Here is a 70,739-nt window from a genome sequence, read left to right as displayed (position 1 = left end):
TCAGGCTTAAGAACTAGCTCCCAGGTATTATTCTCCTTTAGTGAATTCAGTTCCTCCATCATGGCTTGCTTCCATTTATGAGAATCTTTGTTGTCAACTGCTTCAGAGTAGTTTCTTGGCTCTTTTTCTGTTGATCCCTCAGCAATAGACAATGCATAGGCAATGATATCAGCTTCACTAAATCTCACAGGTGCTTTAATATCTCTTCTGGACCTGTCTCTAGCAAGTTGGTAGTCACTTAGGTCTTCTTCTTGTGCTTCAGTTTCAATTTCAAGTTCAAATTGGTCTTGTTCATCCAACTCAGTATGTGCTAGTTCCACCTCAATTTGAACTCCAGTTTTTCTTAGTAATCTGTTACCTGAAACATCAGAGACAATACCTTTCTCATTTCTTTTAAATGGAAAATCAAGTTCATTAAAAATTACATCTCTACTAATTATAATTTTGTTAGTTTCAGTAGACAATAATCTATAACCCTTGACACCAACTTGATATCTCATTAAAATACATTTAACAGATCTCTTACTTAGTTTGTCTTCAACATTATGTGCATATGCTGCACAACCGAAGGTTCTGAGATGTACCAGTGATGGAGGCTTTCCATTCCATAATTCCTCAGGTGTCTTGAGATTGATTGCTCTGCTCAGGCTCCTGTTTATTAGATAACATGCAATATACAAGGCTTCTCCCCACTATTTCTTTGGTAAGCCAGATTCAATCAAAAGACATCTAACTTTATTTAGAAGGGTTCTATTCATTCTCTCGGCAATACCATTTTATTGAGGGGTTTTAATCACAGTCCTATGTCTTTGTATACCATTTTTCACACACAATTCATTAAATTCATCATTTATGAATTCAAGTCCATTATCAGTTCTAAGTGTTTTGATTTTAGAATCTGTTTGAGTTTCAACATATACTTTCCAATTTTTAAATTTCTCCAAGCATTCACTTTTATGTTTCAACAGAAATACCCAAACTTTTCTACTAAAATCATCGACAATAGACAGAAAATACAGGTTACCTCCTGGAGTTTTAATCCTGCTTGCACCCCATAAATCAGCATGGATGTATTCCAAAGTCTGCTTTGCTCTATAGCCACTGTGAGAGAACTTGATCCTATGTTGTTTGCCCTGTATACAAATCTCACAAAAAGGTAGATTAGCATGGTTATAATTCAGCAACAAACCTTGTTTAGATAATTCCACTAAACCTTGTTCACTTGTATGGCCCATTCTAGCATGCCATAGTTTAGAATCTGAATTACATTTGCTAACAGTCGCTGCCTGTGCAGGAGGTATGGTCTTTCCATCCAAGAAATACAAGCCATACTTCTTAACTCCTTTCATTATTAGTAGAGACCCTCTAGTAATCCTCATAGTACCTTTACTAGTCTTGTACTCACATCCCTCATCATCTAAAGTTCCCAAGGAAATTAGATTTCTTTTTAAATCTGGAATGTGCCTAACTTTAGTTAAAGTTTTTACTGTACCATCAGATTCCTTATGGCAATAGTTCCCATGCCAACAACTTGACACTTGTGATCATTCCCCATCATGACATTTCCTCCATCCATTTCTGAGTATTCCATGAACCAATTTCTGTTTGGACTCATGTGGTAAGTACAGCCACTATCAAGGATCCACTCTTCTTGGTCTCTCATATTTGAACTTGTGCATGCATCTCCATTGCTTGAGTCTACTTCTCTTTCATGTGCTTTGATCACTGTAAAAACATCTCCGTCTGAACTATAGGTGTCATCTACAACTGAATTAGAGTCATTGTTCTTGTCTTCTTCTTCCTTGTTCTTCTTCTTTTTGTTTCTTAATTCCCAGCAATTCTTGATCAGGTGGCCTACTTTGCCACAGTGATGGCATTTCCTGGTTTCTCTTGGTCTTGATTTTGACCTTGAGTTCCCTCTGTACTTTGAGTTGCTCCTTCTTAGATGTCTTCCTCGAGCCATTAAAGCCTCATCAGATCTTGACTCCTGCTTTGCTGCCTTTTACCAGTTTAGCTCAGCATCTCTTGATCTGAGTGTGCTCATAACATCTTCCAAGGTCAAAGTATCCCTGCTATACATTATAACAGTTCTCATTTCTTTAAATTGGTCAGGTAATCCATTCAAGACATTGTCTGCCAAATTGATGATGATTGCTGATCGAGCTTGTTTCATCACAGTGTCAGTCTCTTTCTTCTTTACTGCATCAGTTTCTTTCTCAGATTTCTCAGTGACCTCTTCCAATGTTGAATCGAGTTTTTGGTAGATCAATATGGCCATCATCTTTTCTTTCCACAGACTAAAGTCCCCTGATCCATCAAATTTCTCCAGATCGAATCTTGTTGAAGATGAAGCCATCTTTATGCAATTCTTGAATCTTCACAGCTGAGTTCTTTTCTTTGAAATAACCTGGCTCTTGATACCACTGTTGTATATCTTTACAACACAGAACTCAACACAAAGACAAAGTAAACAAGTTAATCTGATCTAACCAATTCAAATAATAAACCAGAAATCAAAAGGACAAAACTGAAAAATAAAGAACACAGAAATTTTATACAGGTTCGGCCAAACAAGGACCTACTTCCTGTTACTCCCCTGAGTTGCATTCTCTATTAATCAATGGATTACAATGCAGAAGATTAGCTTAGTACACCACCAAGGACTAAGATGAAATCCCTCCTTAAAACTCAGTTTGAGTTTTCTTCCAAGAACACTGATCTTGGATTCAAATTTCCCCAACTCTCTTACACTCTTTTCTTCTCTCTAAACACTTCTCTCACTCTCAAAACTCAATATGAATTTTTCTGTCACATACAACAACTGATTACAAGACTTTAAATAGAAGTAAAACAGCTAAGATGAAAAGACTAAATTAACCTTGGTGCACTAAACTAATCTAACCGAAAAACAGAGACTAATAAAACAACTTTAACTGTCAAGTTGTTAAATGTGTTTTATGTGGATTATAATTCCCACAATAAACATGGCATAAATGCACTTATGTGGATTTGAAATATGTGTTAATTTAGCTATAAGAAAATACAAAATAATAAACATAAATGATGTAAAATAAAAATATTTTTGAATTTATTTGTACATTAGAAACTAGATTGTTTATTTTATTGGCATTTTAAAAATATGTGCTCAAAATAATAAATATATGCGATATAGAAATAAATGTATTCTTTAAATTATCTATTTTTTTGAAATTAACATTAGGCACGAAGTTTATTTTATTGGTGTATGGAATAAAATTATGCTAAAAATAATAAATATATACAATATGAAAATAAACACACGAAGTTGTTTATTTTATTGGTCTGTTGAATAAAACTCTGAACAAAATAATAAAAGTAGCCAATAAATAAACTTATGTGTATATTAATATTCTATTTATTAATTTATATAGTTTATTATAATGAATCATAAAATAATAAACATATACAACAAATTATTTTTTTTAATTTATTATTATTATCAGTATTTATATTTTTTGGACCCTGTATTTTGTCTCATTACTTATTTGGACTATGTATTTTGACAAATTACTTTTTGGACTCTATATTTTGTAAAATTGTTAAAATAGAACCTTAAACTTAATTTTGATGAAGAAAAATTTGAATATAACAACACAGTTTTTAAGCACAATGTTTTTTTTTATTCTGAATTGTTAGTTTGGTAAATTATTTGTGATTTTAATTGAGAAAACATTGACAAAATTCGGATTTAGGGTTCTATTTTAACTATTTTACAAAATATAGGGTCCAAAAAATAAATTGTCAAAACACAAAATCTAAACAGATAATAAGACAAAACACAAGAGTAAAAAAAAATATAAAACCTTATTATTATTATTATTTTGAAATAAACAAATACACATAATATTTTATCATATTCTTCTTGTTTATTCTATGAGTGAGTTTAATAAAACGTAACGAATCAATAAAGTTGTGTGTATGGTTGATTTTGGAAGAATACAAGGGGGTGTTTGGCATTGTTTTCAGAAAATAATTTTTAAAATCAAAGTTACAAAAAATAGAAAATTTTGAGAACAACAAAAAGTTGTTTTATGTTGTTCTCAAATTTTTTTTTCCTAACTTTACTTCTTATTTTTCATCATTTTTTCTTTCAAATTATTTTATCTCATTATTTATTATAAAATTTTAAAATATTTTTCTCTTTGTAAATATATTTGTTAATTTTTTATTTAAGATTTAAAAAAAAAAAAAACTAAAAAAATTGTTTTTAGAAAATATTTACCAAACACCTCTTAATTTTTGAAAATTACAAAAACAGTTTTCTGTTCTCATTTCTGAGAATAAAATTTTGAAAACAAAAAACAGAAAACAATATCAAACAAGCCCCAAGTCTTTTCCTTTTGTTTCATAAGAAACGTGACTTGAAAAGAGATAATATGGTAGGTCTAATAGAAAAATATAATATTAAACAAAAAAAAAGGTAATTTATTGGATTTTGTGATATTTGACCATCACATTAACACAATATATTTTTAAAACAAATCAAATATTAAAGAATTAAATCACTAATGTAAATATTAAAACAAAATTTAAATCAATATTAATATAAAAGAAAACAACACAACTTATCAAATATAACCGTTATTTATAAGAAATTTTTACATAAAATACTAATTTTTAATAAAAAAAAATTACGTAAAATTATGGTCAAATGTTTTATTTTTTCAATTTACTATTTTAAGGATATTGGTCCTTTTGAGTGGGCAAGTCTCAACACTTAATGATTGAGGGACCAACGTCCGCACCAAATGTGTAACAACATGAATTTTTGCCGCCAACAAATTTACAGAATATTAATCACTCAAAATTAAGGTTGAATTGACATATGGTCAACGTTGTGATATGATTAGATTAGATAATAACGATATTTACTTGTCTTGTCAATAATCAATATCAGTCAAATCCAATATAACAAAATACATCCGATCTTATCTACTTGGTTAATGTCCTGGATATGACATCACACCAGATGTGTAAGTAGATATTATCGTATATTACCCAATCAGTAAAAATTCAGTGTACTGATTTAATCTTAGGACAAAATGCTTTTGAACATATAATTACAAGTATAATCCATTGTGACCGAGTCACTATAATTGTAACTATACATATGTTCAGGATTATATAAACCTTTGTACTAATAATAATTAATCATGTAATAAAACATATAAACAACGCAATTTGATTGAACAAAATGATTTATACTACTTTATTGATAATGAATTAATTACATAAGAAATGCGGTTTTATAGGATTTAATGTTAATAGATAAAGATAGCATTATATTAAAATGATAAAAATGACACAAAAGTAAATAAAAAGGTGTAGCATTTATGGTGATGCAAAATATAAGTCATGCTATATTGTGTGCTAAATTTGGCACACCTCCGAAACATATATTTCCTAAAGTGGACTATATTTTAGTATTGTGTTACTAATTTAGCACACCATTAGTCCACATTAGGTTATACTTTCTAGGGTTTATGCCTATTTAGACCTTATGTTTTTTGGCTCATTACTTGTTTGGACCCTGTATTTTGACAAATTACTTTGTGGACCCTGTGTTTTCTAAAATAGTTCAAATAGACTCCTAAACTCGATCTTAATCAAAGTTTTTTGAACTAAAATCACAAATAATTCATCAAACTAATAACTCAGAACAAAAATACTGTCAGTCTGCCTAAGAACTGTGTTGTTATATTCAATTTTTTGTTCATCAAAATCAGGTTTAGAGACCTATTTGAACCATTTTACAAAACACAGTATCCAAAAAACAATTTATCAAAACACAAAATCTAAACAAGTAATGAGTCAAAACACAGAGTATCAACCCTACTTTCTATATGCTCTAACCCAACATAACATGTTATGTGTTGTATAAGAATATTTATCAATGTAACATATAATGATTATAATAATATTTTTGTTAAGTAAATCAAATGGGCGGTGGAGGGTAAAATATGATTAAACAAGTGAAAAACATTGAATTGTGGGTTATGGTATGGGTGGTACAACAAGTACACATATATGTATGTTTTCCAAATACAATGAAAGGAAATATTGTCTTGTAACAATCACCAATCAATGAAGTTGGGTTTACGATAAAACTCTTCTCTATTATTGTTACTTTTCTTCCTCTTTATAACGACTAGACAAATTTTCTTTTCTTTTTAAAAAAGAAAATTGTGGTGCACACGCATGGATGGAAATGAGGGCAATTTCGTCACACCAAAACTTATCTTTACATTATACACATCAAAGTATATATCAAATCAAAGAACTAATTTGCTATTAATCAGCAATTAGCAGGATGATTGGTTTTAGGTGAGCTTGCTTTCTTTTTCCTTTTTTAACCTAATTTTTCTAAAGAAGAAAAAAAAAGAAGGAAAATTACTTTAATGAATAAAGACCAAACGTTTTTTTCTATTAGTCACATGAAAACAAAATATTGATACTCCAATTCCAAACTTTACCAATAGCCATTATTTATGGGTTCTCAGTTCAAGAATCTGAGATGAATTTCGGTAAACGAGATATGAACCTAAGAATACAAATCAATAAGACTAATTATTAAATAATTAGAAAACGAAAAATATGAAAGCATAAATCAACACAAATATATATAATGGTTCAGAACAAGATCAATGTGATCTTGAACCTAATCCAGTTTTAAGAACAACTATCTCTTCTTTATTCAATCAACGAAATGAGTACAAGACTTTAATGGAGCTTCTTGGAACAATCTTGGATCAAACTCTCTAAACACTCAATCACACAAGTGTTTTTCTCTCAATCCCTGAGCAAGCACTTTCTCAACAGTTGGGCTTCTCAATACAGTTCCCCAAACCCAGCTCTCACAATCTTTCTCAATACTCAATCTTGATATCCACACTTGAGCTCTCTTTCTCTTCTAATCTGATGTTTCAACTGAATTTTCTCTGTACTTAACAAGTGGATCCAAGATGTCCATTTTATAGACTAAGGAAAGAAATAACCCTTAAGTTAATGAGGTTGTTATGACAGTTGTGAATCAAACAATCCAATTACAGAATTAGTTGGGATTTGGAGAAATTATTCCCACACACATATATATATATATATGCATGTTCATGTCCATCACCATTGCATTGCATGCACAATAATACCATATTAGGGGTAAATACTTAATTAGTATTTTACGTTTTATCGAAATACAGACTTGATACTTATGTTTTCAATAATGTTCATCTGGTATCCTTTAATTTGAAATTGTACATATTTGATACCCTGAAATCAATTTTGATAACTAAAATTTTATCAATATGACAAAACTGCCTTCAATTATATGAATTTCAAATTCAAATTTAATTACTTAATTACATATAACTGATGACAGTTTGATCATATTGAGAAAATTTTATTGATCAAATTTGAGTCTAGAGTACTAAATATGTACGATTTCAAATTACAAGATATCATATGAGTATTATTGAAAACATATGGTACCAAATATGTATGTCGACAAAACACAAATACCAAATGGTTATTTATATACCCACATCAAAGTATATATCAAATCAAAGAATTAATTTGCTATTAATCAGCTGAATTTACTACAAAAGTGTCAATTAGGTGGATGATTGGTTTTTAGGTGAGCTTGCTTGCTTTTTTTTTCTTTTTTTAACCTAATTTTTCCAAAGAAGAAAAAAAAGAAGGAAAATTACTATAATGAATAAAGAAAAACGTTTTTCTATTAGTCACATGAAAACAAAATATTGATACTCCAATTCCAAACTAATCCAAACTTTACGCCATTATTTATGGGTCCATATATCATATCTATATCTATATATGCATGTTCATGTTCATGTTCATGTCCATCACCATTGCAGTGCATGCACAATAATACCATATTGCTTTTGTTGACTTTTGACTTTAAACCAAAAATTAAAAATTAAAAAATTAAAAATGATTTTTAAGTAACAAAACCAGGCATGTAGTGAAGACTATCGATGGAATAGACGGTGGAAAAGGTAGTAGTGGAAGATATGATATCAAAAGATATCATAGTGTATATGTAATTATAGGTGGTGTGACCCATTTTTGGCCCCTTTTATTTAATAACACTATATAATATGACCCCACTATATAAATAGCTGGTGGGTACTCATATATACTCAACACTATATGATGTGACACTTTATGATTAGTTATCAATACTCATATTATTTATTAAATTCAAATAAATGAGATTCGGTATTGTATTACACCAATAACAATATGTTACTTTCTTGTGCTGTTGGACCCCTCAGCAATTCTCTTTTATATATATCATAAAATTATATAATTCAATATATTTTGATTGTTTCTTTTCTTGATTTTGACATTTTTTTTGTTTTCTTTTACTCACGTGGGTAGGGTGTGGAGGAGAGTATTTTGCCAAAAAGCAAAAATAATTTCTCTTCAAGCATGGTGATTAGCACTATAATTAGTTTTTTTTTAATATTGTATTGAAAATTATGTTTTGATGAAGTTTGTTTATAATGTACCAAAGAATGGGGCCAAAATTATGGAGTTTTTAGTAAGATAAGGATTGATTGTATTGACTTTGTTGGCCATAGATTGATTATGATATATTATTAGCTGGTTCTCTTGTTCTTATGTTATATTTTTTTTGTGTGTAACAATCTTATTAAAGTCATAAATTTGGATTATTGGAGAGAGAGAGAGAAATGAATCAAATATACTTGGATTTCTGTCTTCATGGAAATTAAAACATTGGAAACTAGGGTTTAGCAAAAGCAACCAGACATAATAATGGACAATTAAACCACAAATGTCTGCCATATCAAGCTACTTTACCAACTTCTTTGAGAGTGTTTTTCAAAAGTTTCTTGTGAAAAAAAGAAGAAGACCAAGAAAATCCAAGAGGGTGTTGATTAAAATGTAGAAATTTTTTGGGGTGAATACTCAAATATGAGAAAGTTAAGTGGTAAAAATGAGAATTTATTAGGGAATTTACTCATTTGGTACTTTGTGTTTTTGCAAAGTATTTTTTAATACCCTATTTTTACAATAATGCTCGTATGATAACCTGTGTTTTAAAATTATACATATTTGGTACCTGCTTGAACTTATATTTGAAAAATAAAATTTTATCAAAATAACAAAAATATCATAAGTTATATGTAATTAAATAATTAAATTTGAATTTGGAATTCACATAATTGAAAGTATGGTAATTAAATTAGTAAAATTTTATTAAATAATTTTGAATTTAGGGTACTAAATATATATGATTTCAAAATATAAAATATTAAATATGTCCGATTTCAAAATACAAAATACCAAATGAACATTATTGTAATTACAAAGTAACAAAATCATACAATACAAGAACACATAGTACTAATTTATTCTTAAGAAGAGAAAGAAAGACAAAAATATACATACTCTGATTGTCTTTAGTACCGTTATACGGTGGAAAAGGTAAAAATATAAGATGTCAAATTAAGTAACTACTTTTGTTCTCACTTTTTGGCTCTGTTCATGATTAGGGTTTTGACTTTTTCTTCAAACAAGGTTAGAAACACTTCCTTTCTTTCTGGCTTATTTTTTGGAAAGAGAAAAAAAGAAAAGAATTGAAAAGAAAAAGGTCTTTCCTTCAAAGAAAAGTTGAGTTCATTGATTTGGTTTATTTAAAATAAAATCAATTAACTATTGGAAGAAGAATAGTAGTAGTTAATAGTTGGAGTGTCTTAGTTAAGAGATTTTGAAAGATTTGAAATCTGATGATGACATTATTACAATATTAGCAAAAAATGTATTAGGAAAGAAGAAAAGTATGACCCACCAAAGTGGCCCATTGATTTGGCTAATTGCAATCTATGCTTTCAACAATGAACACCATTTGCTTGATGAAAATGGCCAAAGAAGTTCAACAACAGCAACATCTTCAACTGGTTCTCTCTCTCTCTCTCTCTCCCACTTCGATATTCACTCAAACCCACCTTCCTTTGTCTTCTCTCCTTTCCATTTTTCATTTTTTCTCTATTGGGTTTCTCTGTAATCTTTCTCTATGGACCGAAACGAAAAGCAGCAGCAACTCTCTCTGGCCAAGAGCTCACGCCATCGTTGTAGTGAATGGTATGTTTAGTGCCTCTGTTCTGTTTTTCTTTAAGTGTTGTGATGTAGTTCGGATAGTTGTGATCTTCTTTCCTAGCCCACTTTTCAATCTATATTTGAGCTGAATAATCACTAGAGTTTGGTCCAAATTTTTCGCTGGTTTTTCTTGTTAATGAGTGTGTTACTTTACTTTGATTAAAAACTTTAAAGCTTTTCATGTTTGAGTAATTCTAACTGTTATTCTCAGGATCTTCCGGGATGTTCCCAGTGATATTACTTTAGAAGTAAGTGGAACTACATTTTCATTACACAAGGTAACTTTCTTCCTTTAATTTGGTTTAATAGTTGACTCAAATCTATCAATCTATTACTCTCTCTAACCCTGCCTTTATTTCAACTCAGATTTTGAGTTAACATAGTGTGTGATGTCATAAAACTAATCAAAATTTTGAATTTTGAGCTATCTTAATTCAACCCTTTAGCAAGCTCTGTCTGATCATGGCTTTGTTTGATGATCTCATCTTGTGTGAAAAAAATGAAGTTCCCACTTGTCTCTCGAAGTGGTCGAATCCGAAAACTAGTGGCTGAACACAGAGACTCAGATATCTCAAAGGTGGAGCTTCTTAATCTACCAGGAGGAGCTGAAACATTCGAGCTAGCAGCCAAGTTTTGTTATGGCATCAACTTCGAAATCATGTCCATAAATGTTGCTCAGCTCTGTTGTGTTTCGGATTACCTCGAAATGACTGAAGAGTACTCAAAAGACAATCTTGGCTCCCGAGCTGAAGAATATCTAGAGAGCATTGTATGCAAGAATCTTGAAATGTGTGTTGAAGTTCTTCAACAATGCGAGAATTTGCTCCCTCTGGCAGATGAGTTAAAGGTCGTATGCCGTTGTATAGACGCCATAGCCTCAAAAGCTTGCGCTGAGCAAATTGCTTCGAGCTTCTCTAGACTTGAGTACAGCAGCTCAGGGAGGCTTCATATGAATAGGCAAACAAAATGCGAAGGAGATTGGTGGATTGAAGATCTTTCTGTTTTGAGAATAGATTTGTTTCAGAGAGTCATAACAGCCATGAAGTGTCGTGGAGTTAGGCCTGAGAGCATAGGAGTTTCACTAGTGAGCTATGCTCAGAAAGAGTTGACCAAGAAATCCAGCTTGTGGAACCCGTCTAGCCAGACAAAGGTTGATCTTGTTTCAGGCTCAAATGGGCACGAAAAGCTTGTGGTTGAGACCATTGTTGGCCTCTTACCAGTCGAGAAACTAGCTGTTCCGATCACTTTCCTTTTCGGGCTTTTGCGTAGTGCTGTGATGCTTGATTGCACCATTGCTTGTAGGCTTGATCTCGAGAGAAGGATTGGATCACAGTTAGATATTGCCACACTTGATGATCTTCTCATCCCATCTTTCAGACACTCAGGGGATACTCTGTTTGATGTTGATACAGTTCACAGAATTTTGGTCAATTTTTCTCAGCAAGATGATAGTGAAGAAGAAATGGAAGACGTCTCTGTATTTGAATCTGATAGTCCTCACTCACCTTCTCAAACGGCATTGTTCAAAGTTGCCAAGTTAGTGGACAATTACCTTGCTGAAATTGCTCCCGATGCAAATCTAAAACTTGCCAAGTTTTTGGTCATCGCAGACTCTTTACCAGATCACGCTCGAACCTTACACGATGGACTATATCGAGCCATTGACATATACCTAAAAGTACGTCTTCTTTTGATCTCAAAAGGGTCCATTTTGGTCTTTACTACTTGTTAATATCGAACTAAATTGCTTTCCTTTCAAAAGGGTCACAAAAATTTTTCATTGAAAATGTCCACAGGCTCACCAAGGATTACCAGAACCAGACAGAAAGAAACTATGCAAACTGATAGACTTTCAAAAGCTATCCCAAGAAGCCGGAGCCCACGCAGCACAAAACGAACGACTCCCTCTCCAATCAATAGTCCAAGTTCTCTACTTCGAGCAAATAAGGCTGAGAAACTCTCTGTGCAGCTCTTATGGAGATGAAGACGGTGGTGGTGGTGGTGGCGGCCCCAAGCCAACTACCATCCACCAGTCATGGCGGATAAGCAGTGGCGCGCTCAGCGCAGCCATGTCTCCACGAGACAACTACGCCTCGCTGAGGAGGGAGAACCGAGAGCTGAAGCTGGAGCTGGCCCGGCTGAGAATGAGGCTGAATGATCTCGAGAGAGAACATGTTTGTATGAAGAGGGATATGGAGAAGTCAAGCTCTCGAAAGTTCATGACTTCTTTCTCTAGAAAGATTGGTAAGCTTAGCTTCTTTGGACATAGTTCTTCGAGGGGTTCAAGTTCACCATCAAAGCATTCTTATAGGACTGATTCTAAGGTGATTGAGAGAACTTGTGCAAGCACAGATTAGATTTAGTTTTTGTATGTTACCAATACACTTTTTTTTTCTTTACTATATTTGTTGATTAGCTTCAAGTCAAGCTTCTCCTCCACTGTGATGACCCTTTTTCTTCTTCTTTTTGGGCCATTTTATTGGCTAAACTTGTAAATGAGTTGTGTGAGTGTATCTATGAATTTTGTTTTTGCATTTTTTTTTTAAAAGTATAATTTTTACTTAATAGTAAAAAAACTATTAAGTATCAAATTTCAACACATCTTAAAAGAGAATTATCAAACGACATATAGCATAGTTAGTAATACAAGAGTATAAATTCGTGTCGTTACTCTTTTCTTACTATTATTATTGTTTGAAAAACTCTGTTTATAATCTGATTACCTAAATTAACAAAATATTATCTGTAAACGACGACAAAATTGATGTAGCCGAAAGTTGATAAGCGACAACAAATTGTTTAACTATACGTGTTGTATGAAGTTAAACGACAACCATTAAACCTTCAAATACGACATAGCGTTTTCAGCTTAACAGCCGGCTTAATTTCGCTACAGCTTGTAAATATATAAAAGATTAAAAGCTTTTTTGAAAACAATTGTGTTAGTAATTACTCATTATACTATATTTTAAAATACGTTTGGATATTAAGCGGTAATAATTTATGAATTCTGTTTGGCAAAATAATTAGTAATTACACAGTAAAAGATTATGTAATAAATACTATATAAAATTGATATTAATTAGTAATTATACAGTATAATTACACCAAATTCTCATAAGAAATTATTAGAATTAGAAAATATAATTGGAACTCCTCAATTATTTATAATTACATAATTACTGTGTAATTATATAGTCAGACAAACACGAAAAATCAAATAATTATTCCGAATTACACTCAATTATAATTACAGGGTGACTTTCCAAACACACTGTAAATGGTAGCTAAAATACTTAATATTTTCAAAATATTTTAATTTTATACTTAATTTTTTTTGTTGTAAATATATTTAATATTTTCAAATTATTGTACTTTTATATTCAATTTTCTTTAGGGTAAATATACTTAATGTTTTCACAATCTTTCAATTTTATATTTTTTTTTGCAGTAAATATATTTAATATTTTAATATATAGTTAATGTATCTTTATTATGTATAAAAAAAAAGTAGGTACAAAAGTGGTAACATTTTTTAAATATTAAGTATATTCACGCAAAAAAAAAAAAATCGTTTACTCAATATAAAATAAATATATAAGCCCAATTAAATTTAATAGTATTTGAATTGTTTTAAATTATGAAATATATAAATACTAATATGTATTGTAATGGTTAAATATTGTATTATGTTTGATACGTTGGTTCATAAATATATATATATTTATATAAATTATACAAAAGTGTTTTGGATATTGTGTTACTATGTTTTAGTGAGCTACCATAGTGCAACTAATTTAATGATGTACATTTTGTCTTCTTCTATGTTTTGGATTAAATTTTCATAATATTATAATATCTAAATTTAGAAAATACATTTTTGGTAGACCCTATACTAACAATAGTTATATGTCATGTATTAGATTTAGAGTGCCTTATAACAAAAGTGCATAAGGTGACAACTTATGGCTGATTAGCGATATCTTATAATACTTATTAATTTCAAATATGTGGGTCTCGATATTGAATTGTACCAATAATAATATATTATTTCTTTGTGGTGTTGGACACCAGTGATACCCCTTAGTAATTATCTTGTGAAAATGTTATTTCGTAAAATTCGATCATAATTGTGACTTTAATCCTAATGATATGTCGTTTTTGACATGTAAACGACATATCACTTGTCACAAGGTTACGACTTTGATGAGGATCATTAATTTACCAAACATCATATTCGTTCATTCAATCACACATCAATTATTGTTAAAATATATTCCAAAGACAAAATTGGACGTTACATATTTAAACAAACCAACAATTAATATATGATACTTCTCTCTCTCTCTTGTTTTACCCTTTTTGGATTTTTATAATTATTTTTAGAAAAAATATGATACTATATACAACATCGTACTTAGAGTTTGAAGTTTTAGGATTTTTTTTTTTAAAAAAAAAACGTTATTTTTAATAGGGATATTTGTGGCATAAGACACAATGTTTATTTTTAGTGACAATAGTACCCAAAGTCAGTAAAAGTGTAATTTTGTCAGCCTCCTTCGTTAGGTCTCTGTTTCATGATGACTGAACCAACACGTGTCATTCCGTAATTAGTCCAAATCAATAATATTTTAAAAATAATTATGATTTGGACCAATAAAAATGTGACACGTCTCTGCCTAATCAGCTCAGACCTAACGGAGGAGACTAACAGAATTGCACTTTTAGTACTATTGTTACTAAAGATAAATATTGAGTCTATATTGCGTACAAAATTCAAACATGGAATGATTAGGCCGCAATTATCCATTTTTAATATAATTTCAGTTTCACCAACTTATCAAATCACCAAATCTCTGTCGTTTTCGATCCTCCTCATCCTCACCATTTCTACTCATCGTATTAGACAAATCAAAGCTCACTCTCAGACCAACCGATAATCTCCTCCTCTCACTCTCCGCTTTCCTCATACAAGATCTCAACTCCGCCACCTCACTCCGTCGACCACCACCACCACCGCCTCCGCCGTCGTTGGCCAGTACTACCGATGAGCTCGAGCTCTCGCCTTTCGAATTATTCTCCGCCATCCACTGCCGTTGGAATTCTCGGTAACTATTCTTCTCATTAAGCCACGGCGCCACTAATCTCAAATAATCTCCCTCATCATCGTGATCATCATCTTTCCAGCTCGTATTATCACTTCCAAACGACATGTCGTTCGATTCTGGAGACAACACTACAAGGCTTGGAGTCGTAACAGTAGTACTCTGAAGCTGGTGCTTCGGGGTCATTCCGGCGTATGATTTGGGCGGAGACGACGTCGTTTTGGGTTTGGTAGTCAGCATCTTTCGGTGAACGATGGGAGGATTTTGCTGGCTATTACTTCCAAACGACACGTCGTTTGATTCTGGTAGAGACAACACAAGGCTTGGATTATTAGTTTTAGAAGACGACGTAGTTTTGTAAACGACGGGAGGTGGTTGTTGGCTACGGTGGTGGGAGCTTGTATTATAACTTCCAAACGACACGTCGTTTGATTCTGGTGGACACAACACAAGGCTTGGATTATTAGTTTTAGAAGACGACGTCGTTTTGTAAACGACGGGAGGTGGTTGTTGGCTACGGTGGTGGAAGCTTGTATTATCACTTCCAAACGACACGTCGTTTAATTCTACAAGGCTTGGATTATTAGTTTTAGAAGACGACGTCGTTTTGTAAACGACGGGAGGTGGTTGTTGGCTACGGTGGTGGAAGCTTGTATTATCACTTCCAAACGACACGTCGTTTGATTCTGGTAGAGACAGCACAAGGCTTGGATTATTAGTTTTAGTTTTAGAAGACGACGTCGTTTCGGGAACGACCGCAGGTCGTTGTCTACGGTGGTTCTGGGATTTCATGAGATCGTAGACGGTGTGATTGGGAACCAGAAGGAAGACTTGCCCGGGAGGAAGAACCGATTCGGGTTTCAACACGACCCACGGAAACTTGAACACGTCGGGTCGGGTTATCAGGTGTCTAGGGTTCTTGCTCATGACTTCGGCCACTGTGATCGGTTCTCTTAACACCTCTACGTGCCGACCCGGATGAACCAGCTTCACTTTGCCTTTCTCGGCCAGAATGTGTCTCATCCTGATCTCCACAGCCATGAATATATATATAATAATAAGAAGAAGAAGAAAGGAAAATATGTGAAGATTTTTCGAAAAGGAAAATGAAGGTGTGTTTGGTTGCTTCTTATAGAAAATATGAGATTTTTCTGGTTTAGTAAGGACAAAAAGAAGATATACATGTTCGATGGTTCTTATGAAAGAATCTTAGGTTAACACTTATTACGAGACTCCATTGATTTGTTTTAGGTGCCATAATAAAAATAATTTGTTCTTGTTGTGTACTCTATTTATGTATGGATAATGTATAATAATAATATTATTATTATTATTAATATATCATGCTTTGTTACGATAAGTATGACATTGGTTAGAATCATCCTCACCTATAAAAATAATAATAATAAAAAGTAATTATTCTATATAATAATATGGTGCTTGTTAATTTCTTATGCTTGTTTTGAGCTAATTTACAAATAGTTTTAGTTATGATAGTTTAATTGAATACATTAAAGGAAAATTACCATTTTGGTCCTTTCGGTTTATGTGGATAACCGCGTTTAACTCTTGGTTTAAAAATATACTAAAAATAAGAGGGTTTGATTAGTTTATGATTTGAAAACAAAATATTTGTATTTTAAATTTGATTTGAAAATAATATTTCACTTTTTACAATTATTGATTGGTTTGTGATATTGTATTTTAGTCTAAATTTTGAGGATTTATAGAAAACGAAAAATTGTTGTTTTCTATTTGTATGCGTAATTGTTATTCATTTTTAAAAAGTTGTTTTGAATTTATTTTTGAAAATGACTTACCAATCAAGAATTACGTGGAACCATTTATATTTTAATTTTCAAAAACTTAAAATTATATATATACGATGAACCAATCAATCTCTAAATATTTTTTAAATTAGTAAAAAATGGCCCCTTTGGTCTATTTTTAGTCCAATATTTTATAAAGATAAAAATACAGTCACCTCAAATTCATTCATATATTTATTTTTCATATGAATGATCTATAAAATTGATTAAAATTAAATTAAAAAATAATAATTTTTAACGTCTTGATGTTATTTATTTAACTTTAGATTTTGACAATTAATTTTATAGTTTTATAGATTTATTAAATTTTATAATTTTACATTTAACTATAAAATTAAGTCAAAATATAAAGTTAAATAAATAAAAATCCAAAATTAAAAAAATATAGTTCTATATTTATTTTATTTATATTTTAAGTTTAGTCAATTGTATAAATTATTTATATGAAAAATAAATCTATTAAGTATTTTTGTCTTTATAAAGGAAACTGATTTTTTTTTTTTAAAAACAGAGGTTTATTTTTAGTATTTTTAGAAACCCAAGATTAAACGTGGTCATTGGCATGAACTGAAAGGGTCAAAATGGTCATTTCATTCAATTAAATAAGAATAGGTACTCATTTGAAGATTAGGGGTTGTTTTCTTTTAGTTTAAATAATTTTATTTTCATTAAATATATATGGGTTTATAATTTTTTGGATTTTGTATTTTTTCCCATTATTTGTTTGGACCCTGTATTTTGATAAATTATTTTTTAGACCCTATATTTTGTAAAATAGTTAAAATAAAACCCTAAACTCATTTTTTATGAAGAAAAAATTGAATATAAAAGTACAGTTTTTAAGCAGAATGATTTTATTTTTATTCTGAATTGTTAATTTGGTAAATTATTTGTGATTTTAGTTGAAAAAGCATTGACCAAAATCGGATTTAAGATTCTATTTTAACCATTTTACAAAATATAGGGTCTAAAAAGTAATTTTTCAAAACACAGGGTCCAAACATGTAATGGAAAAAAATACAGGGTCCAAAAAAGTATAAACTCAATATATATTTACTTTTTTATTAATAAAAATATATGTTTAATTATTTTTATAAAAATTTAAAAACATTGAAAAAAATATAAATTAGATGAATCAAATCTGTCTGCTTTTTTGTTCAATTCAATTTAAATTAATTATAACTAAGGGTAATTTGGTCAGTATATTTTTTCAATTTGTGCTAAATTACCATTTTATAAATACAATTTTGCAAAAAAATACATGCTAATTCTATTTTCTATCACAAGGGTAGGGATCCAAATAAAAAAAAAAGAAAGGTAGGGACCAAATAAAAATATTAAACTCAAGCTTTACACGGGATCACAAGAGCAAACCCTAAAAAAGCACTCTCAGTAGCCGCCTGCCTCGCTCTCAGTCAATCTCTCTCGGTCGTCGGTCACGGCAAGGGTCTACTCTCAGGCGACCTCCACTGATGAACAGGCACACAACTTGACATTTTCTCAATCTCAGGCTCCCTCACGGCGTCTCCGTTCAGCAGCGGCGTCGTTCTTCGCTCAGGCGGAGGTATTTCACTATTTAGAGTAAAAAAAGGTTTCTTTACTATGGTCTATACGGTATGAAGATACTATTTAGAGTTTTTGTATACACTCCCATCTTGATTTTAGATTTAGGAATATTATTAGAACTGTATATTGTCTATTTAATTTTTTTTTCTTTCTAACCTAGTGATTTAATTTCTGACTTAAAATGTGATTGCCGGACTCAATCTTTATTATTATATACATTTTCGCAATATCTTTAATGTCAATTATGAGCAATAGAGTAGTTGTGATCTTTTCTGGGTTCGAATATTAAACAATAATTGTGTTAAGCTTGTGTGACTTCAATTACAATGCACCTATTGTTCTCTTAATGTTTTGTTCACTTGATATGTACTGCGATTCTTGGACAAAAGAGCAAAGAATTAGGGATATATGTTGCTGAAACTTACAATGAAGCTTAAGAGGACAATGATATGAATGTGCCTTGCTTTTTGTGTTATAGTTAGTACTTCAGATTGATGTTGTGAACTTGAGTTTTTTTTCAATTGTTGGCAGGATGATCAATTCTTAGAAAGTAGAAGTATTCTGGACTTAAAGAATTCTTGTTGTGGATTAATTTTTATTCTTAGTTGATTATATATATATATTTATCCAAGTTGGATTGTGTTTTTATTTCCTTTTATATTTCCTTTGTTAAGTTGGCAGTCTTGTTATTTGGAGTTACTCAAGGACCAAATTTGTGTTTGGATTTTATATATTGAAATTGTTGAACTTTTAATTAGTAACTTAATTCTTAGGAATTTTTTTTACTTAACCACACTTCGTGGATTGGTTAATGTTTTTCATGTTTTCACCGCTTACCCACACCGCACTCACCCCTAAAGTAAACTAGACCTTCATTGTTCCCTCGCCTTTGACCTTCGGTACATTTCTTGGACCTAACTTGTGTTCATTTATTAATTTGTATTTTTGTGTGTTGAACTGATGACTAAGTTATTCATTTTGTGCTGTGTACTGATCTGATAATCACATGTTATAATTATTGGATAGAGCATAATAGTGAGGCATCATTTTTGGAAACTCCTTCAATTGATTCTTCTAATTCTAAACCCCCATTGTCTAAGTTCAAAAGGAAAGCTAGGAAACAATCTGAAGTTTGGGAACATCTTACTAGAAATGAGGATGACTCAACTGACTCTAAGGCTGCGTGCAATTACTGTGAGGATTACGCTGCTTATAGTTGGAAAAATGGGACTATTACCTTTGAGTACCATTGAACAACCATTTTCGGATATATCCATTTAGATTGGAGGATGGGAAGCGATTTTTTTTTTTCAAAAGAAAGTGGTAATGGGATTGAAAATGTGGGAGGTAGTAATATTTTTGCTGTGGGATTTAGTCAGTCGGCATAGGCTTTTATGTGTGCAAAGATGATTGATATTGATGAGTTGTTTATTAGATTTGAGGAGCAAGAGGATTTGCAAATCATTGTGTAGTGTTGCATCCCTCGTATTTGTTTCTTTCACGCATTACAATTGATAGGGATCTCGTGAATGTTTACAATGATGGATGGCGCATTTTATAGATTCTGAATGGAAAATGCAAAAGAGGATTGCATTTCCTAGTTATAAATTCTGATTTCTTGTGTTATCTTTTTGTTTTATTTTAGTTCACTACAGTTTTTAGCACTTCAATTGAAGATTAAATTTACAATTATGAGAGTGTTATTGCTTAGGCATCATTTTGGTATGTGTAGGTTCCAAGGCACAAACATGAATGCCTTCAAGGCTTTCAAAGCAGCTGTCCCAATTGAATGGAGTCCTAATCTTTATATCACCTTGGTGAGAGGTATTCCAGGAACTAGGAAACTTCACAGGCGTACTCTAGAGGCATTACGTCTCGGCAAGTGCAACCGAACTGTCATGCGATGGAACACTCCTACTGTTAGGGGAATGCTCCAACAGGTTTTCCATCAGCTCCCATTCCTTTGATGAATTTTCTCATCAGTGTTTGGTTACTTACATTTAGCATGTTTGTATCTACTACTGCAGGTAAAGAGATTAGTTGTTATTGAGACGGAAGAGATGTACAAGGCCCGGAAACAAAATCTGGTAAACCACCGAGCATTGCGTCCCCCACTAGTCATAAGTCATCTACCTCCTTCTAGTCCACCTTCTGCAAGTACTTCTTCTTAAGGTCAGGTCTCAGTTTTCAGATGTGAGTTTATTGTCAAGAAGACAATCTTCCTGTACTGCCAATTTCCATCTGGTTGTGCATCGAATATTATATCTGGTTTGAGTTATAGTAATAATTTGTTTTTTCCCCAGAAGTGAAATGCAGTTGAGTAGTCCATCTATTTACCTATTTACCTATACAATTTAATCTAATATCTTATTAATGTATATTATTTGGTTTTCTTTTATGAATGCCTCACTGTCTAATTTTCATAGTTATAAATTTGATATGTTATGGTTGTAGAATTGTAACTTACATTCATAAATGTGTAAGTGAGTTGCATATTTGATTTGAATTTGAATTTGAATTTGAAACAAATGTAATGTATATAACTAGTGTACATGACACTATATAATTTATAATGTGTATAATTGATAGAAGTTACTTTTAGAATTGTTGCATGTTTTGGCACTTTTAAAAGCCAATAGAGAAAGACATTTTGGAGGGACGTGGCGAGGTGTCGCTCATTGTGTAGCGACACATCGGCCAAGAAACGCTAGGTGATGTGTTGTCGAGCTTATGTACTACTAGGTGATGTGTCATCTAGTTGGTCAAATACATTAGTATTTATAACCCTCCAAATCATAAACACCCAATAATGAATGATCTTGTAATACATTAGTACATATTTTCATCCTAATAAATAGCATTAGGCTGAGAATGATAGGGTTGATAAAATCCCAAAATATTTGAAAAAATTACACAAAAATATGTATGACATTTTGCAATAGTTTTCTATTTAGTCTGTAAATGTTGTTTACAAAATTATAACATTTGGATATTGTAATTTTTGATGGGTTCAATCGAAATTTGCAATAGATACAAACAGAAAGGGGTGATAAATTCCCCTTAGGCTTAAGGAGTTTTGGATAGAATATCAATCAAAACAAAAAGTGATTCAAGTTATACCATTATTATGATATTTTGTATTCTAAATTCTAATTGAATACCAAAAATGTGTTCATGATTTGATCTGTTCAATGAAATAATAAGATAAAGACATAATAATCAGAAACAACATAGAATTTCTTTTGTTTTTACAAGTACTTTCTTCTCTTCTTCTGTTTCTTTTGGTGTTGTAATACTAGTAATATTTTTTGTTTTGAGTTTCTATTCTTCCAAACTCTCTTGCCTAATCTTGATCTTTATTTATGTCTTATTATTGTGTTTGTAATCTTTTCACTTTGTGTGCTATTGATTCCAACCTTTGCTAAATGTTATTACATAATAAAAAAATATTCAAACTTCAATTTGATTGCCAAGTTTTTCTCTTTTCTTTTTCGTAAAGCTAGAATATTAATGGGTTAAAAATTAGGATTTTATTTTATTGCAAGGTCTTTCTCGTTCTTATCTTAATGGTTCTTTGTTGGCCTTATCCAAATGTTGGTTTTCTCAAAACAAATAAATCAATAACTGAGGCAAATAATGGTCAAATCAAGCTCAAAATAACAAGAGTACAGATAGTCTAAGCAGATTGGTTTATACGGATATTTTAATGAGAAATACAACATTTTGAGATTCTGAATTCAACTATATTTGGGGAATAATATTTTAACTATAAATTACCTATAAGATATACATGAGCTTGTTTTTTATTAGCCTTGAAATTAACCACTTCTTTCTAGTTTTTCAATACGACTAAGGTAAAAATACAATAACTATATATATGGGAGCTTTTTTTTTTTTTGCCTCAATATATATGGGAGCTTTTGCTATAGGTATACATTGATAAGTTGTGTATAATATAGTTATAGAAGATTTCTCACAATTTTTAAAAAAATTCTGAATAATTTAGAGTGTTGAAATCAAAATTCAAAAAGCTTTTTTCACGCTCGTATAAAAAACACGAGTGTAATAAACTATTTGAATTCTGATTTTGGCACCTTAAATTATTTGAATTTATTAAAAATTTGTGGACCTAATTGATCTCATTGTATCCAATCACCAACACCTCCGTTTTTTCTGATCATCATCAACCTTGAGGGCGCCATTGATCTTTTGATGGTAGTTTTAGTTACATGCTTCTTCTTCTTGACTAACCTTCATCTTCACCAACCCCCTTCTTCAGTAGAAAAACATATAAATATATGAATTTATTTTTAATAGTGATTGAATTTTTTCACCATGAATGAGTTGTTTAATAATAGTCCTTGGACTAAGATTCAATGATCTATATTTGAAGATTTTAATTAATGTTATCTTTTATTTTTTTAAACTTAGTGAATGGACTACGTGCTAACATGACAGTCACATATTAAATTAATTAAATAATTAAAAAAAATCAATATATAAGATTCATTACAATATTTCATGTCTATTTTATTCTCCATTCCTTGTTCACACATGTTCTTTCCTGATTCATTTCTTAAGCATTAATGATCACTATCTTGCCAAATACTATTAGTTGGCTAATTAATAATGCCAATTTCGAAATAAATATTATATTTTTAGCTTTTGTTATCATCTTTATTGTTAACCATTAGGATTTGAAATTCACATGAATGAGTATTTTGTATATTTTCAATAAAAAACAAATGAACATTATTAAAATATTAATTTTTGTATCACTTTTTACAATTGTGCATTCAAACTTAATACTAAAAATTGTATCAAATATATCACATAATTATTTTTGTGCAAAATATAACACAATATTTAAATCGTATAGTGAATAGATGTTACCCTTGCAAATGAGTTGTGTTCAAAGTTAATTATGACAATCTGTAATATATAAATGTGCTAGACTTAGATTGAAGATAATGAGAGAGCACTAGAAATTAAGAAGAAGACATTGGCTTTCTTAAATGGAAAAAAATAAAATAAATGGCCAATTATAAGATCTTTATCTTCCTTCTAGTAATTATTAATCTTAATTTTTTTTTATTTCTAGAAACGGTTATATATATTTAATTCCATATCTTTTCCAAGACAATGTAAGATTACAACTTTTTATAATTCCTATCATCAACACAGATATTAGATATTGATTGCAAAAATTTATTAAAACAAAATGTCAATAAAATTAAACATTTGCATATTTCCCCTAACAAAACATCATAACCAATACAAAATACAATTATTAATACTCTCTTTCTTGAAAATAGGGAATTAATTAAAGCCTTAAAAAAATTCATTATTTCAGCCAATAAAAAAATTTGGTAATTAATGAATTTTAAGCAACAAATATTAATAAAATTAATTTGAAAGAGATCTTTTGATTTTTTTTCTTCTAATAGTATAGCTAATTTTTCTGTATTTAAGTAAATAATCGGTTAATTTTTTAAAAATTACAAAAAAAAAAAACTTTTAATATTTTAAAAATGTAACTCTTCATATTCCATAACTTAAACTGAACATTTAATTTGAAATAAATTTAAATATTTAACCAATGGGGAATTTTTTATATTTAATATGGTTTTTGGAAAAGAAAAAAAATATTATATTCCTTAATGAATAGTAGGCTGACACTATCAAAAGCATATTGCCCAAAAAAAAAATAGTCGATTGATTCATCGTAGATTCGTAGTAGGACCCACTGAGATATGCAGGGGCCCACCAGCAGATTGACTAATAAAATTTACCATTTATTGTTCATTTAAGACTCAATTATGGTAAAATAATTGTAATTAATCCTAATTAGTAAATTAGTTGCCCTCAGCCATCTATAAATAAGTTTAGGCACACTTTGTAAAGGATCCCAAATTTTTTGTATTCAAGGCATTGCCTAAATGATGACTGAAACCCATTAGAAGCTTACTACAAACACAAAATATATGGAAATTTTTATCCACATAATTATTTTTATTTAAAAAAAAAAGCATAATTTATACAAAATCTACAAACATCCATATTTATGAAAACAAATGAAAAAAAAAGTCGCATCCTAATATCCTACATAATTTCCATATTTTAAAAGTTCATAAGTGAATTTGAAAAATCTAGCCACAAAAAAAGTCATGCGGACAGGAAAAGACCTCGGTGTTACAAAATGCGAGTCTTGGAGAATACTCTTCAAAGATTTACACCCAATGAGACCGTGATATGTGGTTTCTTGAAAGAGGCCATAAACCGAACACTTTGGGTCGATTCTCATTCTGTGCTCTATACTTGATAATAACAAAGACAAAAATTAGTGAGAGCTTAAGGGTTTGGTTGACAAAACTTTAAGAGTAATGATATGTGCATCCAAAATATGCACCCAAACATTACATACATTGACGTGCCACTGCTTTTTAAAACAATGGGTCTCAGTTTTAATTAATGTGATTGACTATGTTAAACTGCCACTGTGTGTAATGTTTATGTGTATATTTTGAGTGCACATATCATTACTCAAACTTTCAAAAGCCTTTTTTTTTACTTTTAAACCTAGAAGCTCTTATAGTTTGGTTGGATCGACCATCCAAAAAATCTTTTTTACTTAAAAAAATCATTTTCCTATACACTACAAAGAGTAGCTTCTCTTAAGCTTAGCCAACCACACCTTATAAAAGAGGAAGCCATAATTAGATAACAAAGGCCAACTATTAAGAAAAAAAATTAGTGTCCCGGACCCCACTAAACACATACGCTCATCCTACATGAATGTATTCTACAAATTTCAAATTAAAATAAAAAATAAAAAATTAAGTACCCTTTTATTTTATTTTAATCTTTTGTTCAAAGGAGCTTTGTCACGATTGTTATTATTTTAGTCCAATAGATGCTTACTCTTATTTTAAGTGAGAAGGTGGTTGCTATTCTAACTTTTATAAATAAAAGTATAAAAGTTAAATAAGAGAGTAAAGTAGTCAAAATCCCACAATCCTTTTTCTTTAAGGTCATTTGTCAAACACCTCCAACTCAAACTTTTCAAAAGGTGCATTATCAGACAAGGCAGCAACTACCACTAGCCACAAACCAACTAATCAAATTCCAGGTAGTTGCAGCTGGTATTGATCCATAGATTGGCACTAGTACAAAAACTAAGGCTAGAAAATGGCTGCTCTTAGTCTTTTCATTTCTCAAATTAAAAAAAAAAATAGACTCAAAATTAAGCCCATTGTTCCAAATAGCAAGATGACTCAATAGTCAAGCTTGTGAGATCATCAATGAAGAGTACATAATGGAAATTGTAAAGAAGACAATGTGAGATTTCAGAGAAAAATTACAAAAGAAAAGCAAGCACAAACAATTACCAGGAACAAGAGTGAACCATCCTACTGACCAACTCAAAATAACAAGAGGGTGTCTCCTCCTCACACCCTTTATATCATCACCTTATTTATCATCAATTTTCTTTTTTTTTTCCCTTTTTCATTTTTTCCAAATTACTATTGAAAAACTCAACCTCATTTTCTTAAGCTTGAGCTGACTTGGTGTAGAAGCGGATTCCCACGGCTACACCCAAAATTAGAAGGGGAACAAGTAATTGGAGGATCTTGATGATGAACTCTGGTGTCTTGTCCTGGTTGTATTGAGGCTGTTTTGGTGGTGTGTATGTCACCTTAGAGGGAATGGTTGATGTGTCAATATCTCCTATGTAGAACTCATCCATCATTGAGTAGGCACTTGTACTATGTCCCACGTCCTCAAAATCGTTAGTTGCATCCTTTCCTGGAAGAACCATACAAACATTTTGGTATGAGAATCAACACAAGTTTCTCACATCTTAATAACTTTGAGAAAAGAAAATCTTGTTTGTTGTGCTTAGAACAAGGGAAATGAATAGCTGTCATGAACCTGTGGTAGATAGTATGACATCATCACCACCAGGATGATCATCCAAGAATTTTGTCACATCAAATACCTGTCCCAACAAATGGAAAACTTTAAAAGTCTAAGCATAACATGTTGGTTGCCTAATTTTGAAGTCAAACTACACACCCCTATTGCTCCACATGACCCTATATGGCACAATTAAGTGAATACTTGAGTACAAATGAATAATGACCACTAAAGTTCCGTGGAAATTTTGATGAATTTGAAGATAAACTTTTATACATGGTATGTGTGGATCCTATTCCTAACAATATAAAGGGACATACGAAAAGGACTCAGCAGCCAGAATAATCTGATAAGTAGCCAAAATGGCCTATTCAAGTCACAGCAAACAAGTTAGCAATACGTATCTTAAGCATTCTAATTTACTCTCCTCCCATTATATGTCAATTTCAAGTACCCAATTGTTAGGTCCTTATCAGTAATAAGAATCATAAAGTACAATCCATAGATCTGAATTAAAATTGATCTGGATAATAAATACAAAGATACTTTAGGCCTATCTTTTATCAACCTAAAAAAAAAATGACTCTAAGATCCTTCACAAGCTAAAATTACAAAAAAGGCTGAAACAAGTCAACCCTTTTCTAAGAATCAGATACCAATTTCATAAAGCCCTTCAAAATCATACTTTATGGTAAAGAATTCAAATCATAAAAATATATGAACAAAGTAATCATAGAAAAGTAAAATAAAATCCAGATCAAACCACCATCAAAAGTAAAAACTTGATCAACTTATTCACCGAAAAAGTCACAGAGCAATTATATCCCATCCCAAACACCCAATTCAGAACAATGAACACCCACCCAGATCCAATACGAACAATCCCAATAAATCTAAACCGGTCTTACAACAACAATTCAAACCAAAAAATACCCAGAAAAGAACAATAGAAACCAAGATCGAAAATCAAATCAATTCAATAAAAAAACCTTTCCGCGGATGACGAGCCAACATTTGTCGCGGCTGTTAAATTCAGCACACTCAGCAAAGGTGTAAACTTTTTTGTCTCCGCCCATATTTTAAGGGTGTCTCTCTCTCGACTCGAGGTTTGAAGTTGATCGAGAGTTCGTGCCACGCACACTCCAGACCAGAAGAGAGCCTTTTTGGCTTTGAATATCGATAGAGAGAAGAAGAAGAGTAGTTGGTGAGATCAACGTTTGGTTTGGATTTGAAAGTGTAATTTTTGTGGTTGGTGATATTAATAGGTGGGCGAATGAGATGGACTTTTCAACCTTCTCGCTTGTCACCAACCCCACCCTACCAAATTTCATTTTCCCCCCTCAATTTTATTGGATTTATAGATTTGCCTCGTTTCAGCTTCATAAAATTACAAAAATACCCTCGAGTTTAGCAAATTAATAAAAACAAAACTCTACTCTTCTTTTGAGTTGGTTTGAAAATTTCAAAGAAGAGAAATAATTATATGGATATGCAAGTAATTTGTGCGACCATAAAACTAACACTATAATTTAAATGTTTAGGTTAATACAGTCTAGGGAAATTCTACAATGCACCCCTATTTTTGGGTGTATCGGTATATAGCGTACTGTTTTTGATGTTTGGATATTTTTTTGTTATATATTTTTTTTATAATCGTGTATATTGTAGTTATTTAGAACATCTTACAAATATTCATAAAATTCCAGATAATTTACAATGTCGAAAACATGATTCGAATAGTTTGTTGCACACGTGATTGCTTTTATTTTATGCGCGTGGAAGATAATCTGTTTGAACTATTTTTCCGACACAATAAATTATTCAAAACTTCTTCAAAATCTATCGAATACTCTGAATAGCTACAATGTACACAATAATTAAAAAAAAATTACACCGAAAATCATTCAGAGATTGAAAATAGAAGAAAGGTGTTACATTCAAAAATGGGGTTGCCCTAAAGAAGCACCCTAAAGTTTATATGCACTAGAAATAAAATATGTCAATTTATAAGATCATAAGTGATCGTTACATGAATTAGCTATTAATGGGACAGTTACAATATTTGTTGTCAATTAGTTAAACCTTTATATTATTATATATAAATTATTTACGAGCAACTCCAATCACACTAGTCATGTGATAAAATTAGTCATTTTAGCTAATAATATGACATTTTTTTACTCCAACCATAACTCCGTCATCCTAGCTATAACAATTTATTTTTAGACTAGCCAAATATAACAAGTGTGAAAAGCTAGCCAAATTAATGACATTATTTTAATAATAATAATTAATAAGAAGGGGACATAAAAGCATTGTTGGCAGTATATATATTCTGTATAAATTCAAGATAATAAAATAATTAATTATATAAATTATTAAAATAATACTCTCCTTATAACAGAGAGCCTAGTTGGAAGAAGTTTAAGAAAAAGATTAGCTATAGCAACTTTTTAATTATTTTGGCTAAAATTTAACTATTAATTAACTAGTGTGGTTGGAGATGCTCTAATAATGATAAGAACGTTCGCACTATAAGATGTGAAAATACTTCATAGCTATGCTAAATATGATTTTTATTATGCTCTTTTATATTTTTAGGAAGAGTTTAGAGTAATGTATACATTTTTAACCTTACCAGTAGGACACACAATCTTAATTTAGGTGCATAGTTTTTTTTTTTGTTATGACGGTGTTCATTAGTCATAATAAGTCTCTTGCAAATTTTCAAAAATTATAGATAATTTACGATGTTTGTTTAAATAATCTTTTTTGCACGCATATAAAAAAAGATGACATATACTATTTGATTCATGATTTCATTACCGTAAATTATTTGGAATTTTTCTGAAAATTTATAGGATGTCTATTATAACTCCAGCGAACACTTATCATTAAAAAAATTGGAATCATAATTGATTTATGTGCTTAAAATCAGATCATGCCCCGTTGGTATAGTAAAAATGCATACATTATTGTAGATATTTCCTATATTTTTATACCTAATTGTTTAATACATAATAATTTATAATATTTTAAAATATAAATATTTAATAATGCCTAATTGTCAAATATGTATAAGACTTACTACTATTTTTTTTCATGAAATATTTTACACCTTTTAAAATAATAGGAGCACAATTTAAAAAATACATATATACGTGAAGTTAAATTTTGTGTGTCCTAATTATTATTATTTAAAATAAAATATTTATAATATTTTACTAAGAAACTATCACAGTTTTTCTTTATTATATCTTTCTTCATTTGCTTCACCGCATGCTTTTATGGGTTAATATATATTTGATTAAAAAATTAGAGTAATTTTATGTCTTTTCCCTTGTCAATTTTGAGCAAATTATATAATATGTGACATTTTTATTAATTTTAATTTTAAATTTCAATGAGATTTGTTTTGGTAGAGGATAATTATCCTTTAATTTTAACCCAATGGATATTTTAGTAATTTTCTTCCGACTCTGTAAGTTTGGCACTTCTTCTATATTGTTATTTATTTATTTTTAATCGAAATACATTAGTTCTTTTTAATATTAACTCTTTAGAGTTCAAAATACTAATTTCCACTAACTTCCAAAATGAATGCCTCAAGAGATCATTATCGAACATTGATGTGTGTTTTTTTTATTCTTTGTGTTACTATTTGATTTTTGTCAAGTTAAAAAAAAAGCATATAATATAAACAACAAATTCCTTAAAAAAGGGCATTTTAATTCCCAATTTGGGACAAAACAAAATGAAAATAAAGTTTAATAGAAAAGAAGAAGCATAAATGAAAATAGTGAGAAAGACTACAAGAAAGCTAAATAGAAAAGTGTTTGAAGAAGAAAATAAAAAGAGTAACGATAGATGCATAAAGAGAAATAAATAGGGTAGGAAAAGCAAATGAAAAAAAAAGTACATGTATAAAAATCTTTTAAGATAAATTTGAAGGTATCAAACATATAAATTAGCTATTTAAAAAAAACATATAAATAAAAATAAAAATAGGCAGAATCAAGGTCTAAGTTAAATCTTAATTAAATAATTAATACTTTATTTATTGAATGTTGCTATTTGGCACCTTAAGGTGCCCAACACCACATGAGGTGTGTAACGTCCCTAAAGTAGGGTACGTTCGCCACATACTCGTAATTCTAGAGTTTACGAGTATGTTAGGCTCTTGACTAAAAGAATTAAATAAAATGATACGAAGAAATACATAAAAATTTATGACTTTTATATAAATTTATTAGTAGAAATTATTACACGTATGAATACTTTAAATTTAAGGCAGCTATATGAAAACTCTAAACCATTATTGCATTGCTACTGAGTCCGTGCTCCACAAGTTGCTCAACAGCTAAAGCCACACCTGGAAAAATGTTGGAAAATAACATAATGAGCTAACTCTCAGTAAGCAAATCTCATGCATACACATACACATGAATGTCGTGAGTTTGTAGTGCACATATACTAATATGCTGACTTATATACTTATGCATTTCATTTATTGCTCATGCACTTTCAAACTTTACTTTTATGCTCTTTCTTTTAGTTTCACATTTTTATGGGCCCAATATCACTTGTGCACACTGTTTGATTCGGTCAATGCCTGCAGGGCTTGTTACACATATCATATAGAATCCCATGGGTTCTCCTCCGGCTAGCCATCATCACAGCTAGGCTTATCATAACACTCATTTCATCGTTGCTATAGCTGCCATACTTATTACACATATGGAGGAGAAAGACGGAAACATGGCAAACATATCTGAATGGTCAACTCTGACCTAGCCCACACTAGTGGGCAGCCACTATAAGTCTTATAGACTTTCGTCTTCTTTACTGAACTTACTTGATTGCTTCATCAAAACAGTGGCACCCTTTTTAAACATCTTATTATCACTTTGCTTAAGCCTTGTGTCATTAAAATGTTCACTTCACATAAGACATTTCAAGGCATTTCACAATTTTCCTCATATTTATATGCATGGTCTTATATCACATAATAATGTATCACATAACTGTACATGCCATGCATACATGCTGATGCTGAAATGTCAATGTTCATGTTCATGATTCATGTTTGATGGTATTCAATCAAGGCATTGTATCACATCTCATATAACTCAAAACATCTTTAGTCATAATACATGAAGTTTTGGGTTGGTGGCGTTGTTATACCTTAACGTAGAGCTATGGGTCTAAGGTTTCCAGCCTAAAAAATTAAACGCTTCATATATCATAACATATAACAAATCATGAACATAAAGTAATCCACATATCCATCAACATAAGAACACATACTTGCACATAATTCATATCATTCTTAACCAAGTAAGACATCTTTCACATATCACAGAATTCATCAATTACATATCACACAACACCCTTATGGTGTTCATATAACCATTCTTCACATACTTATCATATGCATCATCATCATACCATACTTAACTCATCAGATGTACACAATCAATGTAGTCATGCATCTTACACGTAAGCACAAAAGGTGAGATTTACTTACCTTAGGTCCTTAGCTTATTTTAAAATTGCTCACCAAGAGTCAATCAATCAAATCCATACAAATCCTATTCAAGGCACATCATATATTGAATTCTATCAAAATCGTAAATATACACTATTGATAGTGTATATTAACAATACTAGAAACTATATAAATGATAATAATAATTATTATCAACGTAATGAAAATAACTCTTCATATAAAACCATGTTTTAAACTTTGCTCATAAGATAATGTACTCTTGTGATAATAATAATATTAATCCCAACAACAATAATAATTATCGTCTATAAATAAACTTACTTCAATATTAATAACAAAATACTTCAATAACAATACGTAGATGAATATATATATTCAAATAGTCATTTTATAAAAGAAATCACATTTTTAACATAAAATTGTAATAATCAATATAATGATAATAATAAAAATATAAATATTTATATTATTATTAATTAGTCATAATATCAAGTTCAGTGATATAATAAATATACTTTCTCTAAAATTCACTGGTCGTACAAATATCAATAACTGTAAGAAACTAATATTTGATATTATTTTAATATTCAAATATTAATATACAATAATAATGGTTAAATAATAGGTTTACTATAAATCACACTTTTCATATATATATATATGAATCTGTATTCTTGTTTACTTAACAAAACAATAACAATAATAATTAAAATTAATTAATCATAATAATTTCCATATTAATGGAAAATCAATTAAATATGTATTTTTATAATTTATTTAATATTTAATATTTTTTTAAAAATTAGACAACACAACGGCTATAAAGTGGACAATTCCAAAATCAAAACATGTATCAAAAATACATATAATCTCAGACAGCCAGTATAATTATATACTATAAATACACATAATAACAATTATTATAATCAATCACAATTAAATCACAATATATAGGTCAAAGAAATTATACCAAAGTGATCGGGTTCCACAACAAGTCAAACGATGATTTTCTCAGACTCAAAACGTACTTCAAAACCTCGAACACTAAGTTTCGACCGTCGATCTACGGTGGATCGTGGTGGCTCGTGGTGGGCCCACCACCCAACTATGGTAGATGTAGGAACAAGTTATTGGGTTTTGAAGCCCACAACACGAGGAACACGATGGTGGTGACGGATCGGCAAATGGATGCCCGAGGTGGCCGAATCGCAACTTTGAAGTCGCGGGGTGGCCGAACTTAAATCGACCAGTTGAGGTGTTTAATCGGCTAGTGAGCTCTAGATTCCCGCGTGGGTCAATAGTTCGAAGGCCTCTGAATCCAACGGTCCGGCGCGTGGCTATAAACGGTGATCGCCGGTGGACGTTCGGTGGTCGGGCAGACGCACGCACGCGAGAGAGAGAGAGAGAGAGAGATTTTCTGAGGAGAGAGAGAGAGGGGCTCGGGTAAAAAAGAAAGGCTGAAGCCTTTTTTTTTTTTTTAAATTATTTTTAAAATTACACTTGGACCCAAAATACTAAAATTCTTTTCAAATAAGCCATTTAACAAAACTTTCTTAATTTTATAAAAATCTCCAATTAAAATTATATGACATTTGGGTCTAATACTTGACTACTCAAGTTTATCTCTCTTTAATCTCATTAAAAACATAAAATCAAATTTTAAACACTATTTTTCCATTACTATTTCTTAAATTTGTAAACTTGTACATTTTATGTATTAAAACTTTGATTTATAATAAATAAATGTATTATGAAAATGTTGGATATTACAAGGTGTCACTCTATAATTAATTAGCGATATCTCATAATACTTATTAAATCCAAATGTGTAGACCCCGATATTAGATTACATCAATAGCGGTATGCCACATTCTTGTGATGTTGGACACCAGTGATGCCCCTTAGCATTTCTCTTATTTATTACAAAGGAAAATAATATTAAAAAATTTATCTAATATGGTGAATATTGCTAAATGAAGTTACCTTACTTAATCAAGTTGTATAAGTTTTATAGGATCACTTTTTTCAATGTTTTTGAAATAATAGATAGATAAATATAAATTAGTAAGTTAATATTTGAATAACTTCTGTATCTTAAATTATTTTTCATATCACTAAATAAACCTATCATAGTAAAAATTTATTTGCTTAAACCATTTCGATTGCAAGATGTAAATTTTGTACTAAATTTAACATAAAAAAATAAGTTAATGTTATATTTGATCCAATATTTGTAATTATGCTTCAATGCTTTACAAATTAACAAAAAAAAATCAATAATTCATTTAATATTTATTGAGAACATACATAAATTATATTTTTATTATCCAAATTATATATGTATATTTTATTATCCAAATTATATATGTTAAATTAAAAAATAATATTTATTGATATATTACATTTAGCTCGCAAGCACATTGAAAACAATAACAATTTCAAAAGCTATATATTACACTTGATATTTATATTCAGTCTGATAGAGTAATTATATTGAAGCAAATCAGAACAAAATTTACTATCTAAATAATGTGGGACTTTGTATTTTTTTTAACCTAATTATTACTTATTCAAGCTTTCATGGGTTCAAACCTTCACAGCAACAAGTAATGTGTTATTTTCTTAACTAAAGTATATATATATATATATATATATATATTTGGATTCCTTAGCAAAATGATCACTTTTTTAAAGTCATTTTACACTTATCTCATAATTTAATTTAAACAAGTGGTCGAAAAATTAAATCAGTCGGTCGAAAATTTTAGACAGCTGGTCGAAAAATTTAAACAACTGGCAGAATAATTTTAAACATATGTCATTTTGCAAAAAATTATCAAAAGTAAGCCAAAATGCAAAATCACTTAAAAAAAAAAGAGACGATTTTCACCAATTCAGCATGAGCAACTGCCCACCCTTGGCAACACGTGGGTTCGCCAGTTGGTGTGTGTGAGTGTTCGTGTTGAGTCGAGTGAGTGAGTGTGTGTTGAGTCGAGTGAGTTCTTGGAGCATTGTCTCGTGTGTGACCTAGAGATGTATACTTTGCATATTGTAAATTGGACAATGACTTAAATCTAAACACAAGTATTTCAACAATTATTTTCTAGTTCTTGATAATAAGTGGTAATATGAATCATATATGAAGTTTGGTTAAGTTTTGGAATGAGCATTGGAATTAGAATTCTTTTTGGTGTAAGACCCGAATGAAATAAGTGGTGTATTGACAAAAATATTCGTACTTTGACTTTTATTTTAATATTCAATAAAAAGATTTGCAACAAAATGGTCATTTCACTTTTTTTTTTTCTAATATTATTTTGAAAAAGATTCATTTACAATGGTTTTAGTGGAATGAAAATTCCACTAAACATAGGAATTATTATTTCATTACCATGCTCCAAACTCCAAACCAAACCCAAAAATAGGAATCTTCATTCCATTCCAACCTCTTATTGTATACTTGTAATTTCTTAGATTTCATATTCTTCTTCAAGTTAAAGAACACTAATTTCTTAGCTTAAATCTATATTCTATCAATTTAATCCCTTTAATATAAATCAAATTTATTATAGATACCATGTAATGTATAGGACATGCAACAAAATCTTGGCAGATGAATATATATATCAATATTTTTTGCTTGAATTTTTAAATTTAAACAAGATTTTACTAATAAATCTAAATTTTTATGACTGGTATCTATTTGTGATCATCTATTCCGAAAACTACACACACAAATATAGTTATTCTATCTTACCCCAAAACCCATATGCAATCGGTTAAATAAACCTACATAAACTGGTATTAACCTACATAGCTCAATAACACTATATTTTTCTTCACAAAAAAAAAAAAATCCCAAATTCAAATCTTTCTCCACCAATAATGTAAAAAAGAAAATAATAATAACAAAAACAAAAACCTGACAAACTTGATAGCCAATATGTTCATAAAATTTCTATTGATGAAAATAACATTGTGTGATCTTTCAAAAAAAAAAAAGCATGGTGTGTGATATTTATTACCTTACTCAACTCTAACAGCAACATACATCTTTGAAATAATTTGGAACATTTATATCTTGTGTCAACACTGATTTAATATCGAATCTCACATATTTAAATTGCACGCACTTGTGTGAAACTCAATATCAAATAGTCTAATCATTATACCATATGGTGCAATGCTATAAATATTTTCATCACCCACCAAGACCACAACCGAGCTCGATTATTTTGAGAAAAATAAATAAACAAGAAAATCAAAACATTAACAAGTTACTTACTTCTCAAGAGCTTCTCCTTCATTCTTTCTACGGCAGCTCTAAGAGTTGCCTCGTCTTTGCAGAAGGTAAATCTGACTAAGTTCTTTCCTTCTTCTGGGTTCAAGTAAAACACGCTCGTCGGAATGGCCACCACCCCAACTTCTTTGATTAAATACTCACAAAACTGAATGTCATCGTTGGCCAATCCGAAAGGGGTGTGATCTACAACCACAAAGTAAGTACCACTTGATGGATAGACCTTGAATCCAACAGCCTCCAACCCTTGAACCAAAATTGCCTTCTTTGCATTGTAATCCCTCCTTAGCTCCTCATAGTAAGAATCTGGAGCTCTAAGAGCAGTGGTAGCAGCCCACTGCATGGGAGTGGATGTAGCAAATGTGAGAAACGTATGTGCCTGCCGCACTCCCCATGTCAGATGTGGAGGAGCTATTGCCCACCCTATCTTCCAACCCGTCAACGAGAATGTCTTTCCTAACGAATTCAATGTCACAGTTCGCTCATACATTCCTGGAAGAGAGGCCATAGAAATGTGATCCATTTCAAAAGCCAACTTATCATAAACTTCATCTGAAAAAACCAACACATCATTTTCAATGCAAAGAGATGCAATTGTACTGAGTTCTTCCCGAGTGAACATCTTTCCAGTTGGATTGTGTGGAGTGTTTATAAGGATTGCACGAGTATTCTTCGAAATTGTGGACTTGAGCTCCTCAATAGGTACAGCGAAATCCGGAGGGCGCAATGTGATGCCCTTAACTTTAGCACCAGCCATGGATAAAGTAGCTTCATAAGAATCATAAAAAGGTGCAAAAAGGATAACCTCATCACCAGGATTTATCAAGCCCCACATAGTAGCAGCAATAGCTTCAGTGCACCCAGAAGTAACAGTAATTTCTTTCTCGGGGTCTGCCACAAGACCCGTATCTTTCTTGAATCGCTCAGCTATGGCCGAGTTCAAGTCTGGAACTCCACAGCCACGAGCATATTGATTCTTTCCATCCTTGATGGCTTGAATGGCTGCTTCCTTCACAAAATCAGGACCGTCAAAGTTGGGGAATCCTTGACCAAGGTTTATTGCTCCATGTTTAGCAGCTAGATTACTCATTTGGGTGAATATTGTTGTTTTGAACTTCTCCAAACGCTTTGCAACCTACCAGAGTAAAAAGAAAAACACCATTTACTGGAAGAAAAAAAAGGTAACAACATAAAGCGCGGGAATCATTTGTTTAACAATTACAGCATGATCGAGTTCTGTCCTTTAACCAAGCACCAAAACATAATTAAAAAATAAAACAAAAGCAACAAAGTAAAACTATTTCTTTGAATGACAAGATTTAACATGTAAAGAGTTAAAAATAGAGTTATCCCTTTTGTCCTTGAATCCTAATCTATTTCTTTATTTTAATTCTGTTTAACTAGAGAACATAGAGAAATAAAAAACAGAAACTGATCCATAACATCAGATAGTAATCATTTCAGCAAAATAGAGAAGAACCCTTTGTTTAATTGGTCCATCAGAGACAGCCTCCATTATAACATTTTTATTTTGAATCTTAACTTTTTAAACAAAACCAACAAGACATCAAGCACTAAATACACAAGTGTTCAGAGCCTACAAATGCTTCCAATTTATGAATAGGCAATGAAGCAAATCTTTGATCTTGGGTATGAAAATAACAATAATGTACTCCATCCCAAACTACATACATGTTCTACCATAATCATCAAGGTTAACTCACAGTAGATGGCTTTGAGGAACAAGGTTTTGTATAATGCAGAATTTGAGATAGTTAATAAAAATCTTAATCAAGCACAGCTCAAATTTCGTGAGAGTTTTGATCTTTTACATGCATGTAAAGTGCTGCGACTTCAATATGTATTGAGTTACACAAAAGCCAAAGGCAACTCCAAGAAGCATCATAGCTTAACAATAGCATTCAATCAGAGCCAAATTTGAAGAATCCATAGACCAAAAAAAAATAAAAATAAAGACATGATTTTCATTCAAAAAAGGGAAACATTTGCAATAGTTCAGCTTTGAACATATAGATGAATAGAATATAAAGTAACCCAAAAATTACATAAGAGGGGTGAAACCAAATTGTTGAAAGAAAGGAAGAAAACCCATTTCCAGTTCAAGCACAAATCACAAAAGAGATCACATAAAAATATAAATATGAGTTATATAAGAAAGACCCATGAGAGTACGGATCGAAATAAAGTTGAATCCATGGTTAGAAGAAGTAGAAGTACCTGCAAAGGCGGATTGGGGTTGACCTGATTATCAGGTGTAGCAGAGGTGGACATGTTGGTCGCAAAAGGAATAGCTTCTTCTCTGTTTGAGGCACAGCCAAGCCAATTCCTCTCCTTATTTGCTTCGAGAGCGTTAAAAATGTCCAGGTTCACTCAATTTGCATACAAAAATAATAATAAATAAAAGTATGGTTTTGATAGATTGTGTTTAAAATAATGATTATTTGTTATCTTATATTCTTAAAATAGGATATATTTGTTTATTTTAAAATTTTATATATTTATTATCTTAAATTTAAATTTAATTAATAAAATTTTACTAATTTAATTAAATTGCGTTATATGAATTTTAAATTTAAATTTATCTTCTTAATTACATAAATTAATAATAATTTTGTTATATTAATAAAATTTTATTTATTAAATTTAAGTCTAAGTACTAAATATGTATAATTTTTTAATCAATTCTCAATGTGCAAAGTCTAGTCTGGTGACTAGGTCGTATGTTTTCTCTCTCGCGTGAGTCATCGAAGGTCAACAGAAAGTTTTCGTTTCTTGGAAAGCAAGGTTTGACTGGGGTTGGTGGCGATACAATGGCTGACAGAGATGAAGAGGTGGCAGAGTTGACGTCTAGATGTGCGGATCTGCAACTATTGGAAGGAGAGGACGCTGAAGCGGAATATGAGGAATCGGCCATTGATGACCCGTTGATTGATCTACGTTGGTGCTTAGTGGGGCGGTTCTTGGTGGATAATCCAGTCGACTTTGAAGCCATGCGAAACATGATGGCTCTACTCTGGAAGCCAGGGAAGGGTCTTTATGTCAAAGAAATTGGTCCGAATCGATATTTATTTCAACGGTATCATTCCATTGATCTTGAACGCGTTCTTGAAGGAAGCCCGTGGACGTTCAATAAAGTTCCACTAATATTTGCAAGACTGAAGCCAGGAGACATACCAAGGGAGGTCCATCTTCATACGTTGGACATGTGGGTCCAAGTTCATGACTTGCATCCGGAGTTCATGTCAGAAAGGATTGTTCGAGACCTTGGAAATTTCATTGGTACGTTCGTCAAAAGTGATGAAAACAACTTCATAGGGGTCTGGCGGGAGTACCTTCGAATACGGGTTACTGTCGATATTGATGTCCCTCTCAAGAGAAGGAAGAAACTGAAGAAGAAAGCGGGGGTTGAATGCTGGGCAAATTTCAAATATGAATTTGTTCCTACGTTCTGTTTTATATGTGGTATCATAGGCCACTCTGAGAGGTATTGTCCGAAAATCTTTGAACAACCAGCCGACACCATTGTCAAGCACTATGGATTATTCATGAAGGCGGCTCTGAAACGTATCAAATATGCGGCTGGAGCAAAGTGGTTGGTAGCGGGGTCGGTTTCGCAGATTCATCTGGATGAGCAGGGACGATCAGGGGCAGGGATCAACAGTGTAGGCACTCATGGTAGGGGTGGCAGAGAGATCAGAAACCCCGAGCAGGTAGGCGGTATGTCAGGGATACGCATTCATGATGGAGGCAGTAATGCAGCATTGAATGGGAATCACAAGGGAAAGAATATTGTACCAGATACGGGTAATGAAGGAATCTTCCAAGAGGAGAATGAGGTGATCTTGGAAGCAAAACGAAGGAGAACTGAAATAGCTAGCCACGTGGAGAGCAGCGAGATGAGGAAGACAAGTGATGTTGAGATGGGCATTGGGGTTGAAAGTGAGAAGGATCATATAGACTCATCCGATATCAATGGGTCAACTGGTGACAATGAAAACAGACAGGAGGATGCAGTATCAAAAAACAGATATGGTGCGGGTTCCTTGGGGGGGGCTCGCCGACAATCATGAGCGTCCTAAGCTGGAATTGCCGTGGGCTTGGGAACCCAGGGACTGTTCAATTCCTAAAAGATATTATATATCAAAAGAAACCCAAGATTGTTTTTTTGTGCGAGACTATTTGTTATAAAGATCGGATAGAAGCTGTGGCTAGGCAATTACAATTTGAGGGGTGTTTTGTGGTGGATGCAGTGGGCAGGGGAGGTGGTCTAGCTTTGTTATGGAAGAACATGGATGAGATTGTAGTTCGAGGTTATTCGCATAATCACATTGATGTTGAGGTTAGCATAGGCGGTCTGGAGACATGGAGGTTGACAGGATTGTATGGTGAGCCAAATAGGGCTCTTCGTTGAAATACCTGGAATCTAATGCGTCGGTTGAAGGATGAATCCCTGTTGCCTTGGTGTTTGATTGGCGATTTTAACAATGTTATTAGTCAGTTGGATAAGCTTGGAGGTAATCCGTATCCTGCAGGGTTGATTGAGGGGTTTGCTAGGGCGGTTGAGGAATGTGGGTTGCATGATTTGGATCTTTCTGGGCATCCTTACACATGGGAAAGGGGAAGAGGTTCGTCAAACTGGATACAGGCTAAACTTGACAGGGCAATGGTTTGTGCAAGCTGGATGCATAGGTTCCATTCAGCTCGTTTATTCAACTTGGAGGGGGCTACGTCGGATCATAGTCCTCTATTTCTTGACCCGCTTTACAGAGACATTTCTTATCGCTTTTCTGCGTTTCGCTTTGAGAACGCTTGGCTCAGAGAGCCGAGCTGTGTTGATATCGTAAAAGGAACCTGGGAGTCGCCTGATTTGGTTTCGTTTCAAGAAAAAATGGATGCCTGCAAGCGAGCCCTTAGAAGCTGGGGTCATACCATCACGGGGAACTTTCGGAATCGTATTCATCTTTGCAAGCTCACTATGAAGCGGTTCAGGAATCGAAACGATGCTCAGTCGGTGGCCGCTTTCCTGGATGCAAAGCGTAATCTCGGTGAAATACTCCATCAAAAGGAGGTTTATTGGCGACAGCGGTCTAAGCAACTGTGGCTCAAAGGAGGGGATATGAATAGTAAATTTTTTCATGCCTCGACAAGTGCTCGTAGAAAGAATAACCAAATACACAGGCTTCAAGGGGAGGATGGCAGGTGGAAAGAGTGGGGAGATGGTTTAGCTGAGATTATGTTTGACTACTACAAAAGGATTTTTGCATCAGAGAACACAGAAGTTGAGGAAATTTTAGCAGGCATTCCTCATACTGTCACGCAGGAGCATAATTTGAATTTGGTGCGGCCAGTGGAGGATTCTGAAGTTAAAGATGCTTTATTTCAGATGCACCCGGACAAAGCGCCGGGACCGGATGGCATGACAGCAGCTTTTTATCAGAAATTTTGGCCTGTGGTTGGGCCAGACGTGATCCAGGTGGTTCGAAATTATTTCAGTGATAGCTTACTGCCTAGAGGGATTAATGAGACCAATTTGGTTCTTATTCCCAAGAAAAAAGATCCAATGACTATGGGGGATTTGCGTCCCATAGCTCTTTGTAACGTCTTGATGAAGATCATTACCAAAGTGCTAGCTAATCGATTGAAAGGTCTTCTAGGGACTGTAGTCTCCGACCACCAAAGTGCGTTTATCCCGGGTAGATTGATCACTGACAATGTTATGATCTCCTTTGAGATTCTTCATTACTTGAGAAGGAAACAGCAAGGCACTAGGGGGTATATGGCCTTGAAGCTCGATATGAGCAAGGCATATGACAGGCTGGAATGGGAGTTTTTACAGAGGATAATGATACAGATGGGTTTTTCAGACCGGTGGGTTCAATTGATTATGGACTGTGTGCGCTCGGTGACTTATAAGATTGTTCATGGTGGAGAAATGCATGGCCCTATCATTCCGACACGTGGGATCAGGCAGGGTGACCCTTTATCACTGTATTTATTCATTATTGGGGCAGAGGGGCTATCGGGTCTCATCAGAAAAGCAGAGGAGAAAAAATGGTTACATGGATGCAAGGTGGCACGTGGGGCTCCTATGGTCTCTCATCTACTTTTTGCTGACGACAGCTATCTTTTTTGTAAAGCAAATGTCAGGGAGGCTAGCATAGTTATGGATTTATTGGCCACTTTCGAGAGAGCTTCGGGGCAAAGGATTAATCTCCAGAAATCTTCAGTTTTCTTTAGTAAAAATACAGAGCAGCAGGAGAGAGCAGATGTGCTTAGGGTCCTTAATATGATGGAAGCTAATGAGCATACTCAGTATTTGGGTTTGCCGAATATAGTAGGGAGACAAAAGAGTGCTGTGTTTGGGTTTCTAAAGGAAAGAGTCAGAAAACGGATTCAAAGCTGGCACAGTAAATAACTTTCAAGAGCAGGTAAAGAGATTCTTATCAAATCGGTTGTTCAATCCTTGCCGTCCTATGCCATGAGCGTATTTTTATTACCAGATGGTGTTTGTAAGGATATGGAGAGGTTTATGAGCCAGTTCTGGTGGCAAACATCGGCTTCAGCAAGAAGAGGGATTCACTGGAAGAATTGGGGCAAACTCACTCTTCACAAAAACAAAGGTGGCCTTGGGTTTCGAAAATTGAAGGAGTTTAATCTGGCCATGTTAGGTAAGCAGGGATGGAGGCTCCTCACAAATCCTAACTCTCTGGTGGGACGATTTTTTTCAGCTCGATATTACCCAAGGGGATCGTTTTTGGAGGCTGGTTTGGGGTCTAACCCTAGTTTCATCTGGCGGAGTGTTCTGGCGGCTCAAGATTTGGTTCGGCGAGGGGTTCGTTGGAGGGTTGGATCGGGGAGGGATATTCCCATCTTGAATCAACCTTGGCTTCCTAACCCGAATGACCCTTTTGTCCATTCGGTTCACCCAGGTCTTCAGAATAATTATGTCTCCAGCTTAATGAAAAATAACAGGAAAGAATGGGATGAAGAAATGTTGGAGGATCTCTTTAATGATAGGGACATGACTCTTATTCGGAGCATACCTCTGAGTGAATTTGAAGACAGAGATGTGTGGTATTGGGTGAAAGAACAGTATGGGGTTTACTCAGTTAAAAGTGCATACCACTTTCTTCAAGAACTCAATGGTCAATGGGAGATGAATGACAGCCTTAGTTTTTGGGGTAAATTTTGGAAGTTAAAAATTCCCCCAAAAATTAAGAATTTCATGTGGAGAGCTCTTAGTCATTGTTTACCCACTGCTCACAATCTGAAAATGAGATTTGTGCCTGTAGATAACATTTGTACTCTGTGTCGTGGAGGCCCTGAAACCACTTTCCACTGTCTAGTGGAGTGTCCGTTTGCTAAACAATGTATGTCGAAGGTGGTGGCTGGCTTCTCGCAGAGGGGATTTCTAACCTTCAATAGCTGGTTTGCAGATATTTGTACTCAACACACCGCCGATATGATTGGCAAAATTTCAGCTGTTTGTTGGGCAATCTGGAAAGCCCGAAATGACCGAGTTTGGAAGGCCAAAGAAGCTGGGATAGAAAGGGTGGTGTTTCAGGCAATTACTTATCTTGATAGCTGGATGGTTGCTCAATCGAATGGAGGGGATTTTCATCAGGAGGCTCGGGAGTCTTCTGTCTCTGTTGAGCGTTGGACCAAACCAAGACAAGGAACTATTAAGATTAATTGCGATGCATCAATTTTCACGGCTGAAGGGCGATTTGGCTATGGGTGGATTGCGAGGGATCACATTGGTAATCTTCTAGAGGCAGCTTTGGGCTCTAGAACTGGTAGTGTTTCTCCTCTTCTTGCTGAATCAATTGGCCTGAAGGAGGTGCTTAGCTGGATCAAAGAAAGGGAGGCGGAAGTAGTAACCTTGCATCATGTTCCTCCTCTGAGTTATGTGATTGAACTGGATTGTCTTCAGTTGGTCCAGGCGATGTGTTGTTCTTCAGAGCTGATGTCGCCTACTGGATTGATTATTTCTGATTGCAAGCGGTTACTTCATTCTTTGTCAAATGTAATTTGTTCTTTTGTTAAACGTTCAGGGAACAAGGCGGCGCATTGGTTGGCCCGCTATTCTTGTTGTACTCCTGATCGTAGATTCACTGGGGAAACTATTCCTCTTGCGTTGTATGCAATTTTGCAGACTGATAGTTATTAATACAGAGTTCTCTGGTTTTTCAAAAAAAAATATGTATAATTTTAAAATACAGAATATTATATGAACATTACTAGGGGAAAAAAAAAATGGCATGTGATGCTGTCGTGTAGTCTATTTAGACTTTTATTTTTTCATTTATAGGTGTGGAAAATTGTATTACATACGCATGTTTATAATTTTTTCACAAAAGTACCCCTATATTATTTTGCCAAAAAAAATTGGTGGTGTTCTCATTTTGGTAGCACTATTTTAGGAATTTAATGGAACCATAGGTGGATTCTATTATTGATTCCTAGTATTATATTGATCAATTCAATAATTTACATAATAAGTTGAATTGCTTATGAAACAAATTCAAATGATTAACATAGATTTATCAAGCAGTTTACAATATTAACCATCAATAATGACTAAAGACAAGTAATCTATCAAAAAAATAGAGGTACTATTGTTGGAAATAAAGCAATGAACTATAAATCCTACAATCACTAGTGCTTCATGCAGGGATCAATAAACAACTAAGTGTTTTTTTTTTAACAAAAAAAAACTTTATTCAAAACAAACCAAAATTACAAAACAAAGAGAGCAGCTGCTACAGATCAGCAGACTGCAAACTCAACCAAACAACAAGAAAAAGCTACAAAGAAACAACTACCAGCTTTCTACAATCTTGCGTAAATATACATCCCTTTTTCTATGAGAAAAAGAACCCAAACTCAATACTCTATACTTAACTACATCTTTGATTTCCAAACTAATGCTGCTGGCCATTTTACAAACTGACTTGAAAATACATCTATTTCTGTTGCACCAAATGAAATACCAGGAGGCTGATATAACTGCATTAATTATCTGGTTCTTCAAGTTATGCTTAGCCAATAAGCACCAATGAGTAAGCTCCTCATAAGATTAAGGCCAATGGAAAAAACTCAGCCATCTACCAATTTTCTCAAACACTTTCCTGGAATATATACACTCCATGAACAAATGGCTATGGGTTTCCAAGCCGGACTCACACACAGGGCAAAGATCATAGGAAATATGCATGAACCGGCACAAGTGGTCTCTAGTAAGCAACTGATTATTGAAAATCTGCCAGTAAATGAACCTGTGCTTGGGCATAATAAGTTTGTTCCAAACTGTCTCAGCGTAACCCACAGAATGCGCAGAAATAAGAGAGGAATAGAAGTGTTTACTATGAAATTTACCTCCCTTAACAGCTAGCATCAAGCTTCCCTCATCTATAACATGTCTCAGCCTCAATAATTTCTTGATATACCAGCTCATATCTTGACTAATAGGCACATTCCAAACGTTAAACTCTTCAAATAGATGGAACTAATCCACTTGACCCACAGGCAGTCTTGCTTGGAAGTAATCGCCCAAATAAAGTTAGCCATCAACGCCAAGTTCCATTTCTTACCCTCACGGAAACCAATACCACCCATCTTTTTAGGGAGACAAACATTTTCCCACGAAGGGAGATGCATCTTACTTCTATTCCCATTAGATCCCCAAAGAAAATCCCGACAGCTCTTATCAATGGCAGCAGTAATCTTGGAAGGAAGAATGAATATACTCATCCAAAAGTTCCTAATACCAAGCAAAACTGAGTGTATAAGTTGGGCACGACCAGCAAAAGACAAGTTTCTACTCGCCTAACAATTAAGCTTCTTGTTCAACTTATCTAGAATCACCCCACAGTCTGAAGCTTTCCACTTGGTAGGCTGAAGAGGAACCCCCAAGTACTTCAAAGGAAAGGAGCCTTCTTCCATTTGCAACAACTCAAGAATCTGAGCTTTGATGGAATCCTTCACCCCTCCAAAATAGATATGGGATTTAGATTTATTCGCAGAAAACCCAGTAGAATCACAAAACGCAGAGAAGGCTTCATAAATCTTACTCACTGAACTGACATTACCTTTACAAAAGATAATCAAATCATCTGCAAAACAAAGGTTAGTCAACCTAAGATGTTTACACAAAGGATGATAACCAAAGCCTTTTTTGTCAGAGTAATGTGCTAATAAACGAGTGAGGTACTCCATAATGAGCACAAACAAGAGAGGAGACATGGGGTCCCCTTGCTGAAGGCCTTTTTCCCCTTTGAAAGAGCCCTGAATTCTCCCATTCATTAACAAATTGTAGTTGGTACCTTTTAAGCAAACTAGAATCCAGCCAATAAATCTAGAGGGAAAACAAAGATGTTTAAGCAACTCCTCCACAAAATACCAATCAACTGTGTCGTAAGCCTTACTCAGATCAATCTTCATTAAACATCTAGCTAAAATATTATTTCTAGTGTACCCTTTGAGGAGATATTGGAATATCATAATATTATGAGCTAGAACTCTATTTTTTATAAAAGCCCCTTGATTACTATGAACAAGGAAGGGAAGCACTTTCGAAAGTCTAAAGCAAATCATCTTCGATATACACTTATAGAGAGTGTTACAACACGCAATAGGACGATAGTCACTAGCTGAACTCGGATCAGCAATCTTAGGAATGAGAGAAATCACAGTTTCATTCAGATCCTTCGGCAAGTAACCATCCTGAAAGAAATCCAACACAGCAGAAGTAATTTCAGCACCAATATCAGACCATAACCCCTTAAAGAATCCCGAGCCAAAGCCATCCAAACCAGGACTCTTAAAGGAGTGAATGCTAAATAGAGCCTTCTTCACATCACTCTTGGTAAAAGGTCTCAGAAGTCTGACTTGGAGCTCCAGAGACAATCTGTTTCCCTGAAGAAAACAGCTTTTATCAATCTCCATTGAAGCCAAATTTCTCCTCCCCATAAAATTCTTGAAATGAGAAAGAAAATGCTCAACAACTTTAGAGTAATCCTCTTCTGTTTTGCCTCCTATTGTGAAGGAAGAAATTCTATTATCAACTCTTCTTTTTCGCATAAATGCATGAAAAAATCTAGAATTATCATCACTAAACTTAATCCAATTAAGTTTACTCTGCTGTTTGAGAAAACTGGCATAACGGCTCTGCATTACTGAAACATTGAGTTGAGCTTGAGTAACTGATTGATACAGAGACAGATCTGAAGGATTAGAAGCCAAAGCCTCATGAACTCTACTATATTCCTCCTTGGCCTCCCTATAACTCAAAACAATATCACCAACCTCCTCTCTGTTAAACCTCTTCAAAATATGCTTCACCCGATACAATTTCTGGACTACCTTGCAAAGACCTCCACCAGAAACAACTGGCGCATTCCAACAGCGAAGAACAGCTTCTCTGTAGCCTCTATACTGCATCCAGTGGTTACCAAAACGAAATGGGATAAATCCCACCTTGTTAACTTCCTGATTACGAATCACATAGAAACTATGATCAGAAATGTAGTCCCATTTGAAGCGAGCTTCAGTTTTTGGAAAAACATCCAGCCACAAATCATTAATAAACACTCTATCTAATTTAGAGAAAATACGGTCTCCTGCCTCCTGTTTGTTCGACCACGAATAGAGAGCTCCCTCACATTTAAGTTCCTCAACTTGGCCTAAAGCCAACCAATCTTGAGCATCAGCTATGTCCTTAGCAAGGACTTGTCTCCCACCAATCCTATCTTGGTAGCTAAACATGGCATTAAAATCTCCAAAAATTATCCAAGGAACCTTTAATTGGCCAATACTAGCTAATTTATCCCAAAGATGTTTCCTCTCCCCCATAGAATTGCTTCCATAAACCACTGTAGCGAAGAAAAAATCCTGCTGGCCACTCACTTTGATCCGACAATGAACAAGTTGGGGATCTTCAAGTAAAATATCAACCTTCACAAAATTAGTTTGCCAAACAACTAAGATCCTACCATAAACAATAGGACTAGAAAAGTAATCCCAATTATGAAAATTATTCTCAAAAACTTCTTTAATTTTCTCATGTTTCAACTTAGTCTTAAAGAAAGCTCCAAAACCAACCTTATTCTCCTTACATATACTAAGAATAGCATTTTGCTTATCTTTTTTATTCATACCCCTCACATTCCACCCTATCATATTGCAAACTTCCATCACTTGATTGGGATAGAATTAGTAACCAAATGACCAATCCCTGAATCTTGCAGCACAGCATATCCATTGCCCGAAATAGCCTTGCCCTGAGCTAAATCAGACTTGTGAACATTTGCCACCCCTTGTCTAGCACCTCTCCTTTTGGGAGTAATCCAGCTTCCTGCAACCTCAGAATTCCCTTTTCCAGCTTGCTGAGTAACTTTTGAGTTATCCTGAACATCACTACTACCCTTTGAAACATTTTGCTCTGGAGAACTACTGGCCCTCTCTTCCTCTCCAATATTAGATGCATTACACGCTCTGGGATCAGGACTAACATACTCAGAGGGTTGTTGAATCTCCTCCTCTGCATTGAATATGTTCTTGTCTGTACTAGCACCATTCTCAGTAGTAGGTTTCTTCCTCCAACTCAAACCAGTATTCTTGTTACAATTTGCCATAACATGACCTAAATTCGAGCAGGCAGCACACTTAGAGGGAAGCCATTCATACTCCACCAATTGTTCAGTTATTTGATCCCTTTCATTAATAAAAGAAATAGATTTCGGAGGATGATCCGTAATCTCCATATCCACCAATATCCTCGCATATTTCACCATCGATCTACTTTGCGTCACTTTATCCACCATAACCGGCCTCCCAATTGTGCTCACCATAGCACTGAGACAATTGGTTCCCCAGTATTGCAAACCCAAACCATTCAGCCTAATCCAAACCGGTACCGACTTGACCATTCTCATAGAGTCCATATCTGGTGTCCAAGGACGAAGAACCACCGGTTTTTTTATCAAAATGTATAACTCCCGTTTCCAAAATCAGATCCCGTGTAGCTTCATCCCTGAAATTAACAAGGGTAAAACCTGAATGCATTCTCACTATCTTATCAACACCCAAGCTGCCCCAAATTCTCTTGACAAATCCTTCAAATACTCGAAAAGGTGGGTTAGCTCCCAGGACAATGCAAACAATCGCATTCTTCCAAAACGAAGCTTCAGTCTCAACCTCCTCCATATCTAATCGGGCCACAACTTGGTCACCCAATTTCATAGGTTCAGTAAAATTCAGACGAGTAGAGGGCGTGGGTACCTGGTTCGACTTAAACCTACTCCACACTTCCTTAGCTGATCTCTGGAATTCAGAACCCTCCGCTTCCTCAGCCCAACTCACCGGGGTAGGAGAGGAACGGTTCGCACTTCCAACCCGCTTCACCTCAACACCACGTTCCAGCTCCAGTTCATCACATGGATCATGAAATTCATCATCAGGTAACAGATCAGATACCTCAACTTGGATCGAAGGGAGGTCGTCCACCACCTCATCGGGAATCAACACCGGCTTCGATATACCTTTCTTCATCCGAGCCATGGGAAGAGAGAGAGAGATATCACACGACAATATAGTGCTTTTTATAATATAAACAACTAAGTGTTGACCGAACTAAGTCCGTTGATTAACTCAACTAAAATAGTGTGACTGATAAGGTCATTTTTGTATTAATATTTGTTAAGTTTTTCTATGCTTGGATGGTGTTATGATAGCATTTTTAATAGTTTTCACTAAGTTTCGTGATTCTACAACATATTTTCTACGTTGCGTTTTATGATGATAAATCTGACATTTTGATGGCAAATGTAGTTAAAATAAAGTTTTAGGAGTATTCAAGGCTTTTGGGATTGAAATGTAGAAGTGGTGGCAACATGGAAGCTTTCTAAGATCAAGAATTAAAGAATTTTGAGGTAGGCCGCGACACTTTAAATGGAAATTGCAATGTCAGAATTTTTTTCTTCCAGACAGGCCGCTGCGCGAAAATTTCAGGCCGCTGCCTGAGGGGCAGATTTAGGCACAGATTTCGTTCTAGGCCGCGGCTCGCGACGTCGTTTTCAGATTTTTTGTTTCTTTTTAATTAGAATTTAATTGAGACTATAAATAATTATTAGGGTTAATTTTAGATTAAGTTTTGATTACGGTTTAGAGAGAAAAAGAGACTCTGAAGGGGCTGGAAAGAAGACTACAACGCGACAACAATCTTGTTCATCCATCTAGTTTCTTTTCTTTCCTTAACCTCTATAATTTTAATTATAATTATGTTTGTGATTATGATTACAATTATGGAGTAGAGTCTTTTTAGGTTAAGGGTTAATTCAAAACCCAAGACATGAATTCTTGATTATTGATAATGAATATTGTTCTTCAATTTCTCTCAATATTAGATTGTTTATATTTTTCCAATTGAATATTATGAATTTTGTGATTTCTTGTTAGGTAGCCAACTAATTAAGGTTTTACATTGTTCAATTGTCATCTTAGAATTACTACTCATCTAATAGTTTAGGATTCTAAGTGTATGTGATAAATTGCAATTGATAGTTAAGTCAAAAGAATTATTGATTGTGATGAAAAATAGAACCTAGGTTAAATGAATTATATGCTTCATTAATTTATTGCCTATATTAACTTGTTTCCATAGAACTTAATGATTTATCTAAGTTAAATAGATTGTATGCTTCATAGATTTATTGCTTAGATAAAAGAGTTAATTATTGAGCGCTTCGCCTTGATTACTTATAATAGGGAGACTGGGATAATTGACTGCTTCAGCGTGTTATCTGCGGGGTTAATAGTTTAATTGAGAAATTAGAATAATATTTATTATCGTAATCTAAATCTTTATTTTGCTTTCTAATTTATGTTATTTAATTTTGCATTAAAAATCAAAATCCCATTTTAAGTTTTAGAGTTAATTATTGAATAATAAGTTGAACAATAGTTTTCGTGGGTTCGACTTGTACTTGCTATTATACTGAAATAATTGAAAGTATTGAAAGAAAAATTATTGTTAAATTTGTGTGGTATACGACAGCCATCATTGACACAATATCGTCATGGGAATCACTAATTCCAATAGTGAAAGAGTGACTATTAATGATAAACACCATTATTTAAAATAACATATTAAACTAGACAACAAACAATGAAACTAAAAAGCACTTAACAAAAATTAATATGCAAAAGCAAGAGAAAATCCCAACGAACCAAGTCCTCGACTACCATCAACCTCTCCAATGTACTCTCCAACAACCAAACCCGCCCACACATGCCCAAGACCTCTTCCCACCTTCCTCCTTTGAGGACTGCAGTACATTAACTAGCGCCTAGAAAACCTTGGATGCACAGACCAGTTATGTAGACATACCGGAGACGTCTTACGAGAAGAATGGAATGGATATGCAGACCAAAACTAGGGAGCCATCGGAGACGACCAATGAGCAACGAAATTTGGCAAACCTCCTCTTGCAACTTTCTTGCGGCCAAAGCCCCCACCCAAGCCTAAACAGAGGCTGGGTTTTTCTCCTCTTCAATTAATTAATCTTCTAATTTTGCTTGTTTTACTTGATAATTTGATAAGTTTATATATGAAAAAAGGTAGAAATTTAATAAAGATAGTAACGTATGTAAATTTGGTTAATTTAGTTAAATAGTTTGGTATTTAGTTTTCCAATATGAATTGGACTTTGACCTTTTAATTTGGATTATGGATTTTAGAAAAAAAAAAATCAAATAATTTTATTTTTTCATGTTGACATTTAAACAAAAAATGTTATAATTCTTTTTTTAGAAAATTAAAAACAGATATAATATAATTTTATAAAATTTATAACAATTATAAATATAGGACATGACTATAATGGTGCACAGTTATATCCACTATTACGGTGAATCGTATATTTTTGCACACGTGTATAAATTATGATCTAATTTTATTTATACGACAGTGTTCATTATAGTCACATCAAACCTCCTGCAAATTTTTAAAATATTATTTCAAACCTTATTTTCCATACCATAAATTATTCAAATTTTTTTGTAGGAGTTTTGTTGGACTTGTGTACAAATATACTATTCATAATGGTATTGTATTAAAAAAATGAGAATTTACTCATTTGGTACCCTTTGTGTTTTTGTAAAGTATCGTTCTGGTACCTTCTGTTTTCAATAATGCTCACATGGTACCCCGTATTTTGGTATCCTAATTTATAAAATTTTGTCAATATGATCAATGTCAGCAGTTATATATAATTTGTAGCTCGTATGATTAAGAGTAATTTAATTAAAATGGTAAAATTTTATTAATTAAATTTGAGTTTAGGGTACTAAATATATATAATTTTAAAATACAGGGTACCAAATATGTATGATTTTAAAATACAGGGTACTAAATATGTACGATTTCAAAATATAGGATATCAAATGAGCATTATTTATAAATTCATAATACCAAGATGATACTTTACAAAAACACATATACCAAATAATTACCTACCCATCAAAAATTTATAATTTTTTTTTCTTAAATCCAAACATAGCCTTAACTTAATTATTTGGGCCAATACAATACTTGATCCAATATATGAGTGTTATGTTACAGAGCTCGGCCCAAATTATTTGATTCGCTGTTAGTCTCTCTGCCAGAAACCCTAGTTCTCCTCCATTCTTATAGTCTCCACCTCCATAACCATAAACACCGCAAAACCAGAGAGAGAGGGAGAGGGCAAAAATGGTGTCAGGATCAGGGATCTGCGCGAAGAGGGTCGTGGTGGACGCAAGGCACCACATGCTCGGTCGGCTGGCGTCGATCGTGGCGAAGGAGCTTTTGAATGGTCAGAAAGTGGTCGTGGTTCGATGCGAGGAGCTCTGCATTTCGGGAGGTCTCGTGAGGCAGAAGATGAAGTACTTGAGGTTTCTCCGTAAGCGAATGAACACCAAGCCTTCCCATGGTCCCATTCACTTCCGTGCTCCCGCTAAGATCTTCTGGCGTACCGTTCGTGGGTCGGTTCAGTTTTTGCCCTCAATTTTGCTCTAAGTTCAATAATGTAACGTTTCGTGTTTGCTGAAATCGATTTGGGTGTCGTTTTTTCGCTGTGCAGAATGATCCCACACAAGACTAAGCGTGGCGCAGCTGCACTCGAGAGATTGAAGGCCTATGAGGGCGTTCCCGCGCCATATGATAAGACCAAGAGGATGGTTATCCCTGATGCTCTCAAGTAAGTATTTTTATTTGATTTATTCAAAGCTTGGTTTTATTATTTGATTGTTTTTGTGATATGGGTTTTATTGAAAATGTGAATTTAGGGTGTTGAGGCTGCAAAAGGGCCACAAATACTGCTTGTTGGGTAGGTTATCATCAGAGGTTGGATGGAACCATTATGACACCATCAGGGTAAGCTTTGCTTCTTAAATTATAGTTTTCTGTCTTGTTTATTGAGCTTATGAAATGAATATTAATAACATAGAAACCAGCTTGATAGAATTTGGATTGGACTTACTGACAATGTAGATTGTAAAATGATATTATCCAGACTGTAGCACTAGTAAGTCAGATACTTGGTGATAATGTTTGCTTAAGATTTTAGTAAGATATCTAGATTTTGCTTAAGTTTACTTATCTTATTTAGTATTTTCCTGTCTTGTTTATTGAGCTTATAGAAATCATCTTGATGGAATTTGGATTGGACTTATTGACAATGTAGATTGTTAAATAAGTAAGATACTTGGTGATAATGTTTGCTTAAGATTTTAGTAAGATATCTAGATTTTGCTTTGGTTGACTTATCTTATTTAGTATTTAGCTTTACCAAGATATTCAAATTAGTAATTATGATAGCATTTTAATGCTTAATTAGACTAGCTTAATTCATCTGTAACTGTAAGAATGTATTGGGTGTTGACCGAGTTTAATTGACCAAAAAGTGATGACTTCTGTCATTGTTTCGCCAGTGGTTTTAGTTCCAATAATCTGGGATTCTTGGGCATGTAATGTAATATTAAAATGTGAGGGAGAGATTCATTTTCTGAAATTTCTGTGTGCTCAGGAACTTGAAAAGAAGAGGAAGGAGAAGGCTCAGCTGTCGTACGAGAGGAAGAAGCAGCTGAACAAACTTAGGTTGAAAGCTGAGAGTGCTGCGGATGAGAAATTAGGTTCCCAACTAGACATTATTTCTGCTGTCAAGTACTGAATATTTACCAAAAACTAGTTAGGTACCTCCAATTTTGTTAAGGTTTTGTCTTTGTGTTTTATCCAATGATTTCATATTTCTAATATTTTTTAAAATGAACGGCCACCTTGTTATCTTTTGTGTCTGACTAAAACCCACTTCCATTTACTTGTTTGTTTTTACTATCTACTCACTCAGAACCCAGCTCTTTGGTTTTGTGGTCTTTAATTCTTCATTAAAGAAAAGCTCCAAACTTGGTTATTTGGTCATCTATTCCTATTGAACTCACTCTACAGCCTTTTGGCAATCAATATTGCTCTATGTAATTTAAAAATATTTAAGAAAATAAAAAAATTACATGGATGGATGTTGTAAATTAATGAAGTGACATTGATAGCGAATTAAATTTAAATTAAATTGCATAAGTGATCAGATGTGGGTGAATTATAGGTAATACAAAATGTGATGATCTTAGAATAAGAATTTAGAAAGTGGATTTGAATAGTTGATTAATGTACAGAAGGAATACACTCGAGATAGATATGAACAACTTTGATGTTTATGTATATTAAAGATTGATAAATGACTATGCATAAGAAAAATATATCCATATCTTATAAACTTATATTTATTCATCAAATTAAATTTATTTCTTACTATAACTATACCTGAGATCAGTCAATAGAAGACCAAACAATCACAAAGGGAAAAAAAAGAAGCACTAAAATTTAATTTCAAATATAAATTTATGAAAAAGAGTAAAAAACTATAATAAATTTATTTAGATATTAAATGTTATTTTTAATGCAAAAATTATAATTTTGCGTTATTTCGGTGATGAGTAATAATATAAATTGAAGTATTAGGAAAAAAAATTAAAGGGGAAAAAATAGTTTTATAATTCTATTGAAATTGAGGTGCACTTTCTAACATTAAAAATTTAAAAATAGAACTAAATGATTTAAAATTACACGCTTTAATTATTTTACTTAAAATAAGTATGTAATAATTTGTTGTATTTTATTTAGAGTTTTTTTTTCTTTCTTTTTTGGTTGGTTAAAAATAATGATATAGTGTCCATAAACGAATTTAATTAATTTTTGTATAAATAAGGTTTAAAGTTGAGATTAAACAAATGTCGATATGTCCGAGTGGTTAAGGAGACAGACTTGAAATCTGTTGGGCTTCGCCCGCGCAGGTTCGAACCCTGCTGTCGACGATTTGGTTTTAAACACTTTTGTTGAGAGATAAATATTATTAGTATATTCTAATTTTATAAAGGTGCTGTAAATGTTTTTTTTTTATTTAAATAAAAATTTAATAATTAAACATAAAATTGTGTTTGTTGACTTTATTTTTATTTATTATTTTTAAAAATTTTAATTAAAATTATTTAAATTTTAAAAATAGAATTTTTTCACTGTAAATTTTTTTTAAACTATTTTCAAATTTTCGTTTTTTTTCTCCTCTTCTTCACATCATCACTTCATTTTGTATTGTTAAACAAAAAATAAAAATAAAAATTATTAAATACATTTGTTATTTTTGTTTTTTAAAACAAAAAAAGTTACCAAACATATTTTCATTTTAAAAAAATAAAAATAATATTTCCATTTTTGTGTTTAAAAGATTCAAAAACAAAATTTTTACCAAACACAACCAAAACTATCACATAAATTGTTGATGTTTTTTGTTTGGAAATACTTTAGAATATTATATAATTTTTTCTAAAAATATAAAATTTATTGATAATATTAATCAATAACACAAAAGTCAAAATAATTTTTTCTAATAATTGTTTTTTCTACCTACTAGTAATTTATACATTCTTATCTTTGTAATAAGAACGAAAGTGTATATGGTAGTATAGTACTTTTTATCATGTGTAACATACTTTCTATATAGATATATAGGAGTTTTCACTCTATTTTTTTCATGACGATGTTCATTGTAGTTATAGTAAATCTCCTGCAAGTTTTCAAAAAATTCTAAATAATTTACAGTGTCAAAAACAGATTTCAAACAACTTATTGTACGCATACTTGTTTTTTATTTTATGCGTGTAAAAGTAGTTATTTGAACTTTGTTTTTGTTACTATAAATTATTCAGAATTTTTCGAAAACTTACAAGTTGTTCATTATAACTACAATGAATACCACATGCCCATATAGACAATGTTTTGTATCGATAAGATAAAAATGACTACCCTAGCCTACCACAAAACTTCTCAATAATAATAATTTAAATAATTTTATATATTAAAATTTAGTTTTGATTCATCTGTCAAAACATAAATAGTTGCATATTTGACTTTATAAAAAAAAATATTTTAAAGATATGATTTTTTTATGCAATGATTGTGTTTGGTAAAATTTTTGTTTTTGAATTTTTTAAACACAAAAATGAAAATATTATTTTATTTTTGTTTTTTTATTTTTAAAAAATAAAAATATATTTGGTAACCATTTTTGTTTTTTGTTTTTCAAAACAAAAAATAATAAACGTGTTTGATAATTTCTATTTTTATTTTTTGTTTAACAATATAAGGTGTTGATTTGAAGAAAAAATGAAAAAATGAAAACTGTTTAAAAAAAATTTGAAAGTGAAATTTTTTTATTTTCAAAATTTAATAAATTTTAGTTAAAATTTAAAAAAATAATAAATAAAAATAGAGTTATCAAACACATTTTATGTTTAATTTCCAAATTTCTAATTAATTAAATAAAAAACTATTTTTTTAAGTGTTACCAAACAACTCTAATATTAAAAAAAAATCAATTTCTTTGTAGTTTTTGCTCTAGCCAACATTATCCTGACATTTTGTCGATACTTTCAAAATATTTTGGCATTTTTTTTTATTCTTTTGATATTTACTCTCTAATTTATGGACCAAAATTGTCAAGTCTTGTTCAATCCTAGTATCATATTACAAAATGATTATTTGTTTGCTTTAATGAAAAAAAAAGTAAGTAGTTTCCTTTGCACAAAAGATAGCATTAGAACCACAAACAAATATTTGGGGAGTAAAGTATATAAATAAAATTGAAAGCAAAGCCAAAAGAAAGAGCTACATAAGATAGCATAATAGTAATAATAATATCATTGTGCTATAAATGCTCATGCGGCTTTCTTAAGCATCCTATGCATCTCCCACTATTTCTACTAATTTAGTCCTCTTAAACTTCAATTACAAGCTTTGACTTTTAATGTTCATAACTTTCCTCCTTTTTTTTTCCTTATTATAAATATAATATTTATATAGGGAACGACTATAATGCATTCTTTTTTTTGCAACACCGGTGCATCCTTTTTCTATTTCGGCATCTGAATAGTCATAATTCCAAAAAAATTTATATGATGATGTACATTATAGCTATCTAGAACATCCTACAAATTTTCAAGAAATTCTGAATAAATTATGGTACCGAAATAAGGTCTAAACTGTCTGTTGCACGCGTGCCTGTTTTTTTGTGTACGCGTGTAAAATTTGACAGTTTGAACTCTGTTTTCGACTTCGTAAACTATTCAGAATTTCTTAAAAATTTGCAGGATATTCTAAATACTTACAATGAATACCGTCATATAAAAAATTTGAAATTATATCTATCCAAGTGCCGAAATAGAAAAAGGATGCACCAGTGTTGTAAGAAAAAGTGATACATCGTAATCGCTCCCTCTATATATATATATATATATAATCAAATCTCTTTTTCTTAGTGAAAAGGCAAAAAAAAAAATCCTATGAATATGAGTTGTATTTAAGGTAATTTTCTTGTCTCATTGAGAAAGTTCTTTTATTAAAATTCAATTTCAAAATGGTCTAATTGTTCTCTAAGGCTTTTTAAATCTTGAATTATACTAAAGGAAAATTTTGTGAGAAAAAAGAGGAGAAAACAAATAGAGAAAAATGGTTTCCTAAAATTTTGTAACATATATTTTTTTTTGAATATTTTTTTCTTTTTTAATATATTAATAGTTGTTTTGAATTTTATAAAATTGTACTATATTTAAATTTATTTTTTCTATATTTTTAATGTGAATCAAAGTAAGAAGAAATAAAATAAAATCCTTTTAAATTATTTTATCCAAACATAATGTAATTTCCCATCTCCTTGATAATGCATGAATTCATTAATTTATGCTTATGCAGCGTTTTAAGAAAAAAAATGTTGTTATATGAACACCAATTTAATATCCAAGCCCATATAACTATGTGTTCTTCAAAAGAAATTCTTTGCAATAGCTTAAGTTATTCTCTGTAAATTAGTTATTTTATAAAGTATTGATAATGATTACTATTGGTGTAAAATACTATAAGGAATAAGGAGTTGATATACTATTATTGATGTAATTTAATATCGGGTTCAATATTTAAGATATCGCTAATCGGTGTTGGACACTTTAAGTTATCAAATAATAACTACTATTGGTGTCAAACACTACAAAGAGTTGACATACTATTATTGGTGTAATCTAATATCAGGTCCAACAAATTTAATAAGTATTATTGAGATATGACTAATGGGTGTTGGTCACTTTAAGTTGTCAAAAAGCAACACCCTGAACAACTATAATAATAACTTTAAGAGTTGTTATTTGGCACCTTAAAGTGCCTAACACCCTTGAGATGTCGTCTCATGATTGGTTAGCGATACCCCATAATTCTTATTAAATTTAAAAAAGTAGGATCCGATATTAAATTAGACCAATAACGATATCGGAGCTCCGCAATTCTCTAACTTTAAGGACTCGTTCAACATAACACACCACAAGGTGTTGTACCTAGTAATAAAATAGAACATTAAAGGGAGATGACATGATAGTGTTAGAGTACACGAGAATGGTGGTGTGGTGTTTTTTTTTTTCTTACTTAGTCTTCAACCGAAAGTTGGCTATCGTCCTCAGAAGACTACTTTTTCAACTGCTACAAACGTTAATGGTAAAAACCACTGCTATACTACTACTACTACACTACTGGTTTAGTATATCTTAAGCTACTATTTACAACCAATCATAAATCATTATCATAATTGCCACTCCTACCTTGCCTCTGCCTCCTCCATCATCACCTCCTTCCCTAACGAACTTTTCTTTCTTCTCTTTACGTCTTCAATATATATATACACACACACACATATATATATATATATGAAGAAAGAAACCACCTTTACTCATTGCACTTTCAGCAAATTGTCACTCCCACCCTAAGAAACAATCATTTTCCCTCAACCCCAGTTCCCTTTTTCTCTTTCTTTCCCCTTAATTATTCCTGTTTCTACGCTCACAACGGTAAAGATCCATTTTTTGTTTGTTGGGTATGTCTTTTTGGTCTCTCTTGTTCTAGAGGACTACTTCATTTTCAAAGCTTCTGATACTTCCATGGACCAGAGGAGTTCCTGGGTGTTTTTCATTTTGTTTTCTGGCTTTTGGGTAGTTGCTTTCTCTGATATTCAAGATGGTATGCAATTTATTTTTTTTAATTCTCTTTTGGTAATTTAAGTTCTTTTGAGAGTGAAACTAATGCTTGATTAATCATAATGGGGTATTGCTTTTTCAGGTTTCTTGAGCTTATCTTGTGGTGGAACTTCAAATTTTACTGATTCATCTGGTGTGTCATGGATCCCAGATAGTGAATATATTAACTCAGGCAACATAACTACCATTAATTATACACAAAACAACTTCACATCAACTGTTTCAGCTCGGTATTTTCCAGTTTCCAGAAGTCGAAAATGTTATAGAATACCATTAAAGAATACATCTTCTTTGGTTCTTGTCAGAGCTCAGTTTGTGTACAAAAACTATGATGGGCTTGGGAAGCCTCCAAAATTCTCTGTATCACTTGGAACAGCCATTGTTAGAACAGTAGACCTCACCAAAAATGATCCACTGATAGAAGAGTTTGTGTGGCCAGTTAGTAAAGAGACGCTGTCGTTTTGTTTGCTTGGTGTTCGACGTAAAGGCTCTCCTGTTATTTCCTCACTCGAGGTTCGACCACTTCCTCAGGGAGCTTACACAAGTGGCGTGGAAGATTTCCCACGTAAGTCTCTCAGGAAGAATCATCGAATCAATTGTGGTTACACAAATGGCTCTCTTAGGTATGAACTTTCAACCTCCTTTTACATAATAAATGCTATGGTTTTGGCAGTTTTCTTTAACTGGGTTTCTCTAAAATCAGGTACCCTTCTGATCCGTACGATCGAATATGGGATTCTGATCAGAACTTTACACCATTTCATGTGTCAACTGGGTTTAAGATTCAGCACCGTTTCAATGGCTCGGAAAGTCTTAAGGAGAGTCCCCCACCTGCCATTCTTCAAACTGCCAGAGTCTTGGCACGAAGAGATGTTTTGGCGTACAACTTGCCTCTTGATAAGCTTGGTGACTATTACATCATCCTCTATTTTGCTGGGATTCTTCCTGTTTTTTCTTCTTTTGACGTGTTGATCAATGGAGAGGTCGTACAGTCAAACTATACTGTAAAAACTTCAGAAGTTAGTGCTTTACATTTTACACGAAAAGGACTAAAAAGCTTGAACATCACACTCAAGAGCTCTAGCTTCTATCCTCAAGTCAATGCAATTGAAGCATATGAGATTGTTGATATTCCATTTGAAGCTTCATCAACCGCAGGTAACTGTACAGTGTTTAATATACATACTTGTACTTTATGAGATGATTCAAATATTTGATATTTGGTTAACTTTACAATCTTTTTCAGTTTCGGCTCTTGGGGTTATTCAGCAATCTACTGGTTTAGACCTGGGGTGGGAGGATGATCCATGTTCTCCTATATCATGGGATCATGTTAAATGTGAAGGAAGCATTGTCACATCATTGTAGCTATACATAAAACCTTTTCAATTATGCTTTTCTTTTCTCTCTTCTTTTTTTTTTTCATTTTGGGTTTTGAACTTAATGTTCTTTCTCTTTTTAGGGAGCTTCCAAACATAAATCTGAGGTCAATTAGTCCAACTTTTGGTGACTTACTGGATCTTAAGACACTGTAAGGCCTCTCACCATTCTTCTCTTATTATAGCAAACATTCAATTACTTGTACTATTTTCCTCATTATATCCAAATATGCTGGTTTTTTGTTTTTATTCCCAGGAATTTGCACAACACTTCACTTAGTGGTGAAATTCAGAATTTGGGTAGCTTGCAACATCTTGAGAAATTGTATTTTCAAACCCTTAATAAACTCCAATTTTTATTTTGCTCAACAATCTAAGACAATTATTGAATCAAGTATTATTGGCAGGAATCTGAGTTTCAATCGTCTAACATCCTTTGGTTCCGATTTGGAGGGCTTAGTTAACCTTCAAGTTTTGTGAGTTTTGTTTCTATATTACCAAGAGACACTTGTTCTCTGCCGTTTTTTCACATATTTTCTTGACAATAATTCAATAATATTGCATTTTTTAGAGCTGTTTTTCTTTTTATATTCAGGGACTTGCAACACAATAGATTACAGGGGGCAGTTCCAGACAGCTTGGGAGAATTAGATGACCTTCATTTATTGTATGCAATTTTCAGAATTCTTATAATACAAACTCTTCTCTTCTGATCTCAATAAACCATGTTGATAACTGCTTGACATTCTATTCAGGAATCTGGAAAATAATAGGCTTCAAGGTGCTCTTCCACCATCTTTGAACAGAGAAAGTTTGGAAGTTAGGTATAGAATTTACATCTCATATCTTTCATGATTATAAATGCTATTGAGTTTCAGTATTCTGATGTACCATTTTCCTTCAGAACATCTGGAAATCTTTGCCTTTCTTTCTCTGCAATGGCTTGCAACGACGTGTCGTCGACCCCTTCTTCAATTGAGACACCCCAAGTTACCATCTTAAACAAAAAGCAGCACACTTCTTCTGTGTATAACCATTTAGCTATTATACTTGGTGTCACTGGGGGAGCCTTGCTTGTTCTACTCTGTATCTCAGTAGCAATATTTTTCTACGTGAGGAATAAGAGAAGTGCTCATGATGTCTCATACGCACAAAGTACGTAAGACTATGCAAGCCCTTTTCTCACTTGAACTTAACTATTCTTGCATTTACGTGATCATTCTTTCTTGTCATTTAAGGTATTGCAGCCGACATTCGAAACTGGAATTCGGCTAAAGTTTTCACTCACAAAGAAATCAAAGCTGCAACCAACAACTTCAAGGAGGTGATTGGCCGTGGTAGCTTTGGATCAGTCTACTTTGGAAAGCTACGTGATGGAAAGCTTGTAGCTGTGAAAGTTCGGTTCGATAAATCCCAGCTTGGAGCTGAATCTTTTGTCAATGAGGTTCTCTATCTGAACTCCATACTGAGATTGTCAACTCACGTCAGATCTGTTTTAGGCTATTTACTATAATATAAAGTTACTTTAACTATCAAGTATGCAAATAATATAAATAGACACAAGTAGTTTTTACCTGGTTCAGCAACACAGTCCATGGAGTAATGCCTAGCCGTTGAGCAATTCAATTTGCAAGAGATTTTATATACCAGGACTTGAACAAATAAGGGATCCTCCTCAACTTCTTTTAATGCTTACTCCAATATCTTGGAATGTTTCAGGTGTGTCTCTTGTCACAAATTCGCCATCAAAATCTTGTGACTTTGGAAGGATTTTGCTACGAATCAAAGCAGCAAATACTTGTTTATGAGTATCTACCCGGTGGATCATTGGCTGACCATCTTTATGGTATGTTAACTGTTAAGCAATTTGAATCCACTAAAAAAATTCCATTGATTCAATTTCAGTTAAGTTGCAGGGTATCCTTTAACACATATGAAGTTTATTTCAGGTCCAAAGAGCCGAAAAGTTTCGCTGAGCTGGGTTCGCAGACTGAAAATTGCAGTTGATGCTGCTAAGGGTTCATTTCTTTTCCATACTATAATTTCTGAGAAAACATCTATAATAGATCAAAGCTCTGATATGCAAACTCTCTTCTTTTGAAGGACTTGACTATCTGCATAATGGGAGTGACCCGAGAATTATACACCGTGATGTGAAGTGTAGTAACATCCTTTTGGACGTGGAGATGAATGCTAAGGTTTGTGATTTTGGCCTCTCTAAGCAAGTGACTCAGGCAGATGCAAGTCATGTGACCACTGTTGTCAAGGGGACCGCTGGCTATCTTGATCCCGAGTAAGATTTTCTTTCAAATTTTTCTGCTCCTGAAACTATGATATATGCTCACCCCTACTAGGAATCTGAGAGTTAAAAACCAGTGACATACATAGCATTCCTCTTTATTACTTTGATTGTTGTTGACCTTGTATATAACAACGATATGCAGATACTATTCCACCCAGCAGTTGACAGAGAAAAGTGATGTATACAGCTTTGGAGTCGTTCTTCTAGAGCTCATTTGCGGGCGAGAACCATTGACTCACTCTGGAATTCCTGATTCGTTCAATTTGGTTTTATGGGTATATAAAATCAACCTCAAAGTCCCCCATCTCTTTTTTCATCATCTTCTTCTTCAATTTGAATCAGGGTATTAGTTCTACCCTGTTGTTGTCTATAGTAGTCTGACATTTGAAGAGGTTTTGAATTGAAAAACTGCAGGCCAAACCATACTTACAGGCAGGTGCATTCGAGATTGTGGATGACAGCTTGAAGGGAAGTTTCGATATTGAAAGCATGAGAAAGGCAGCCTTGGTTGCCGTGAGGTCTGTGGAGAGAGACGCATCACAGAGACCAACCATTGCACAAGTGTTGGCTGAGCTCAAAGAAGCTTACAGTATTCAGCTGGCATATCTTGCTTCTCGCGACATGTAAGCTCAGATGTCTGGTCAGAGATTTTGGCAGCATCCAAGAGACATATACCTTACAAGATACAGTTTTCTCTTCCTCTTTTTTTCTTCATTTATTTGAATTATATGCACACACACACATACACACAAAAATATGAAAATATGAGAGCCAAGAGCAGTTATTCTGTAAGGAACACTTTCTTAATCTCCATACCAACTTCTGCTTTCTGAGTTTCATGAGTTAGATTAGTTATAAGTTTACAGCATATGTGTATTCATTCTGTTTATAGCAGCAGTAAAATTATCTTTCTGTAATGCACTTTTAGTATGCCCTTAAGACGTGAAAATTTATAGAAAATATTTGTGTGATCTTGAAAATGTAACACCAGACACATAGTGAAGATGTGTTTTGGCTTTGCCATAAACATAAAATGAGATCAAATCCAATCAAAGTAACTTTGCTTTCCCAAATTATAAAAGCTATAACTATAGTGGATGGTTATCTAACAAGTGATTGTCAATACCACCCAAAGATATAAACCATGGTTGATTTTCTTTGTATTCTATATCATGATATCTTTTGTCTATATTCAAGGAAGTCCAAAAATTTGTATAAGGTTTTGTCTAGCTAGAGTACCGGCGTTGCAGGTAAAGGAATAATGCTGTTGAAGCAGCCACCGCATAAGGAAATATAGTCCAAATTCCCTGTTTGATTACACAACACAAGTCAGATCCACATAATTGAAACTTTTAACAACATGGTTTTAACTTTTAAGAGATAAATTATATTTGCATACCACAACCGTTGCGACAGTAGCAAGGGCAAACAATGGGCGCTCTCTCATCAAGAATCCTATCCCCAGCTGTGCTCGGAAAGAGAATAAATGATTGTTAGTTCTCCATTCATGACAAATATGTACAACAGAACATAAGAAAAAACTGCCTGAAATTGAAATTTATATTAAATGTGTTAAACATAAATTAGTCATAGCCTTCATTTAATTAACCCTTCAGATACACTAGTGTATTAGTACTCTCAACAAAATGTCATATATTCAATCTGAGGCAATTGGATTTTAATCATAGCTGAACTGACCTGAATTGAAAGAGTGACCAAACCACCACCACAAACTCCAGCAAAGAAACACTCAGCAGATATTCCCTGCTTACCCAAAAAAACACATCACTGCCAGGGCTTGAGCATAAATATTAGACCAGGTGAAATGGGACAACAGCTTCTCATTTTTCTTTTTTTGTGTGTGTAAATTAATTTATTGATTGTAAAACTATATAAAAAACAAGCTCAAATGGTCAATTAGTCATTGATCACTAACCGATGCCCCGGCCAAAAATGCTGTTGGATTTCTTACTCCAAGGGAAAATCGTTCAACTGCAGACCATATAAATGAACAACCATGTTACAATATCCATAACATGGATTAGTTTTTATCAAACAATGTCAAGGATGAAAAGAATTGAGAGCTCACCAAAACCAATGAGATTGCCATATTTTTGAACAACACGAGTTATGCTCAAAGCTTTCTCTTTGCCAATCCCTAACTGCAGTCACCATCAAGGTTAGAATACATTATTAATGTTATAGTAAGTTGAAACCAACCAGAACTAACCTTTGAACAAACATCATCAGATGCCCCAGACTGCTTGAAAAGCTTTCCAAAATAAAATGGTATTAAGTCACTAATGCACACTCCCCTAATAACTATACAGTGTCAGATTGATTTTTCAATATAAGAATATCACCTAAAATGGTAATGGCTAAAGAGCTACAAGTGAAAAGTTTCATCAAACATATTTAATAAAAATAACTAATTGCATTAGGAAGCTAACCAGTACACCCAAAAAATCGTCGATGTTATGTAACCAGCATTCCTAGAAAAGGACTCAGCAAGAGACTTCCATGACCCATCCAAAGTTAGCATCCTTGCTATAGATATCCCAACCTGAATCATTTACTATAAATAAGAATTCAGGCATACAAGGGAACCATGAAACACACAAATTTTACTAAAAGGAGCAAGAAAATTTCTTGAGCTTGTGAAACAGAAGTACCAGAACAGAAGACAGACCCAGATATTTAAAGCTTCTTCACTGATGAAAAGACCACAAGCAGCAGCCATAAGCAGCCAAAAGTAAATCCACCTGCAATGAGATTAAAGCGAGATTAACCCCATACTTCAAAAGCATGAGACTTAACCCAATTTTTCCTTTGGGAATACATACCCTGGAGCATATTCTGGCAGAACTATTCTGTATCCAAAAGCTTTAAAGGTAAAGCCAACAGGTGCTGCGGCCATTGCTGAAGAAGATGAACTATCTGAAAGAAACTGAAATCCAAGAGACGAACCAATAGCAGGCTGCTTCGCCCCAATAGAGACGATTGTGACAGTTGCAGCTATGCCCAGTGCAATGGCTATTTTAGCCAGAAATGAAAATTCAAAATCAGTGCTAGCATCTTTCATGTCTCCAAGGACAAGATCAGAATTTATATCATGTATGTCTGCATTCTCTTTAGATACTTTAGCCTTGTAGTTTTCGACATCATCCTGTTGATGACTTCTTGTCCTGTGAGTTCAAAATGAAAGTTGTATCATCATTTTGAAGTTAAGTAGAACGAAAAGCTGATAGATTGTAAGAAAATCATCTAAGACTAGACATTTGAAGTTGAAATTCTTTCCATGATACTAAATAAGTTTTCTTTACATGTTACAGTGCCCAACATTGTAGGATTTAGCTAAGGACCCTTAAAGAAGTATAAAACTAATTTTATATGTAGATTAGAGTTAACTCAATAAAACTCTCTGAAGCTTTTATTGGAAAGTGAAATAAAGAAATGTTGTCTTCAATCATAGAGTAGTGACTCAAATAGCTTCATGTATGGATTCTTTTTTGTTAATGGCAAAAAAGCATTAAGCATTTTCTTGCTCCTGCTCCACTGTTTTCTCAGCAAACAAACACCAAAAGGTCAAAGACTAAAGTTACCTGAAAGTTTGTGGTGTAAACGACTGAACAGCAAGCTTACATCCATGTTCTCTTGTAAACAATCTAAGTCGGACAAGGGAACAGCTTGAGTGCCTAACAGGTGATCGTTTAGAGGAGATGGGAGTCTCCATAGGTCGGAATAGCGATGACCCATGTGTCAAAACCGCCATTGGAGACATTTTCAAGCTCTGCAAGAGTAGTGTTAGAGCCAGTAAAAAGAGGTCGCAGCAGTAGCAGCTACGGAGGATGACAGTGAATGCTACGGATGAGGATTAGGCTTGGTTCCATGTTGTTGAGTAAGTGAGTGAGTGAGTGAGTGTGTGAATGGCCAAAGGGCTACGGCCGCATGGATATGCTTTTTGATGCCAATGACCTCGACCTCAACCACAAGCTCTTCAAACCTTGAGTTTGTGGCTTAGAAAGTTAGACTTAGAAACCTCAACTTCATTTTTCAATATCTTAATATAGGTAATCTATCCATTGGTTGATCTCTTTTATCAAGATACACTTTTTTTTTTAATTCCTTGATACTTTTATTTTTATTTTTTAATACCTTGTAATTATTTGGTAGCTTATATTCAAAATTCAAAATTAAATAATTAACTTTGAATTTAAAACACATATAATTGAAGACAATTTAGTTATATTGATAAAATTTAAATACAGAATACTAAATATATATAATTTCAAATTACAAGTTACTATCTTTAGATAAAATAAAGGGTACTAAATAGGTATTCGCCTACATTCTTTGCTTTGACAGATTATGTTAAAAGTTATTTTTATATAATTTGTTAAAGAACTTTTTAATGTATAATAAAATTACAATAAATAAGTTTTTTTTAGGGAATAATTGATAATTAGTAATTTTTAGTCCTACTTATGTGTTTTATGTTCTACACTAATGGACATATGTGATTTGTTTTTTCCAGTCTCCATAGATAAAAAAAATGTTAATTTTATTAATTTCCTTAAATGTTTCCTAACTATTTTTAATTATGCAGGCCACCAACAAAAAGTTCCAACAACTAACCAACACAACACAATTACAAAGGAAGAGTAGTACCCACAATAAGATAAAGAGATGCACAAAAGAAGACTCCTTTCTTTAACTTATGCTTCACAATCATCGATGATTGTGATATTAGGAGTGTTCATAAAACTGCCCACACCGCACCACACCGTATCATAATTTGCAGTTTAGAACCCTTCGCGGTGCGGTTGCAGTTTGTATTTTTTCCAAACCGCATGGTGCAATGCGGTTTGCAGTTTTAAATTTTATAAATGCGATTCAAACCACACCGCACCGTATTATTATATATATATTTTTTTTCAATTTTATAACATTAAATGCATAAATATTTATATAGTATAATATAATATACACAATATCTAGAAAGAAATATAATGTTTCATAGGATGCTAACACATATTCTATTTTAATCTAAATATATTCCTCCTTAATTAAAATAATATTTACTTTTATATTATATTTTTTATTTGTTATTAGTTTGTTATATTTTTATTGTTTTGCTTAAAGTTTATTATCTTGTTATACATTTAATTATTTTGTTAAACACTCTATAATTATGAGGTTTATTATGAATCTTTCTTAATTATAATATTTAATTGTTAAATTATTTGGCGATAAGTATAAACCACCAAAACCGCATCGCACCACACTGCATTTTTGCAGTGCGGTTTATGTGGTTTGAGGTCTATGCGGTGCGGATTGTGCTTTGGAAAATTGTTCAAACTGCATATGCGGTGCGGTCCAAAAAATTAGAGAAAAACCGCACCAACCACACCACTAATGTAATGCCCCAAATTTCCTAATAAGGTTTAGGACCTTGATTAGGAGGCCGAGAGGGTCATAATTGATTTGTTATAGTATTTAATGATTATATGCATGTTTACGTGAATTATATTATTATATGATGGTGGATGCATGCATATGGGAGAATTTATCATTGTGAGGGTATCTTGGTAATTTGGCCACTGTGGGCGTAATTGTATATTTTGGGTGCATGATTGTGATTAATTAATATAGCCACACTATAAGGTGGATTGGTTCGAGCTATCGACATGAGACGATCATGAGATGTAAGTGTTCGGTCTAGTCATAACGGGTTTAAGTTCGGGGCTCTGGGTGAGTCTCGGGGTGAATTTAATGATTAGAGCATTACCGGGAATTAAAGGGTAATGAGATATTATTTAATGGAATTTGGGAATATTGAGGATAGCGGGAATTGGAGAACGTTAATTATAATTAACGAGATAGGCGGGAAATGACGATTTTACCCTTGGAAGCTTTTAAAGGGGTTTATTTGGCTTAGGGGCATTATGGTCTTTTGACCCTAAGGATTTATATCAGCTTTTAAGTGTTGGAAGGCTGTGGAAATACAGGGGAAAAACAGAGTCTCTCCTTCTTCTCTCCCGATAGATTTTCTTACTCTTTTCTCTTTGGATTTTCGAGCTCAGTTTGAGGAATCGAGCCAAGGAACCAAGCTTAGCCAAGCTAGGGTTGTGCTCCACCATTGAAGAGGGTGTGTTTCCAAGATTAAGGTGAGTTTCTAGCCACTAGAACTCTTGGTTTTACTCTGTTTTATAAGTTAAGTTTCAGCTGGTTTTTGGGTTGGAAACTTGGGAATTGGTTGGGGTTTTGGCTAGGGTTCTTGGGGTTGTGGTCCTTAGGACATGTGGAGATGGTATTTGGGAGTTAATTTGATGTTTGGAAGCTTTTGGTTTTGGGTTAGAAATGGTAAAATCGAAGGAAGGAAAAACTGGGATTTGGCTGGCTGAAGGTAGCGCTACAGCGCCCAGTGTAGGGCGCTATAGCGCTACCTGCAGGGAGTTTGGGCGGTTTGTGTTTCTACCTTGAGCGCTGGGGCGCTAGAAGGGCAACGCTGTAGCGCTCCCCTGTTTCCTCTTAACCCTGTTTTGGGTGTTTTTAAGGGCTTTTGGCTTGGGGTTTCAATCCTTAAGGCCCGGGATCGAATCTACTCACCGTATGGGCATGTTTTGAGGTCCCGAGAGTGGGGTTTAGGTTAAGACCCTATCTTTGGTAATTTTCATTAATTGGAGATTGTTTTGGTTATGACTAGGTGACCGCTAAAGGATTAAGGATCGATCGTTCTCAAGGGTCGTTCTTGTTTTAACCTCTACTCGAACCGGAGGTAAGAAAACTGCACCCTGTGTATATGTGACATGCATGGTTATTATGATGCATGTTAGTTGATTATTATGTATGACATGCATGGCTATTCTTGATGCATGTTGGTTGACTATTAAATGTGACATGCATGGCTGTTATTGGTGCATGTTGGATGGCTGGATATTGCATATGATGCATGAGAAACATGTGAT

General features: G+C 33.0%; 8 protein-coding genes, 1 long non-coding RNA gene and 1 other non-coding gene across 10 annotated transcripts; 6 read left to right on the top strand and 4 right to left on the bottom strand.

Annotated features, from left to right (window-relative positions):
- The first annotated feature begins 9,763 nt into the window (after nucleotides 1-9,763).
- On the top strand, nucleotides 9,764-12,711 carry LOC133783139 (BTB/POZ domain-containing protein At5g48800). The gene is made up of 4 exons (XM_062222682.1): nucleotides 9,764-10,164; nucleotides 10,391-10,457; nucleotides 10,685-11,857; nucleotides 11,976-12,711. The coding sequence occupies exons 1-4, from the start codon at nucleotides 10,097-10,099 to the stop codon at nucleotides 12,534-12,536; spliced, it is 1,869 nt and encodes a 622-aa protein (XP_062078666.1). The 5' UTR covers nucleotides 9,764-10,096; the 3' UTR covers nucleotides 12,537-12,711.
- Nucleotides 12,712-18,483: 5,772 nt separating this feature from the next.
- Nucleotides 18,484-21,208, top strand: LOC133783128 (uncharacterized). Its single transcript, XM_062222671.1, has 3 exons — nucleotides 18,484-18,677; nucleotides 20,412-20,619; nucleotides 20,707-21,208. The coding sequence occupies exons 2-3, from the start codon at nucleotides 20,428-20,430 to the stop codon at nucleotides 20,848-20,850; spliced, it is 336 nt and encodes a 111-aa protein (XP_062078655.1). The 5' UTR covers nucleotides 18,484-18,677; nucleotides 20,412-20,427; the 3' UTR covers nucleotides 20,851-21,208.
- Nucleotides 21,209-25,843: 4,635 nt separating this feature from the next.
- Nucleotides 25,844-27,830, bottom strand: LOC133783117 (cytochrome b5-like). The gene is made up of 3 exons (XM_062222659.1): nucleotides 27,586-27,830; nucleotides 26,612-26,678; nucleotides 25,844-26,485 (listed from the first exon to the last, which is right to left on the bottom strand). Exons 1-3 carry the CDS (start codon nucleotides 27,670-27,672, stop codon nucleotides 26,229-26,231), a joined length of 411 nt encoding a protein of 136 aa, XP_062078643.1. The 5' UTR covers nucleotides 27,673-27,830; the 3' UTR covers nucleotides 25,844-26,228.
- An 8,194-nt stretch (nucleotides 27,831-36,024) lies between these two features.
- LOC133783109 (uncharacterized) lies at nucleotides 36,025-38,813 on the bottom strand. Its single transcript, XM_062222650.1, has 2 exons — nucleotides 38,644-38,813; nucleotides 36,025-37,540 (listed from the first exon to the last, which is right to left on the bottom strand). The coding sequence occupies exons 1-2, from the start codon at nucleotides 38,695-38,697 to the stop codon at nucleotides 36,383-36,385; spliced, it is 1,212 nt and encodes a 403-aa protein (XP_062078634.1). The 5' UTR covers nucleotides 38,698-38,813; the 3' UTR covers nucleotides 36,025-36,382.
- A 423-nt stretch (nucleotides 38,814-39,236) lies between these two features.
- On the top strand, nucleotides 39,237-40,837 carry LOC133812993 (uncharacterized). The gene is made up of 2 exons (XM_062246845.1): nucleotides 39,237-40,464; nucleotides 40,617-40,837. Exons 1-2 carry the CDS (start codon nucleotides 39,237-39,239, stop codon nucleotides 40,835-40,837), a joined length of 1,449 nt encoding a protein of 482 aa, XP_062102829.1.
- Nucleotides 40,838-53,057: 12,220 nt separating this feature from the next.
- LOC133783100 (large ribosomal subunit protein uL13w-like) lies at nucleotides 53,058-54,782 on the top strand. Its single transcript, XM_062222639.1, has 4 exons — nucleotides 53,058-53,448; nucleotides 53,547-53,663; nucleotides 53,752-53,839; nucleotides 54,492-54,782. Exons 1-4 carry the CDS (start codon nucleotides 53,177-53,179, stop codon nucleotides 54,633-54,635), a joined length of 621 nt encoding a protein of 206 aa, XP_062078623.1. The 5' UTR covers nucleotides 53,058-53,176; the 3' UTR covers nucleotides 54,636-54,782.
- A 969-nt stretch (nucleotides 54,783-55,751) lies between these two features.
- On the top strand, nucleotides 55,752-55,833 carry TRNAS-UGA (transfer RNA serine (anticodon UGA)). Its single transcript has one exon. It is a non-coding gene; the product is annotated as a tRNA-Ser (tRNA).
- A 3,951-nt stretch (nucleotides 55,834-59,784) lies between these two features.
- On the top strand, nucleotides 59,785-64,692 carry LOC133783075 (probable LRR receptor-like serine/threonine-protein kinase At5g48740). Its single transcript, XM_062222612.1, has 16 exons — nucleotides 59,785-60,073; nucleotides 60,173-60,713; nucleotides 60,794-61,248; nucleotides 61,337-61,454; nucleotides 61,553-61,621; nucleotides 61,726-61,794; nucleotides 61,877-61,945; nucleotides 62,065-62,136; nucleotides 62,225-62,293; nucleotides 62,374-62,624; nucleotides 62,708-62,913; nucleotides 63,189-63,315; nucleotides 63,419-63,487; nucleotides 63,573-63,762; nucleotides 63,914-64,046; nucleotides 64,186-64,692. The coding sequence occupies exons 1-16, from the start codon at nucleotides 59,995-59,997 to the stop codon at nucleotides 64,396-64,398; spliced, it is 2,730 nt and encodes a 909-aa protein (XP_062078596.1). The 5' UTR covers nucleotides 59,785-59,994; the 3' UTR covers nucleotides 64,399-64,692.
- On the bottom strand, nucleotides 62,108-63,193 carry LOC133783094 (uncharacterized). Its single transcript, XR_009870768.1, has 2 exons — nucleotides 63,044-63,193; nucleotides 62,108-62,934 (listed from the first exon to the last, which is right to left on the bottom strand). It is a non-coding gene; the product is annotated as an uncharacterized LOC133783094 (long non-coding RNA).
- Nucleotides 64,693-64,805: 113 nt separating the features above from the next.
- LOC133783085 (uncharacterized) lies at nucleotides 64,806-67,800 on the bottom strand. The gene is made up of 10 exons (XM_062222621.1): nucleotides 67,374-67,800; nucleotides 66,615-66,956; nucleotides 66,461-66,533; nucleotides 66,222-66,334; nucleotides 66,002-66,086; nucleotides 65,861-65,933; nucleotides 65,708-65,763; nucleotides 65,470-65,535; nucleotides 65,171-65,236; nucleotides 64,806-65,078 (listed from the first exon to the last, which is right to left on the bottom strand). The coding sequence occupies exons 1-10, from the start codon at nucleotides 67,550-67,552 to the stop codon at nucleotides 64,998-65,000; spliced, it is 1,134 nt and encodes a 377-aa protein (XP_062078605.1). The 5' UTR covers nucleotides 67,553-67,800; the 3' UTR covers nucleotides 64,806-64,997.
- Between the last annotated feature and the right edge of the window lie 2,939 nt (nucleotides 67,801-70,739).

Source organism: Humulus lupulus, chromosome 1 (assembly GCF_963169125.1).
Source record: "Humulus lupulus chromosome 1, drHumLupu1.1, whole genome shotgun sequence".
NCBI lineage: Eukaryota > Viridiplantae > Streptophyta > Magnoliopsida > Rosales > Cannabaceae > Humulus > Humulus lupulus.
This window is presented reverse-complemented; position numbering and strand designations above follow the sequence as displayed.

Bases quoted from the DNA above. Each gene is read 5' to 3' on its own strand.
- LOC133783139 (XM_062222682.1), top strand. From the start codon at position 10,097: ATGGACCGAAACGAAAAGCAGCAGCAACTCTCTCTGGCCAAGAGCTCA. The intron at 10,458-10,684 runs GTAACTTTCTTC...AAAAAAATGAAG, and splicing joins CTACATTTTCATTACACAAG to TTCCCACTTGTCTCTCGAAG. The intron at 11,858-11,975 runs GTACGTCTTCTT...AAATGTCCACAG, and splicing joins CCATTGACATATACCTAAAA to GCTCACCAAGGATTACCAGA.
- LOC133783128 (XM_062222671.1), top strand. From the start codon at position 20,428: ATGAATGCCTTCAAGGCTTTCAAAGCAGCTGTCCCAATTGAATGGAGT. The intron at 20,620-20,706 runs GTTTTCCATCAG...CTACTACTGCAG, and splicing joins TTAGGGGAATGCTCCAACAG to GTAAAGAGATTAGTTGTTAT.
- LOC133783117 (XM_062222659.1), bottom strand. From the start codon at position 27,672: ATGGGCGGAGACAAAAAAGTTTACACCTTTGCTGAGTGTGCTGAATTT. The intron at 26,679-27,585 runs GTTTTTTTATTG...TTGTTGGGACAG, and splicing joins GGCTCGTCATCCGCGGAAAG to GTATTTGATGTGACAAAATT. The intron at 26,486-26,611 runs GTTCATGACAGC...TGGTTCTTCCAG, and splicing joins TGTCATACTATCTACCACAG to GAAAGGATGCAACTAACGAT.
- LOC133783109 (XM_062222650.1), bottom strand. From the start codon at position 38,697: ATGTCCACCTCTGCTACACCTGATAATCAGGTCAACCCCAATCCGCCT. The intron at 37,541-38,643 runs GTACTTCTACTT...TTACTCTGGTAG, and splicing joins ACCCCAATCCGCCTTTGCAG to GTTGCAAAGCGTTTGGAGAA.
- LOC133812993 (XM_062246845.1), top strand. From the start codon at position 39,237: ATGGCTGACAGAGATGAAGAGGTGGCAGAGTTGACGTCTAGATGTGCG. The intron at 40,465-40,616 runs GTTCCTTGGGGG...TTTGTTATAAAG, and splicing joins AAAAAACAGATATGGTGCGG to ATCGGATAGAAGCTGTGGCT.
- LOC133783100 (XM_062222639.1), top strand. From the start codon at position 53,177: ATGGTGTCAGGATCAGGGATCTGCGCGAAGAGGGTCGTGGTGGACGCA. The intron at 53,449-53,546 runs GTCGGTTCAGTT...TTCGCTGTGCAG, and splicing joins TTCTGGCGTACCGTTCGTGG to AATGATCCCACACAAGACTA. The intron at 53,664-53,751 runs GTAAGTATTTTT...ATGTGAATTTAG, and splicing joins GTTATCCCTGATGCTCTCAA to GGTGTTGAGGCTGCAAAAGG.
- LOC133783075 (XM_062222612.1), top strand. From the start codon at position 59,995: ATGGACCAGAGGAGTTCCTGGGTGTTTTTCATTTTGTTTTCTGGCTTT. The intron at 60,074-60,172 runs GTATGCAATTTA...TTGCTTTTTCAG, and splicing joins TTTCTCTGATATTCAAGATG to GTTTCTTGAGCTTATCTTGT. The intron at 61,946-62,064 runs GTGAGTTTTGTT...TTTTATATTCAG, and splicing joins TTAGTTAACCTTCAAGTTTT to GGACTTGCAACACAATAGAT.
- LOC133783085 (XM_062222621.1), bottom strand. From the start codon at position 67,552: ATGTCTCCAATGGCGGTTTTGACACATGGGTCATCGCTATTCCGACCT. The intron at 66,957-67,373 runs GTAACTTTAGTC...TTGAACTCACAG, and splicing joins TTTACACCACAAACTTTCAG to GACAAGAAGTCATCAACAGG. The intron at 66,335-66,460 runs GTCTGTCTTCTG...TAAATGATTCAG, and splicing joins AAGAAGCTTTAAATATCTGG to GTTGGGATATCTATAGCAAG.